At 42.1% G+C, this 72089-nt stretch overlaps 2 protein-coding genes across 2 annotated transcripts; both read right to left on the reverse strand.

Moving 5' to 3' along the window:
* Window positions 1-9742: 9742 nt before the first annotated feature.
* On the reverse strand, window positions 9743-41654 carry SLC25A43 (solute carrier family 25 member 43). Its single transcript, XM_054580343.1, has 5 exons — window positions 41386-41654; window positions 35408-35649; window positions 31897-32069; window positions 11110-11244; window positions 9743-10202 (listed from the first exon to the last, which is right to left on the reverse strand). The coding sequence occupies exons 1-5, from the start codon at window positions 41652-41654 to the stop codon at window positions 10002-10004; spliced, it is 1020 nt and encodes a 339-aa protein (XP_054436318.1). The 3' UTR covers window positions 9743-10001.
* Window positions 41655-55125: 13471 nt separating this feature from the next.
* Window positions 55126-56509, reverse strand: LOC129076154 (alpha-enolase-like). Its single transcript, XM_054580344.1, is given in 2 exon segments — window positions 55126-55433; window positions 55436-56509. Coding segments are annotated over 2 exon segments (1305 nt in total). The 5' UTR covers window positions 56492-56509; the 3' UTR covers window positions 55126-55184.
* Window positions 56510-72089: the final 15580 nt, after the last annotated feature.

Consider the following 72089-nt stretch of genomic DNA (forward strand, 5'->3'; position numbering starts at 1 on the left):
ATTTCTATCTCTCCACAAAAAAAAAAAAAAAAAAAAGAGAGATCAAATAATTACATAGAATTTGTCCTTTCTCAGTCTTTGGGTACCTAAGTGTACTTTTACTGAAGATGCAATACAAGATGGGTCATTTAAACACAACTTCATGCCTAGCTTGGTATTCTTCCAAATCCACTATGAGCTGGAGCTCTTCTAGTTGCCTATGACCAGGTATACGTCAAGGAGTCAGATGTTCTCAAAAGTGTCAAGGTCATGGAAGATGAAGAAAACCTGAGCAACTGTCACAGATTAAAGGAGACTAAGGAGAATGACAGCTTAAAGCAATGTGTGATCCTGGATTGGATCCTGAACCGGAAAATGGACACTGGTGGTACTATTGGTGAAATTTGAATATCTGCACATTAGTTAATAGTATTTGACCAGCACTATTCTTAGTTACAGTGGTTATGTAAGATGTTAACGTTTGGAGAAGCTGAGTGAAGGATATATGCAAATTCTTTTTTTTTAAGATTTTATTATTTTTAGAGAGGGGTAGGGAGGAAGAAAGAGAGGGAGAGAAACATCAATGTGTGGTTGCCTGTCATACGCCACCTACTGGGGACCTGGCCTGCAACCCAGGCATGTGCCCTAGACTGGGAATCAAACCAGTGACCCTTTGGTTCACAGGCCTGCACTCAATTCACTGAGCCACACCAGCTAGGGTGCAAATTCTTTATACTGGGTTTTGGGTGACATTTTTTTTATGTCTGAAGGTTAAAGAAAATTGAAAAGTAAAGAGAAGAAAAAGGAAACCAGTAGCAAGGTCCCAGTAAAATAGAGACTAATATTAGTGATAATGATATATGGCTGGTCAATTCATTAAAAATGGATTCCCCCAGTGAGGCATAGTGGGAGTTCTGTGTTAGTAACTGCTGTGTTTCTGGAAACTGTAGACAAGTGTAATTAAGGAAGAGGAACTAAATCTAAGGTAGTGCGTAGTAATTGTCAAGAAAAAACAAGGAAGAGGGTCAGAAATGATACTTAAGGCCCCCTGTTATCTATGTACTAACACCCAGAATGTGGGTAATAAAGTGAATATAAAATGGTAATACAAGCAGGAAAACAATTTTATAGGTATTCTTCAAACTTGGTAGAATGAGACTTCTGACTGGCATCTGGAAAAGGAAGGTAAACCTATTCAGGGAAATACCATATAAAAGGAGAGCAGAGCAGTAATATATTATGAGGGTATAATCAGTAGTACATTGGCTGGAGGGTGAAAAGCATTCAATGAAAATGAAAGGGAGAAACGAAAGTGATTGTAGTTGTGGAAGTATGTAAGAGACTGCCTAGAAATATGAAAGTCCTGAATAGTACTTCATAAAACCATCACATAGGGGAGAAATGGTGATCAGAGACATAAGCCATCCAATATCTGCTGGAAGTGTCATTATTCTGATAGCAACACATTGGATAAATTCTTGATTCTCTTGCTGATAAGTATAGTTCTCAGAAGACTGAAGAAACAGAAAGAGGTAAATTGCTAAACTGGGCTTAATCTTGACAGTAACTAAGGAAGATCTGGTTAGCGAAGTAAAAATTACCAAGAATCTTGGGGAAACTGACCATGCTGTTTGCGTCTGTTAAGCAAAAGAATGCTGGGCATGGTCAGATAGGTTAAGTAGTTGTGTGTGTGCACGCGCACGTGTTGGGGGGCGGGGGGGGGACAGAGAGAGAGAGAGAGAGAGAGAGAGAGAGAGAGGGAGAGGTCAGAAGGATCAGAGAAAAGATAAATATGATCTCCTGGCCAAAGGCCTAAAGAGAAAGACAGCTCAAGAGGTCAGGAGATTCCAAAGATAAAATTCAGACCTGTACACTTTGAAAAAAGTGCAATTGTGGCATGAGATAGTCAGGAGGGAGGAAACTCCTGAGGTGTCCCAGGGCTAAGACAAAGGACTTTGATAGAGGATGGAGACCCTGTCCTAAGACCGGTTGTTCCCACTTTCTGGAAAAGTGCTGAATCATGGTGAATCACGAATGCACCTGCACAGATGCTACACATGCCCTGCTTCATTATAATAGCATTATAATAAATTAAGATTGTGGAACCCCCTTCCCTGGTGGCCAGTCAAGGAAAATCATGGGAGACCACATGCGCAGTAGCTTTAAAGTAATATAACTACTTGTACATGTGCAGTAAAACCCTGCCAAAACTAGCCAGGAAATATCCGCCCTGTAAGAATAGAAGCCCTCAGCCCCTGAGGTCAGTGTCTGCGTGGAGCTGACCCACTCCTGTATTCTGTGGAGAGTACTATCGCTTAATAAATCTGCTCTCTCTCTGCTATAAACTCTCTGTGTTCAGTTCAGTTCTTTTCCGTGATCACAAGAATCTGGTTACCTGTGCCCATCTGCGACACAGTTAGAAATTAAAAAGGGAGAGAGATCTAATAAACTGAAGTGTCCTTACAGATTATTCTCTGATGAGCTCGATTTTAAAAGTACATATAAATATATAGATGACAGAAGAAGGGCTAGGCCTTCAAGGGCAAAGACCAAAGTGTATCGCAGACCTCTAGGAACTGAATCAGAACGACTAAGGACTGAATAAACCCAGGCTTACAAGACATGATGGATCACATAAAATGCTCTATTTACTGCAGGTCATTTAAAGATGAGGAGCTGGGGCTTAATGTAGCATTGTGAAAACTGGGGGTCTTAGCTGACTGTGAAATGGCAATGCCAAAAAGTGTTCATGAGTATTGGTCTGGGCCAAGAGGGTGGTGGTGAACTGATCAGGGGGACTTTCTTTGCTGGCCGCCTATAGAGCTTTGCGCTTACTTCTAGATGCCGTGTTTAAGAGGACATTAACAAACTGGAACACTCCAAGAACACTCCAAGGCAGTCAGGAAAGGAAGTGCCTGTAAATCACCTCGTCTGAGAAATGGCTGAATGAATGAGAGAGAGATTTAACTGGGACAGAGCTTTGGGTGAAGGAGGGTCATCCTATGTCATGTTTAAAGCAGGACTGTCAGGCAGAAGAGAATTAAGCATTCTATATGGAATCAATACCAGCAGGTAGAAGTTTACTGGGGGTGGACTTCAGCTGGACAAGCAATAACTTTCTGAAATATAAGAGTTCTACACCCATCCAATTCTAAGATTCTGTGCCTATATGCTTTTATATCTATAAGACTGAATTGGATTTGAACATCTGAGTTTCGGAATCTGGGACAAAATAAGAACACACGTAATTTGGCTCAGTGGTCAACAGGGTGGGCTCTGGAGCCACGCTGCTTGAGTTCAAATACTGGCTCTGCCACTTGCTGTCAGGCCTTGGGTAAGTTACTTAATTTCTCTAAACTTCAATATCTTCACATGTAAAATGAGAATGAGAATAGTACCTATACCTCCAAGTACTGTAGTGACAATTATATGTATATAAACAAAGTCTGGTACATAGTAAACATTCAGTACATGTTAGATTTCACTAATACTAAGAAAAAAGCCCTGGCTGGTGTGGCTCAGTGGATTTAGTGTTGGCCTGGGACCCAAACGGTTGCTGGTTCGATTCCCAGTCAGGGGACGTGCCTGGGTTGCACGCTAGGTCCCCAGTTGGCTCCTGAGAGGCACCATACATTGATGTTTCTCTCCCTCTTTCTCCCACCATTCCTCTCTTGCTAAAAATAAATAAAATCTAAAAAAGAAAAATACTAACTTAGGTTGACCAACTCTGAGTTTTAATGACCAAGTCACTCCACCCTTGCTTAAGAAGGGTGTTCAGCCATTTCTCCATCCCTGGAAAGGGATGGTAACCATATCAGAGCCCATATGAGTAGGATTTGAGTCTCTAAGAAGTACCCAGATCAAGCACTCTCAGTTTTCAGACCTGGCTTGCATTTGCAATATGGAAGATTGTAACATTACACTCGTGTTGGCAGTGTAATTACTGAGGAGGAAACAGTGCTCATCGTTTGTGGGCAAGTCTTGCTGTCTCTAGTCTCTCACTTCAGTTTCTGGAACAGTCTTGTTCACATCCAGTTTTTATTACATCACCTATATTGGTCAAGAAACCAGTGACTCCTCTTTGCTTAGTGGGTCAAACCTAAATTCCACAGCTTAGCATTTGAAGCCCCTTTTTCTCTCTTCCCCCAAGGATTTCATTTCTGGCCTCTCTGGGCAGGTTTAGAAATTCCAGCCCTGGAGTAACTGCTTAAAACAAAACAACAGCCCTGGCTAGTGTGGCTCAGTAGATTGAGTGTCGCCTGCAAAACGAAAAGTCATGGTTGGATTCCCAGTCAGGGCACGTACTGGGTTGTGGGCCCGGTGCGCAAGAGGCAGCTGATCAACACATTGAAAAATAAATAAATCAAATCTTTAAAAAAACACTCTTTTTGAGGTATCACACAATACAACTGTACATATTTAAAGTGTACAATTGCTAAGTTTTTTTTACATACGTATACACCCATTAAACCATCACAGTTAAGATAGTGAATGTATCCATCACCAACTTAAACTTTCTTGTGCCTTATTGTAATCCCTCCTTCTCTTCCCAAACAACCACTAATCTGCTTTCTGTCACTATAAGTTTATCTCTCCTAGAATTTCACATAAATGGAATCAAAGTATGTACCCTTGGGGGCATCTGGCTTCTTTCCATATATATTGAGATTCATCCATCCTTTTTGTGAATCAATAGTCAATTCTTTTCAATTGCTAAGTAGTTCCATTGTATGGATATATCACATTTTGTTTCTTCATTTATCAGTTGATAGGCATTTGGGTCATTTCCACTTTTTGCCTGTTATGAGTGATGCTGCTATGAACATGCCTGTACAAGTTTGTATGCAAACATACGTTTTTGTTTCTGTGGTATATATACCTAGGAGTGGAATTGCTGGACCATATGGTAACTCCATGGGGAACCACTTGAGGAATTACCAGACTGTAAAATGATGGTACCATTTTATTTTTTATGGTTTTATTTATTTATTTTTGAGGGGAAGGAAGGGAGAAAGAGAGAGAGAGAAACATCGGTGTATGAGAGATACATTGATTGGTTCTCCCATGTTCCCAACTGGGTACCAGGCCCACAACCCAGGCATGTGCCCTGACCAGGAATCGAACTGGCAACTTTTCGGTTCACAGGCGGGTGCTCAATCCACTGAGCCACACCAGTCAGGACGAGTGTACCGTTTTAGATCCCCAACAGTAGAGCCCAAGAGTTCCAGTTCTTCCACGTGTTGCTTGAGGCCTTTTTTTTTTTTTTAATTCCTCACCCAAGGATATATTTGTTGTTCTTGGGTTTTTTTTGTTGTTGTTGTTATTGTTTTTTAGAGAGAGAGGAAGGGCAGGGGAGGGGGAGAGGAGAGAGAGATAAAGAAACATCAATATGCAACCAGATACCGGATATTGAACTGGCAACCTTTTGGTGCATGGGGATGACACTCAAATCAACTGAGCCACCTGGCCAGGGCCTCAAGGCCTTTCTTCAGTCATTTTTTGTTGTTTCCCCCTCCCCCAGGGGTTTCTTCCCATCCATTCCTTTGGTGGTCTCATTCAGTCTCTTTGCTTTAAATGCCATCTATGTACTGATGACACCCAAATTTCTGTCTCCAGTCACCACTGTCCCCTAAACTGCAGACTTTTCCTCGTTTTTTCCCAGGACATTTCTGATTTATGATTAAGCGTGTTCTGAAATATTAGTTTTCTATTGGTGCTGTAACAAATTACTGCAAACTCAGTGGCTTAAGACAAATTTATTATCTTACAGTTACGGAGATCAGAAGTCTGATGTGGGTCTCACTGGGCTAAAATAAAGGTGCCTGGCCAGAATGTGTCCCTTCCTGGAAGGTGTCAGGGAAAGTCTGTTTCCTGGCTCATTCAGGTTGTTAGCTGAGTTCAGTTCCTTGTGGTTGTAAGACTGAAGTCCCCATTTCCTTGCTGGCAGTCAGCTGAGGGTTATTCTCAGCTTCTAGAGGCCACCCCATTCCTTGGTTCCTGGGTACCTTTATCTTCACAGCCAGCCACAGCCGGTGTGAGTAAAGTTCTTTTCACGCCCCATTTCTTCTGCCTCTTGTTCTGCCCTATTCTTCCATCTTCCTCTTGTGATTGGGCCCCTCCAGATAAACCATAATAAATGATAATTTCAACCTTAATCACATGTGCAAAGCCCTGTTTGCCATGTAAGGTAAATGTTCACAGGTTCTAGGGATTAGGGTGTGGAGACCCTTGGGGGGTCATTATTCTATTTACCATAACTGATTTGGACAATTACACACAGTCTACACTCCAGACAGCTGTCTACTTGGATGTCTCATAGGGCATTTTGAATTTAACATTTCCAAAAGAGACCTTTTAATTCTTTTTCCACCAACACTCTGGCCTTCACCAGTCTTTTCCACTTTAGTAAATGGCAACATTATCTACCTTGTTACTCAAGTCAAAAGCCAAAAACCTAGGTGCCATTTTGATTCCTTGTTTTTATTCCCTACATTCAACCATCCAGCGAATCCTGCCGACTCCAACTCCAAAATAGGTCTTGAACCCATTCACTCCTCTCCATGTTTATTGCTACCATTCTACTCCGAGCCATCATGTCTCTTACTTGGAATTTGTAATAGTGTCTTCACTGGTCTTCCCATTCACAGCCCCGCTTCCCTCCAATCGATTATCCATACAGCAACCAGAAGCAAATTTTAAAAATGAAAATCAGATTGTATCTTCTCTGGCCCACAACCCAGCTATGTGCCCTGAGCGGGAATCATACTGGTGACCTTTTGGTTTATTAGGAAAATGAATTCTCCACTGCATTTAGAGTAAAATCGAACTTCTTACTGTGGCCCAAATGGCCACATATGATCTGGTTCCCTATCCAACTTCATCTTACACACTCACTCACTCACACACCATCCTGGCCACACACACCTCTTTTCTGTTCACTAAGCCTTTCCCCACTAGCAGCACCACTTTGGCACCTTCTGCTTTCTCCGCCAGGAATGTTCTCCCTAGCTTTTGCATGGTTGGCTCATTCTCACCTTCCAGGTCTCATCTCAAATGTCACATCTCAGAGTGGTCTTTCCTGGCTCCCTGATTTAAAACAGTTCCTTCACTTCCACATATTTCTCTAATAAAGCACTCTGTTTATTTCCCTCATACCATTACAATCTTGTAGATTCATTTATTTATTTTTAAAATATTTTATTTATTTTCTGAGAGGGGAAGGGAGGGAGAAAGAGAGGGAGAAACATCAATGTGTGGTTGCCTCTTGTGCATCCCCTACTGAGGACCTGGCCCGCAACCCGGGCATATGTCCTGACTGGGAATCGAACCAGCAACCCTTTGGTTTGCAGGCCAGCGCTCAGTCCACTGAGCCACACCAGCCAGGGCTCATTTATTTCTTTATTGACTGCTGCTTTCACTGGAATGCAAGCTCCAGGAGGGCTAGGACCTTATCGGACTTATATAACATTGGGTCCAGATTGCCCAGCAGCTGAATAAATGCATGAAGCCAGTCTTCTTACTCTTTCCCAAACATCTTTTGCTTGCTTCCATGTCTGAGACACTGCACATGGCCCGCCTCAACCTGCAATGCCCTCCAGCTTATTCTTGACCAACTAATATCCTCTCAGTTCCTTCAAAATTTAGTTCAAGACTCATTACCTCCAAATCCCCAAGCCCAATATTGGCCCCTCTCGTCTGATGATCCTGTTAATCATAGATTCAGCAAGTACACACAGAACCGCTTGGCCATCTTGTAAACAGCTCTTACCATGTTATCATGCCTTTGCTTATATTTGTTTTGTAATCATAGTCACTTCATGTATGTAGGTAAGTTTTGTTCCTTAAGACTGTAAGTTACTCCTGGATCATATGCATCATGCTTTATGTAATTCTCCTAAAGTACTTAGTCCGGTTTGGTGCGCACTGCAAACCATAAAGCAAAACACTCCCTTTATAACACTGAGAAAATGTAAATAGCTGTAAGTTCATTTTAGAAACAGAGCTAGAGGTTTTTTTTTTTTTAGACAGTGAGAAGAAGGGAGGGAAGGAGAGAGGGGAAAGGGAGAGGGAGGGAGGGAGAGAGAGAGAGAGAGAGAGAGAGAGAGAGAGAACGTTGACTTGCCGTCCTACTTTTCTATGTATTCACTGGTTGCTTCCTGTATATGCCCTGACCAGGGCTCTAACCCTTAACCTTGGCACATCACAATGATGCTCCAACCAAGTGAGCTTCCCAACCAGGGCCAGAGCTAGAGTTTTTTTAAAGAGTTCTTTTGAAATTAGAAAAATGAAGCATATACTTTCCCCTCCTTCCTTATTTTATTTTTTTACAAAAATCAAAACAGCAGCTCAGAAAACATTCCTATGTATGGCAGTAGCAAGAGCTTAGCTATCTATTTCATCATACCTGTGGAAGAATACACAGGAGATATTGGTATGAGGCCTTGGCCCTGTAGCTCAGTGGGTTAGAACACCTTTCCGATATGCCAAGGTTGAGGGTTTGATCTCGTCAGGGCGCATACAAAAAGCAAGCAGTGACTGCATAAATAAGTGGGTCAGCAAATTGGTGTTTTATTCTCTCTTCCTCTTTCTCTAAAATCAATAAATTAAAACAATTTTAAAAAGATACTGATATGAGGTAAGTAACCATTAGGATTTTAGATTTAGTAAAACAAAATTTTTGCAGTTTTCAGAATTTAAAATAATTGTTCACCTCAAGGGAAATAAAGAGTAACAATCATGAACTATTCACTCTTGCTAAAGTTTGCCGTTCTCCAAACTCTAACAGACTGGGCTACAGATGAGATTTTCATGTGTGTATTAACTGCCATTTCCCCATAAAACCACCTGCCATGACAATTGGAAAAATGGGTTATTTTGGCGTATTTCAATAGGACAAGTTTCTGAGAATTTAAAGATTTTGGCCTGTATATATTTAACCATAATTTTATAGCTCAGATTAGTAAGAAATGACTAACATCATTTTTATTTAGAAAATAAATTTAATAGGGAAAAACACTTTCAACATACTGGAAGCTTGTGTGTGTATAAATTATTATCATAATGTTATTGTTTAATGCATAGATAGGCACTATTCAAAAGTACGGTTATATAAACTTGACACAGAATCCCCAAGGTGGAACAATCCAACATTTGACTTTTTAAAAAATCTAATAAAGATGATTAACCCAAGCTGTTTGGTTATTTTTTTTGGTATGTGTGTAAAATGCTCTATTTGATCCTTTCTAGGCAACTGGGACATCTTGTAAGAATAATGTACATTGACTAAATAATTTATTTTCAGGGTAGGCTTGCAAAGCAAGTTAAAAAGGCAGAGAATTCAGGCCACTTAAACTGTACATGACTTCAACTGGAAGAAGGTCTTTAGGAGCATGATTAAGCAGTCATGTTAAAACCTGCCTTCCTGAAACACAAGATTCTAAGCCTGGCTGCTTCAAATTTAAGTAAAGGATGATTCTACTACGATAGTCCTAACTTTTTTATGTTAAACATTTTCATTTAGCTTCCAATAATACATAATTTGCACTGTAATGAGTACATTCAGAAGTCAGCAAAGATTGTAAGTTCCAAAATGATTATGTTAGGAAGTCTCAGGTCAAATTGAGCAAAACTAGGCCAATAGGGGTTAGTGCAAGCTGTGACCCTGTGACTGAGCGCATGACATGGTCTCTGCTCAGCCACTTCAACTACATGTCACTTTGAGGTGTCATGACAATGCCCTTTGGTGGTGTGTAACTGGCACATATCATTACTGCTAGTGTTTGTTACAAAACCTTGTGGAATGTTATCAGGAGACAGTCATGTTGGGGAACCTTCCCATGGTGCAGTTGTTCCCAGGGACATCAGTTTGGAGCTCAGAGGTTGCCTGTGGCTGAATCTTCTCATTTCCAAGAGCAGCAGACCAGAGTACCCTCCTACCAGTCCACACGTGTGCAATTATGAGGCTACATTTATCTGTGATTGCAACACGCCTTCAGTCAGTGCACTTCTAGTTCCATTCAGTTTTAAAGAGTCGGTTTTCTAGAATTTAGTTTTCCAGTTTTGAAGAACTTCTTTAATTCTCGTAATTCCTGGGGCTTCAAACTCTGATCCACCCCTGGGGTCAATTTATAGCTCAGAGGTGACACAATGTAACCATTTTGGTAAAGACAGATTCTCTTGCAGAACTCAAAGGTACCAAACATAACTCCAAAATATGGAACTATCTGTTCAAAAATAAAATAAAAATCGTGTTAAAATCTTAAAGTGTCAATGTGTCTGCAGTCAACTTTAATCAGGATAAACTGAGTTAAAGGCTGTGGATAATACAACGTGGTCATTCATATTGGAATTGGAAGATGGCGGGTGGGGGGTGAGGAATGGCAGAGCTGTTGAAGGGCCGTGGGGAAGCACAGGTCTGTATTCATATACATGCAGACAATATGATGCTTCTGTCAACATGTGCTTGTCTTGATTGGAACCATTTATGTGTCAACTAATGCAAGGCTAATCCAGGTTCCTTTTTTTTTTAAAAAAAAAAAGGTTCTATTTATTTATTTTCAGAGAGAGGGGAAGGGAGGGAGAAAGAGAGGGAGAGAAACATTGGTTGCTTCTTGTACATGCCCCATCTAGGACTGGACCGGAAACCCAGGTGTGTGCCCTGACTAGGCGTGGAACCAGTGACCTTTTGCTTTGCAGAACGATGCCCAATTAACTGAGCCACACTGGTCAGATCAATCCAGAGTTCTTAAACTTTTTTTTTTTTTTGGGGTCATGGAGTTTTTTTGGGAATATGATGAAAGCTTATGGATCCTTTCCCCAGAAGGTCACATATGCACACACATCCGCATTTTTGCATACAATTTTAGGATGGGGGTTAGGTTCCCCTTGGGAGCCCATGAACCCCCATGGTAGGAAGCTCTATATTACATGATCAGCTCCTCTGGGATGGGGTATCAGATGCCCCAACGTTGCACAGGGCCCTCTCTCTCCAGGGCTGACAGCTGTACTCATGGGCCTTGGGTTACTATCAATACTAGAGGGGGCGTTTCCACCCAAACGACGGGGCGGGGGCGGGGGAGCAAAAGAGCTGGAAGAAGTAGAGAAACGGTAGAGAGTGACCACTCTTCTCACCTTCAATAAGTTGGCTGCCAATCCATTCCAGAGCCCCAGTACCCCTTGGGCCTTCACTATCTGCCGGAAGCAGTCCGTGGCTCCTGAGAAATGGACATCTACTCCTCCACAGTGGGGAAGGTAGGGGCTCTGAGCCTGACAGGAAATAGGAGGTGGGATGAGGTGATTTAGTCACCAGGAAATAAATGTTCCAGTCAAAGTAGCCAGGGTCTCAAGTCTGGACTCCGGATGCCGTGCTCCTGGCCAAGAAGATGTCAAAGAATGGCTGTCACAGGGCTCTTGTTCCATGGGCTTGAAATGAATATTAACATGCAGTAAATTCATGGCGCATCACTCACAAATTTGTGGCTTATTTTGCCTGGAAGGAAGCAGCCATTTGGGACAGCCTCAACTTCACACTTAACGTTCCTTCCCAACCTATGCCTTCTGGACATGATCAACACACACTCCCATGTCCTTAACCTTTTTAAGTGCCCCTGTTTCCTTGTCTTAACTGATTCCTCCCCTCATTTAGACTTCTGCTGTGGCACGGTCTATCTGGTATGAGTTATCTGGGTACAGTATCTGGGCTGGCAGCCTACGAGCTTAGGGGAGCAGGTATCAGGCCTTTCTCACTGTTCTAGCTCTTCAGGGCCTAGCATCCTTCATTGCATATATCAGGCACTCAGTAAATGTCAAACCAAATTGCCCTCAGTATCAGTGTCACTAGTAGTTTTTTCCAAATACAACTGTTTACCTGTGACCAGGCTCAAATAAGCTACATGAATGGTCATAAAGTAAAAAAAAAAAAAAAAAAAAAAAAAAAAAAAAGGCCAATGTTTACTGGGTGTTAGGTACCAGGCATTACACTGAGTCCTTCACATGTTCTGGCTCATTTAATCTCCACAAAATCCTCATGAGACAGGCAATATTATCTTATTAGCCAGACTTTATAGATGACAAAATGGAGTTGGTGAAAGGACAAATCTCTAAGATCACAGAACATGAGAGACAAAGCATCCACTTGAGTTTGGGTATGTTTGATGCAGAATAAAGCTCTCGACCACTAAGCTGCACTGTTTCCTGATACCCAGCACCGAGAATGCTAACTTAGCCCTTGATACGCTTGTTACCACACACCAGCATTGAATGTGGCTGCCAAAGCATGTGCACTGAATGAACCCTTTTTTAAAATCATCACCCAAGGACCTGTTCATTGATTTTAGTGAGAGGGGAAAGGAGGGAGAGAGAGGGAGAGAAACACTGATGTGAGAGAGGAACATCAGCTGCCTCCCATATGCACCCCCACTGGATACTGTTCTCATATGTGGACAGATTTTCTGTGCACACTGACAGAAAACCAAACCTGCAACCTGGGCATGTACCCTGACCAGGAATTGAACCCGTGACCTTTCAGTTTATGGGACAATGCTCCAACCAACTGAGCCACACCAGCCAAGGCACTGAATGAATTCTTTATGCTAAGACTGGAACTCATGGTGTGGTGTGAATCAATGCCTCTACAAGTGTCATCCTAAACTGATACTCAGAACACAAAGGAAAACATGTATTGCTGGTTGCTTCCTGCTATAGACTGAAATTTTGTGTGCCCCCACAACTCATATGTCGAAGCCCTAACCCCCAGTGTGACAGTATGTAGAGATGGGGCCTTTGGGAAGTGATTAGGTCATGGGGGTGGAGCTCTCATGAATGGGATTAGTGCCCTTATAACGAGAGACTTAGAGAGATGATCTCTCTCACTCCACAATGTGAGGACACAAGCACGAAGGTGGCTGTCTGCGAACCAGGAGGTAGGTTCTCACCACACACTGAATCTACTGCCACCTTGATCTTGGACTTCCCAGCCTCCAGAACTGTGAGAAGTAAGTGTTTCTTAAGCCACCCAGTCTATGATATTTTGTTATACCAGCTTAAACGGAAACACATCCAAAGGAGGAAGGAATGGTAAGGCTATATACCAGTGCTTCTCAACCCTTAGCTGCATATTGGACTAACAAGGGAAGCTTTTTAAAACCATCAGTGATTGGAATCCACCCCTGGAGGCTGTGATTTAACTGACCTGGAGTGAGGCCTGGACATCAGCATTTTTGGCAAGCTCCCCAAGTGGTTCTGATGAGCAGCCAGGGTTGTGTAGGCCTAAAGCACAAGGCTGCTCAGGATCCAGACCTGAGTCTGCTAGCTTGCTGCTGACACTGAGAGTGATTGGGAAAAGTATGTGGGCCCTAAAGCCAGACTGCATGGACTGAGTCCATGCATTGCCAGTCACTGGCTCTGTGACAGTGAGCAAATCCCTTGATGTTATGAGCTTCAATTTCCTCATCTGTAAAATGGGGTGATAATAATACCTACCTTAGAGGATTGTCAAGATTAAATGAAATACATATAAAATGCTTAGAACAGCATTTGCCATATAGCAAGCACTATATAAGTAACTATCATTATTAATATCATTATTATTTATTATCTGAACTTGGAGAAGAGACAAGTATGCTGAGGACTGAACCAACCCACGAGACTGGAATGCTACACTGCCATTTGCCCAAACTGTATCTTAGTAGTAAAGAGAAAAAAAAAACATGTCAGGCTGCTGGTCACAGGACCTGAACTAAGTACTCCCTCCACATGAACCTAGGCAATTATCCCATAGATGTCTAGCTTAGATCTGTAGACCCCAGGAAGGGCATGCTGTATTTTGCAGCACGGCACCATCTGAAAAATAACAGAGGAGCCAGGTCCAAGTCCTAGCTCTGCCACTATCTATATAACCTTGACCAAGCCCGTTTAGTTATTTGAACCTAAGTTTGTTCACATGTCAAGTGAGGAGATTGGAACTGAATGACCTTGAAGGCCTTTTCTTGATCCTATAATCCATGCTGCTGGCCCTACTGTACACTCCTTCCTGACTCCAAGCCTTCAGACCTACCATTTCCTCTGCCTAGCTGAATCTCTCCCATTGATCAGAATAGACATCACTTCCTCTAGGAAGTCTTCTCAGATCCCCAAAGTCAGGAACCTAGTAAACACCTTTGGTCACCCGATACTTCTCCTTCATGGCATGTGACACACTTGGTAGTAATTTGGTGTATAATTATTTATTTCATGTGCACTCCTCTCCCCCACAACCCCGACCTCCTGAACTGTAAATATTATGAGGGCAGTGACCATGTCTCCTTGTTTGTGGTTTTATCCCCAAAGCCTACCAACATGCCTAGCATGCAGTATTTGCTTGATACATATTGGGGGAAAGAAGGAACAAGCTTGCAGTAGATCAAAATCATAGACAAACACTTCAAAGCCAAGCACTTGATGGTTTCTGTGATAAACTCCAAAGAGGCCTTCCAGCAAAGGCAACATTTCAGGTTGTTCAGTCTTTCCATGAGCGCTGAAATAAACATTTTATAAATATATTAAAGTCACACCCTTTGACCAAAGCAACTCTACTTCTAGGAATTTATTCTACAGATATATTTGCCCATGTGGGAACTGATGTATTTTATAAGGATTTCTGCAGCATTGTTAGTAACAGCAGAAAATTGCAAATAATCTAAATGTCCCCCAATAGGGAGCTAGTTAAAGAAATTGTACATCTATTAGGCTGGGCGAAATACGTCAGACAGAGAAAGACAAATACCATATGGTTTCACTTTTATGTGGAATCTAAAAAACAAAATAAATGAACAAACAAAACAGAAACAAACTCATAGATACAGAGAACATTTTGATGGTTGCCAGATGGGAGGAGATTGGGGACATGAGTGAAAAAGGGGAAGGAATTAAGAAGTACACATTGGTAGTTACAGAACTGTCCCAGGGATGTCAAGTGCAACATGGGGAATATAGTCAATAATATGTAAAAACTATGTATGGTGTCACATGGGCACTAGATTTATCAGAGTGATCACTTTGTAAGTTATATAAATGTCTAATCACGGGGTTGTACACCTGAAACTAATATCATATTATATCATATATATATATGTTAGCAATGCAAAAGGTAGAGTACATAATTTTAAAAGAGCATTAAGCAAGAAAATGAGAAGACAAACCACAGACTAGGAGAAAATATTTGCAAAAGACACATCTGATGAATGACTGTTATCCAAAATATACAAAACAACACTTGAAACTCAACAATAAGAAAACAACTTGACTAAAAATTGGGCCAAAGACTTTCACAGACACCTCACCAAAGACTATATACAGACAGTAAATAAGTATATGAATAGATGCTCCACACCATCAGGGAAAAGCAAATTAAAACAACCATGAGATATTGCTGCATACCTATTAGAATGGCCAAAATCCAGAACACTGACACCACCAAATGCTGGTGAGGATGTGGAGCAATAGGAACTCTCATTCATTGATGAAGGGAATGCAAAATGATAGAGCCACTTTGGAAGACAGTTTGGTAGTTTCTTACAAAACTAAACGCACTCTTAACATAAGATCCAGCAATTGTGCTGATTAGATTAGGCTAGAGTTTGGTATTTACTCCAGTAAGGTGAAAACCTACGTCCACACAAAAACCTCCACATGGATGTTTTTACAACAGTTTTGTTCATAATTGCCAAAGCCTGGAAACAACCAAGATGTCCTTAGTTGTCCTTAGGTAAATGGATAAATAAACTGTGGTACATCCAGACAATGGAATATTATTCAGTATGTAAAAGAAATGAGCTATCAAGCCATGAAAAGACATGGGGAGAACTTAAATGCATATTACTATGAAAAAAAAAAACCAATCTGAGTGCAGCCACTGTGGAAAGCAATATGGAGTTACGTCAAAAAATTAAAAATGGAACTGTCCCATAACGTAGTGATTCCACTTCTGGGACTATATCCAAAGAAACGCAAAAAACTAATTTGAAAGAATATATGCATGCCTATGTTCATTGCAGTGTTATTTACAATAGGCAAGATTTGGAAGCAGCCCAAATGCTCATCAGCAGATGAGTGGATAAAACAGCTATGGGACATTTACACAACACAATGCTACTTGGTTGTAAAAAGGAGGAAATTTTACCTTTTACGACAGTATGGATGAACCTGGAAAACATTGTGCTGAGTGATATAAGCCAGTCAGAGAAAGACAAGCACCACATGATTTCACTCATATGTGGAATCTAATGAACAAAATAAACTAACGAACAAAATAGAAACAGATGGACAGCTGCCAGAGAGGAAGGGGTTAGGAGGGTAGGTGAAAAAGGTGAAGGGATTAAAAAAAAAAAAAAACTGTCACAGACACAAACAACAGTATGGTGATTGCCAGAGGGAAAGGGGGATGGGGAGAGCTAGAAAATAGAAAAGGGGGGATAAATGATGATGGAAGAGGACTTGACTTGGGGTGGTGAACACACAATACAACATACAGATGATATATTATAGAGTTGTACACCTGAAACCTACATAGTTTTATTAACCAATGTCACCCCAATAAATTCAAAGTAAAAAGAATGATAGGAAGGAAGGAAGGGCCCATCTGCGAAGGCTACATACTGCATGATTCCAACTGTATGACATTCTAGAAAACTATGGAAACAGTAAAAAGGCCAGTGGTGGCCAGGGTTTGGGGGAAGAGGGGAGGGGTGAATAGGCAGAGCAGAGGATTTTTAGGGCAGTGGAAATGCTCTGTATGATACTACGATGGATGTGTGTCATTATACATTTGTTCAAATCCATAGAACGTACAACACCAAGAGTGAGCTCTACGATAAACTATGGACTTGGGGTGATTATGATGTGCCTATGTAGGTTCCTGAATGTAACATGTAACAATTCTGGTGAGGGAAGTTGGTAATGCATTATGCAGACAGTGAGTACATGAAAAATCTCTCTACCTTCCTTTCAATTAACTTTTTAAAATCAAAGTTGGGATACAATATTGTATTAGTTTCAGGTGCACAGCATAGTGAGTTGACATTTATATGCCTTATGATGTGATCACCATAATAAGTCTAGTAACCATCACTGTGCAAAGTTATTACAATGTTACTGATGACATTCCCTGTCTGTACACTGCATCCCCCGTGGCTTATTTATAACTGGAAGTTTGTCCCTCTTCTCCGCCTTCACCTTTTCACCTATCCTCCACCCCTTCCTGTCAATTTGGTTGTCAATCTAAAAGTTTTCTAAAAAAATAAAGTAAATTTTAAAAAGGCACTCCAAAGGGGAGACAAAATAAAGAAAAGAAAAAACAAGAAAAGAGTCTGCTATTTGGAGCAAAGGAGAGCTCAGAACCCTTTTCTTGTTAGTTGGAAACAACTTTGTCTTCCTTGGACATACAGGACATGTAAATGGTGAGGAAGGAAGCTTGACTTAGGGTGGTGAACAAACAATACAATAGACCGATGATGGATTATAGAGTTGTACACCTGAAACCTATATAGTTTTATTAACCAAGCAGTTGTGATGGGAGGTTTTGTCATTTGGCATATCCCCAATAATCAAACAAAAAAAAAAAGTCAGTCGTATTGAAGTAAAAAGAACTTTCTGTCTTGTGAACCACAGGGCCCAAGTTTCTCTTGGCAAAGCCAGGTCCCCAGAACTGGGACGCACTGCAGCTCTGCAGTGGGGGTGTCCACAAAAATGGGTGTAGACAGCTGCCCCCATCACGGCCACCTAGAAGATACCCTCCATTCTGGCTGACGTGCTTGCCTCAGCAGGCTTCAGCACTGACCAGCTGCTCAGAAAGGCGAGGATAATGGAGGAGGGAGTGAGCAAATACACAGCAGGTTAGTATTCTGCTTGGAAAGAGAGAAGACAAACAGTCAGTTCCTGTGTGGTAGTGGGGGATGGGGTGGGGAAACCAAAAGTGCAGCTGGGCCAAGCCAAGGGACGCAATTGAGATGCAAGTGATCAGAGCTGCTGGAGCTGCTCCGGAGGGAGCCAGGGGAGCGCTTGCAGCAGCAGCAGCTGGAAACACCAGCGTTTAGTGTCACCTTGATTGGGAGTGAGATCTGGCAGGAAGGATGAGGGAAAAGATTTAGAAGATAACAGTTTTCCGAAGGCTGGGAATATACAGATATATGCCTTGGACATGGTGGCTCCCTAGGTAAACGCCTGTTAAAAGAACCCAACAAATGAATAATTAATTCTCTGATCATCCATGCTTGTCATTATACAGGGTTTTTTGAGGTCTTGTGATGCTAATTCTTTTGTGTATTGATAGCAATCATAGGAAACACAGGAACACACCTTTTATAGTTGTAATCAGGCTTTCAATGCCATACATAGATTCTGAAGAAATGCTTCAAGAACAATAAAAAAATAGCACCTTGGCTTTTTTGAATATTTATCATGTGTCTGGTTCTGTATCTGCATTAACCCAATTCAATCTCCTCTCTCAATATATGAACTAGGCACTATGCTTCTCCCCATGTTTTACAGGTGAGGATGAGGCTCAGAGAGGGCTCATGGCTTACCCAAGTTCATGCAGGAGTGAGGGGCAGAGCCGGCATCCAAAGTCCACACTCCTGACCATGGAGCTATTCTGCCCATGAAAGCTTTCAGATGAACACAGCCATCTAAAACAAGCAGAAGCTACATGGGGAAAGGAGGTGAAAACTGGTTTCTAAAGGTGCAGTAAGGATTCCACAAAAGCGGGTGTAGTAGGCAGCTTTGTGGACATGGCCTACCTACAAGGCACCTTCCATCCCATTTCTAGAAGTGGCTTGAGGCCAGCGGGGGAGGGGCCTGCAAGCTTTCGCCGTCTCCTGACAGCAGAAGCAGCAGATGCCTGCTCACGGCTGCAGGTCTTGGCTGACAGCAATCTTTTTCTGGGACGTTTGTTTCCCTTTCCCCCACCTCTCCCTTCACCCACACTCTGGAGGTGTAGTGGGAATGGAGAGGGGGATAAACTCCCATCTTAGTTGCTGTTACTGTTTAGCTGGAGAGCAAAGAAGTCTGCTTAGGACATTTTTGATTCCCAGACTTTGTCTCTTCAAAGCAGTTAGGCAGCTCAGGTCAGGAGAGAAGGGCAGAGAGATTTTACGGAGTGGAATGAAGTTTCTTTCCTACTCCTTCCTTGCCTGACCTCTAGGGACAGTTGTTTCCATGATCAACAACTGCCACACCTAAGGTACTTACTGCATTTTATGCCTTTTGGAAAAAATAAATAAATAAAACAAAGGGGACTGTTTTCCTTTCCCTACACCTTAACAATGATGCTCAAATCCACCATGCCTAAGGGATATCTAGACATCTACCTGGAGCCAAAACTGGCCTTTTATTCTAGACTGCCAAGGAAATGCCACTGACTTAGGGAGAAGTCAGTCCCCAAAAGGGCCAGACCCAAAAGTAAGATGACAGCAAGGAATTAAAAATGCAGCAAACTAAAGATAATGTTCCTATCTTCTCTCACTACCCTGACAGCTTAGAGCCCAGCAGTGTTTGCACTTCGGGACAGGTAAGCTGCCTCTGTTGGGAAAACAGCTCTGTTCCTACTGAGGATGCTATGTCAACCAAGAAGCCTTGAACCAGGCAGAAAACTTGAAAACTGTTAGCAGCTCCTAGCAGGTGTGATGGTCATGATTTCCTTTCCCCTGTTGGGGCTTTGCGTCTCCTCTCCCAGGAGCTCGGAGAGCCAGTTGGGGCTTCCTCCCCAGTCCGCCTGAGCAGCTTGATCAGTTTGTAGCCGGCCAAAGGTCTCTGGCTGCTGAATGATCTCTGCTCCTCATTCCGTCTGCCGGCTTCAAGCCTTCCATTGTCTGGCTGTAGGGGACTAAAGTAAAGCCCTGACAGCCCCTCGGAAGAGTTCCCCTCCCCTCTAACTTGAGGTAACCACTCCCTGGCCAACACTAGGCTCTTGTGTGTTTCTGAGTTTGCATACTGTTGTGTTTTTTTCAACCACTCTTGCAACCAGGAGGGGAAGCAGAGTTTGCTACTCTAAAATATGCTTTTTGGGATTTGATTATTTTAAGCTGGTTATTAAGAAATGAAAGAGAAAGAAATTTTGACCCTCCCCCATTGCATGCCTAAAGGGATTCAGACAGAAAAACCTGCTTAAAGGAAGGGAGCTATTACCTTAGCATCATAATAGAAACTACATGTGGTAGACTGGGCAGTCCCTAGCAATCTAATAGAGTCTGTTAGACTCCCCTCGGGGTCCCATTGTTTCTGGGTGGCCAAGCAATAATTTGTTGGCTACACGTTTGCTCCTTCTCATCTACCTGTAATTGCCTGCTTTCCTTTGAGGTCCCAGACCACCGGGACTTCATTTATTACTTGTACCTACATTTATTACATATACATACATAATAAATTTTCTCCTTTTAATCTGCCTCGTGCTAATTTTATTAATAGTCTAGCCAGATGAACTTAGAAGAGTAGAAGGAAAATTATTGTCCTGCCTCACACTGTAAGCTCCCAATTCTCAAGGTTAGGTTTTCTTCTCCCTCTTCTACTACTGCCAAGCCTCGGGCAAAGGAACTGAAAAAAAAAATGAACTGATTGCCTGGCATCTAGGAACAAGCCCCTGTACTTCTGGTGGAGGAAGCATGGTCCTGAAGAAGGAGAGAAATGGGTTCAATCCCAGCCCCACCACTTGTTAGCTATGTGGCTGTTAGGCAAATTATTGACCCTCTCTGGGTCTCATTTCCTAATCTAGAAAATAGGAATCGTATCAGCACTTCTTTCATAGGGTCTATAAAAAGGGTGGAATGGGATATTAAACTGCCTTGTCTATATTAAATGACCAATAAATGGTAGATATAGTATTATAATTTTGGAATCCCAGGGAACACTCTCCTTTCATTACCTCCTCCTGACATATTTTGTCCCCATCCTTATCCCTGACAAAAGTGCCCTACCAAGGGAGAGTATAGATTTAGACCATTAATTTACATCAGTTCACATTTAGTGAAATCGAGAAACTAACAAATATAAATTCTAGGATGTTATGATTTGTCAGCCATTTCTAGGCACCATACAAAGTGGTGGGAGGTTGCACTGAAGAGGGGGTATAGCATCCAAATGGTGTTATGATTTTTTTTACTCTGTCCTGTCAGCATATTTGCCTATCTTGAAATGTTAACAGCTGTTTGGACTGAGATTAAATAGAACCTGACTGCTAAAGTAGGAAGAAGATAGTGCATTATCAGAGTGAGGATTATAGGCAGGGGACAAAACAGGGGTTTCCTTAGAGTAGGCTGTTCTTATCTTCTGCGTGGGTAGGGACAAGCACACAGACTTGGAGCTCATCCAGAGGCAGCTAAGGTTCGATTCTGTACTCACACACAGTGAGATACCATAAGCCAGCCCTGAACTTCATTCATTTTTAAACAAGTATCAAGTGCCTGCTACACGAGGCCACGTGCTGTGGGGATATACAAATGTGTAAGACATATGACCGAAAGGCAAAGGGCTCATAGTCTAGAGAGAATAATGACACAGATTATAACACAAGGAAGTGTGTAACATGGGCCTGAGAGAGCTATAGCGAGAGTGTGCTACGTGCATTCAGAAGGACGAAATTCCTTCTGCTGTAGGTGACCGAAGACCTCAGGATGTGGCTTTGGCAGGATGGAGAGACAGAGCAATGGTGTAGAGATGGGAGAAGTGGAGGCATGTAGGGACACGTTCTGAAAATTCAATCAGCTGGGTCAGAGGGCACACACAGACTAATAGCATCATTTAAAAGGGTTTATTCACCCACAAAACTGCCACAAAATGACAGTGCCCTTCGGGGTGGGGTGGGAGTAACAGTGAAAACATAGCATCTTCAATTATTGCTAGAGCACATTGTTAGTTAACTGGCTTTTCCTGCTCCGCAGTCCCCGCCCCCCCGCCCCCCCCCCCCCCCCACCCCGCAGCGATCAGGAACACCCCCACTGTGGCTCTACAAAGGCGAAACACCTGCCTTTATCCATCAGGATGGGATAGCTCTTTAGCAGTATAGGAAAAGCCAACTCATTTGTCAAACAAAAGCAACAGATATGTGCTATTTTAGGTCAGAAGAGAGCCACCACTGAGGCAAACCTCAGTTGAGCCTTTAAGGAGGTGGAGAGAGATGCTCCAGGCAGAGGTGCCTCATCTGTGAGATAAGCTTATGCTCTTGGGGGATGAGGGAGGTGGACTAAGTTCATTTTGATTGACGTGGAGGCTTGACTAGAGCAGAGGTTATAGAAAGGGGTGTTTTGTTCAGTCCAGGTGCTATTTACCTAATTTTATTTGCCAAAATTGAAAAATGGGGAGATTTTACATAAAAATCTGGATTTTAGGTTCCCTTCAAAAACTGGGCCCACCCTTCTAAATGGCATCCGTCCTTCGGAAAAGGAGAGCTTGCTGGCCACAGCCTCCAATGGCTCACTTTGTTCTTCCCCTGCTATTCATATTTAGATGCTAATCACATTTGATGAGCTCAGTGCATTTAGCTCTACAGAGTGCTTTTGAAAGCCAAAAACCTTGATGGCTCAGAACACATTTGAAAGCTTATTCTTTAGGGAGCAACTGTAGTTACCTGGGCTTTCCTATTTACTCTTTCATGTTACTTCCAAGTTCCTGCTGTTTGATTTTGCAACTCCTGATATAGGCAGCCTTTGTGCCAACGAGGGTGGCAAAATTGGTAAGGGCAGCATGGCAGGCCATGGGGCTCAGCCTTTATTCTCTAGGGGCACCACAGAAGGACAAAGCGCAGGCGGATCTTACGAAAGTTAGTCTGGAAGGAGCTGTGAGTTGGGCTGGAGGGACTTAAATGAGTATTGTCGCTGGAGACACGCTATCTGGTCTTACATTTCTGCTCAGTTACCAGGTGGGTGAACTCGGGCAGGCTACAGAACCTTTCAGTGCCTTGGTTTTCTCATCTGGTAAAATGGGCTTGACAGGAACAGTACCCACCTCATCGGGTTGTTGTAAGGATTAAACAAGATAACAAGCTTAAAGCACTTAGCATAGCGCCTGGGACATTTGTGCTCCAGGGTCATTTTTTAGAATTAATCCTGGAGGCCAACTAGAGGATTGCTGCAATAGCCTAGTATGAACTGTTAAGGTCCCAGGTTAGGACAGGGACAGTGACAAAAAGAAAGACCAGCGTGGGAGCATCGGGAATGTTGGGAATAATGAGCCAACTGGCCTCAAGGTTGATTGGGGGCAGGGGAAGAGGAAACTCAAGATAACTGGTGGATTTCCAGCCTGGGTAACTGGGGGAATGATGGCGCTGAAATGGAAAACTCCTGGGAAGAACGTATCTGAGGAAGAAGTCTGTTTAATACATATTTAGTTAGAGGTGCCAGTGGAGAGGTGATAGCTAAATGGTAATGTCTGCAATGTGGGACCAAGGATGAAGATGTGGATTTGAGCATGAGAAACCATGTGTGGGGGAGGGAGATTCTGGGAGGGACCGTCTGAAGCAACAGTGTCCAGTTGACTAAAAGCAGCCAAGGTGTTAAGCATCTCAGTCAGGCTCAGCATCTGTGTTTGAATAGCCCAGGGCCTCCTTTCACTCAGGTACTGTGTGTATTTTGCTTTGTCAGCTGTGCCACTTGGACACTACCTTTGTCCTTCATCTTATGTGTTTTCAGTTCAAATGCTGACCTGGCCCAATCCTGCTTACCTTGTGAGCTTGATGGGGTCAAAGTCCCCTGGGGTGTAAAGCAACAGGCTGACACTCAGTTTTATATTTGATGGACACACCTAATATGGGCAACGGGGGAGGGTGGCAGGAGAGCTATGGGGGGACCAAGCTTGTGTCTGGGGCCTCCTTCCTGATCCTCCCAGGAAGTCCCATGTTCTCAGCTGCTCCTTGGATTTTCAGGGCAGCCTGCTACCCTCCCTCCTCCACAGGTGCCTGTCCAGAGAGCTATTTGCTCAGGAATCCCAAATCCTTATTAGGAGCCCACAGTTTAGTGAGATTAATTAATCTCCATCAATATTTTACCTTTTCTACTCTCTCAGTACATTAAGTGTTGTCAACCTCTTCAGGTCCAGACTCTGGGCCAGGTGGGATATATAAAGGTGAAAAGGCCAAGCCATACCTGGAAGAGTTTGAACTAAAAGGCACTGAAGTGTGGCCACGGAGGTTTTAGGCAGGGAGGTCTTGGTGTCTGTGAAAGTGCACCAGGTGGGGGGCACCTCATTCCACTCGAACAGAGGGCTGATCCACCTCCTGCCCACCAGAAACTGTGCCATCAAAACATGCACATGCACATGCATAATTTATTTACCTCTCCATTCTCTAGCATGCCAGCCAGGAGCCAGGGCAAGAAAAAGAAAAAGAAAAAGGAATAAAATGAGTGTAAGCACAGTGAAGGAAGGGCCCAGCTGGTTAAACAAGACTTCTGATTATTGCCATTAATGTTCAAGAGAGTTTCAACCTGGTGTGGCATTAAACAGGCACTGTGTTTCTGTGTGTGTGTGTATAAAAACATATTAGGAGAAGGAGGCATTTGGACAAAGTGACCAGTCAGTGTGGGGTAAGACACTTGACGTGGATTTGCCTCCTGACAGGCAGTGCAACAAGCAAAACCAATGGAATGCAAATGTTCTCACTAAGGGTGCTCCGGTCAGAGCAGCATGGCTTCCCTGCAAAGCTCCCTCTTTCCAAACTCTGCTGGCAACTGGCAACCCCTGTCTATTCCCCTGAGGGGAGATAGTTATTAAAGCTCTCTCTTCTTGGAGAATTTGGACTGCGCGCTTCGCAGGAAAAAACAACTACAGCAGAGTTTAGAGTTCGACTGTTGTTTCCAGGCCCCGTATCCTCCAAGCTGAATGTGAATTTCGAGCCTGGATTGGGAGGTTTTAACTGGACAGAGATACTAGCGCCATGGCTCTAATACCCTCAGAGAGTGCTCAGGTACGCTCCATTTACTGCAGCGACATCTAATGGCCAGAGAAGGCAATGCATGTTTACATTTAAAAGCCTTTGGTTCTGTCTGGGAGATTACTTTTTTTAAAAAGTAGAGAGGACAAGGTATTTGTTCACCCCTGTTAAATAACACTTTGACCAAAATCCTAAGAATTAATTTCCTATATCTTCGGATGCCATTTATGATGTTATTCATAACTGGATGCTGATCATACTTTTTGAAAACTGAGCAATTGCATCTTTGGATTTTTAAAAACAATCATTATGACTTTGCATTTACTTTAAAGCTTCTTGTTGAAACTCTGTGTATGCATAACTTAGAGGGTTTCTACATAAGTGGAAAGATTAACCAATTTACCCCCAAATACCCACTTCTCATATACCTTATCCTGGTTTATAGTGCATTATTGTATGCATATAAATATTTCAGAGTGGAATGCAATAGTGGCTAGATTCCTCCAGAAGAGATCATTGCTCTAGCTCTCAGGGAAGATAAAGGAAAACGAAAAGTTTATGTGGAAAACTGAATCCCCACCCTGCACATTTAGGTGTCATTGAATTTTATCTAAAACCCCCTGTGATACTATGATTTATAAAAAGAAATAGATATATTTGGTCTTCATCTCCGTTTCTAGCACAGAGCTCCTGAAACCCTTGCAATTTCCTAAGTGATGAGAGTGATAAAGGTGTCTTGATATTCATAACAACTTCCTTTCAACCACACCTAAGTTTATGTGAATGAGATGATTTTTGGAGTGCACCAAAGGATGGAGGCTGGTTGCCAGGGGAACCAACAAAGTGATTGAAGGGTTGAACTTTCAATCTTGTCCCCCTGACCGGAGGGAGGGATGAGGAGCTGGAGATTGGACCAATCTCCAATGGCCAATGATTTAGTCAGTCATGCCTATGTAATGAAGCCTTCATAAAACCCCAAAAGCACAGGGCTCAGAGAGATTCCAGGTTTGTGAAGCAGAACGCATCCATATGCCACAGTGCCAGTTCCCAAATTCCATGGGGACAGAAGCTCCTTTGTTCGGCACTGTGTCCAATGAATCTCTTCACCTGGCTGTTTCATATCCTTTAAAACCCTTTGTAATAAATTGGTAATCTAGTGAGTAATCTGGTTTCCTGAGTTCTATTAGCTGCTCTAGTGAATTAAGTAAACTCAAGGATGGGGTCTTGGGAACCTCTGATTTATAGCCAGCCACTCAGAAGCACAGTCAATAACCTGGACTTGAGATTGGCATCTGAAGGGTGGGGGAGGTGGCTGTCTTGTGGAACTGAGCTCTTACCCTGTGATCTGATGCTATCTCCAGGTAGATAGTGTCAGAACTGAGTTGAGCCCTGACTGGTGTGGCTCAGTGGATTGGGCATCATCCTAGGAGCCAAAAGGATGCCAGTTGATTCCTGGTCAGGGCACATGCCTAGGTTGCAGGCCAGGTCCCCGGTTGGGGGTGCGTGAGAGAGGCAGCCGATCAATGTTTCTCTCTACATTGATGTTTCTCTCCCACCCTTCCCCTCTCTCTGGAAATAAATAAATAATCTTTAAAAAAGAATTGAGTTGTAGGGTACCCATCTGGCGTTGGAGAACTGCTTGGCGTGGTGGGGGGAAACCTCACACATTGGAATTGGTCCCAGAATTTTACCTTTTTCATTGATTACCCCTACCACTGGGCTCAAGACTTTAAACTATGTATAAGGAACATTAAATTATAAGAGGTGGCAGAAAGTGTTGGAGAGATGCCTCTGGCCCTACTATTTCAAACAGTGATCCTCAAAGCATGGAAGCCAGTGCTATAGGTAGCTTTTGTTTTGTCCATCTTCTGATGTTCAACCAATGAGAACCCATTCTCACTCTTGACAGTAAAAGAAATTCTTAGGGCCAGGGTATTAAAAAAAATGAATAAAAACCTTCTAGTATATCATAAATCTTTCCTACTAACCCTTTCCCTGACATTATTTTTAAAAAGCTATTTTTTTTAAGAAAAAGCATAATTACAAGAAGAAACCAACTTTTCTAAGGGTTGAACCATATGAAATTACCATTTGAGTATGTCAAAAAGGTAAAGGTAGAATATTAGCCCTGGCTGGGTAACTCAGTTGGTTAGAGCATTATCCCAATATGCCAAGGATGCAGGTTTGATCACAAGTCAGGGCACATACAAGAATCAATCAATGAAAGCATAAATGAGTGAAACAAATCGATCTGTCTCTGTCTCTGTCTCTCTCTCTCTCTCTTTCTTTCTCTCTCTCTCTCCCCCTCTTGCCTTTCCTCTTTCTCTATCTCAAATCAATAAATTTTTAAAAAATCATTTAAAATGGTAGAATAGGCAATTTTATATGGTTAAATCTAAAGAAAAATGACTGAAATGAAAAGAAATATATGACATTCCTAAGTAAAAGACAAAATATCTTACATGAATTATTCCAAGTTTATAGGTTTAACATAACTCCATTTATAATCACAAGGTAATTTTAAAGTTCATCAGGAGAAACAAATGACTGAGAATAATCAAGGAAATGCTGAAAAGAAGAGCAATGAGGAGGGAGGTGTCCTGCCACCTTTTAAAAGGTATTACAACCCTGACCCGTGTGGCTCAGTCGGTTGGGCGTCATCCCACAGACTAAAAGTTCACTGGTCGATTCCTGGTCAGGGCACATGCCTGGGTTGCTGGCCAGGTCCCCCGTTCGGGACATGTGAGAGGCAGCTGATTGGTGTTTCTCTCACACACTGATGTTCCTATCCCTCTCTTTATCCCTCCTTTCCCCTCTCTCTAAAAATAAATAAATAAAATCTTTAATAAAAAAAGGTATTACAGAGCTAGAGGAATTAAAATAGTGTGGTACTGGCGCAAGAACAGACTGACAGGTGAACAGAACAGGTTACATAGCCAAAGATAGACCCTAGAATATGTAAACATCTAGGATGTGGTAAAAGTTGCATCACAGAATAGAGGGGAAAAGAAAGGTTATTTCAAAAATGGTGTGTTAAGAAAATTAAAAAACAGAGCCACTTTAAAATGCAGCTGGAGCTGTCATTCCAGAAAAATTGCATTGAACATCTTATGCCTCAAGCTTTGGAATGTTTCAACAGAGAAAAGTAACCTTTGGGCTGGGCCTAAGCAACTTTATTCCCCAAGGAAATGTTTGCAAACATAACAAGAAAGCAGATATTATGACTACAGGACTGATGACTACCGCACTGAAAATTAAAAACATCATTTAGGATTAATAGCATTATGTTATGATCAATAGAAATGCCTTCCTTCTATTGATGTAATTGTTCCCCTTGCCTTTCTCACAAATGACCACTACCTTTGTCTCCTAATCAGAATACTACTCGGGCTTCTGCCTGAATCGGTGCATTCTGAATAACTATTCTTTGATCTCGAATAAATGCCCCTTGTCTCTCACTGTAAAAGGCATTTTTATTTTTAAGTTAACATATCCTTAAACAATTGGTAAACTATTTTTGTAAAAGTCAGATGATTACTGTATATCATATCCCAGGTAAATTTAAAATGCATTAAAGCGTTAAGAGTAAAACCTGTAACAAAAAAGTATTTAAAGAACTATATAGCCCTGGCTGGTGTGGCTCAGTGGATTGAGCACCGGCCTGGGAACTGAAAGATCATGGGTTTGATTCCTGGTCAGGGCACATGCCTGGGTTGCGGGCCGGGTCCCTGGTTGGGGGGGCGTGTGAGAGGCAACTGACTGATGTATCTCCTGCACATTGATGTTTCTCTCTCTCTCTTTCTCCCTCTCTTCCCCTCTCTCTAAAAGTAAACAACTAAAATATTTTTTAAGAAAAGAACTATATAAATGAATAGTCTTATGATTGTGGGATGGGGTAGGACTTTTAGGCAGAACAACAAAGTTAGAAACAAACAACTGTAATAGATATAATTGCATAAAAATCTAAAAAATACGTACGACAACAACAGTGCATAAACAGCATCAGAAGCCAAATGTCGAACTGGGAAAAATATGTGTAATGTATGGCAAAGGGTTAATATCCTTAACACATAAAGCCTTCTTACCAATCAGTAGAAAAAGCTGAATATCCCAGAAAAATATGTGATGGACATAAAGAGAAAATTTCCAAAAAAATACAAAGGGCCAATCGATATATGAAAAATATGCAATTTGCTTATATAATCAATGAAATTCAAATTAAAACAATGTAATAGCATTTGTCAGCTATTAGGTTCACAAGGATTTAGAAAGTGGTAGTAATTACTGTTGATGAGATTTGAGATGAACCACTCTTACTGCTGGTGCAAGTGTAAACTTACCACCTTTCTAGGGTGCAAACTTCATTTAGAACCTTAGAATTATTTTTATCTTGTGACCTGTAAGTTGATTTCTAGGAATACAGCTGAAAGGTGTCATCTCAAATGTGAAAAAATACAAGGGTTTTTACTGAAGAATCAGAAGCAGCCTACATATTCAAAAACCGAGAAACTGTTATTTATGGCATGATGGAGACAGCGATCGAAGTTATGTCGCCACAAACCAAGGAACAGTTAGGGCTATCAGAAGCTGGAAAAGACAGGACGGACCCTCCCCTAAAGCGCTCAAAAGGGGCATGGCCCTGCCAACACCATGATGTTAAACTTCTGGCCTCCAGAAATTTGAGAATAAATATTTGTTGTTTCAAAAAAATATTTGTGGCCCATCCAAAGGATGGAATATTATGTGATAATGTAAAACGAAGTTCTCAACACTTGATGGCCTAGGGCAATATCCATTATATAGTAAGTGAAAAAAGCAGGATACTGATTTTTATATACAGCAGGAACACAATGTTGTAAAAAAATACCTTCCATATATGTATTACATATATTTATATTTACGCACACACAAATGTATGCGCATGTACATACACACAAATACACATAAAAGAAAAACTATTAATCATTATAGTGCATAGATGTTGGGCTTATAATTAATTATTGTTTTCTTTTTCATATTTTTCTATGATCTGTGCAAAACAGAGCATAAAATTAACCATTTTAACCATTTTTAAGTTTATGTACAGTCCTTTTAAAATTTGGAACAAAAAGCCCTGGCTGGTGTGGCTCAGTGGATTGAGTGCCAGCCTGCAAACCAAAACATCACTGGTTCGATCCCCAGTCAGGGCACATGCCTGGGTTGCAGGCCAGGTCCCCAGTAGGGGGCATGTAAGAGGCAACCACACATTGATGCTTCTTTCCCTCTCCTTCTCTCTCCTTTCCCCTCTCTCTAAAAATAAATAAATAAAATATTAAAAAAATAAAATTAGTCTTAGCTGGTGTGGCTCAGTGGATTGAGTGCTGACCTGAAAACCAAAGGGTCACTGGTTCAATTCCCAGTTAGGGCACACGCTTGGGTTGCGGGCCAGGTCCCCGTTGTGGGGTGCATGAGAGGCAACCACACATTGATGTTTCTCTCCCTCTCTTCCTCTCTCCCTTCCCCTCTCTAAAAATAAATAAATAAAATCTTTAAAAAATGAATAAATAAAATTAGGAATAATGGATTACAAATAAGCATGCACCGAGCAGGCTCTGAACTTGCATCTACATTACAATTACAATAGTGTAACAATTATTTATTTGCTTTGACAAAGGACAGGAAAGGAACATAAGCCAGATAGATGATGGGTTTGATGGACTGAAACAGCAGAATTGAATGTCATTGTGATGTGTGTTGTTGTGAAGGCATCTTTTCTTTATAGGTTGAGATAAGTACCTTCACACTTTTTAGAGTATATATTTTTTCATTGCTTTTAGAGAGAGAGCAAGGGGGAGAGAGAGACAGAAACATCTCTTTGTTGCTCCACTTATTTATACATTCATTGTTTGCCTCTTGTGTGTGCCCTCACTGGGGATGGAACCTGCAACCTTGGCATATCAGAATGACACTTCAACCAACCGAGCTACTCAGTTAGGGTCCTTCAGGATTTTTAGTGCTGAGGTAGATGGGGTCCAGCCCAGCCAAGAAAGCCACAGGAGGGAAGCCAGGGGCCACTGAGATTACAGAGGAGTAAGTTACAGACATGTGGAAAAATGAACTCAGCTGGAATCGATCATTTAAAACTGGACTCAGCAGATCCCACATCAATATCCAAGCAGCTCTTCAGGAACATATATCAATAGTATAAATCAAGATTAGCCCAGAAGAGGCCAGGGAGGCAGGCAAGTCTGTGGACTGGAGTTTTAGGGAGGTTATCAGAGAGCAAGTAGGGTTCAAGGCAGATGTGAAGCCTCAGAGTTCTCCATTCTGAGCCAGACCTTACTGTGCATACCTGCTTGGAACCCCCAACCTTACTTGGCCCACTGATTTTTTTTTAATCAACATTGGCTGAGTCTAGGCTAAGCCAGTTACTCACTTCGGGACCTCAGATACCAGGCCGTTGCCTCTGTAGCCCATAGACAATATGTCAGTTTCCCAGGTAACAATTAGGAAAATACCACTAAGGGCCAATCCCACTAAGACACTGATCCTTTTCAAATGTAGTTACTTCCTTAACAAGGGACTCAGGGACTACTGGAGCTTGGTTATTGAAAGGCTCCTGGCTTATTTTGATTTTGTCCAGTCTGTTTCACTGAGGTAAGGGGTGGTTACGAAAGAGTGCCCTCTCCTCCTCGCTGTGGAGGCCCCAGGGAGAGGGAGCCAGGAGGCTTCATTGATGTCATGGGCGGTGGCAGCTAAGAGTAAGAGAGAAAAGAAAAGTGGGCCTCATCTGGAGGGGTAATAAAAGCCCTAAAAAAACCCCAAACAAACAGAATATGGGAATGAAATAGCAGCTTGGGCTGGAGCCAGTAGTCCTGAGGTTAGCAGCAGAAATGTCCCAGAGTGGAGATTCGCATAGCATCTGTGTGAGCAGTCAGGATCTCCTTGGAAACCTGGCATTGCTCAGGGTCAGTGTTCTCTACTGCTGTTACCCCCCCACCAACACTGCAAGGCATCCCTCCACTGCCCCCTCCAAAATCACTCCTCACCTGCATCTTCCTCTTCACCGTGTCAAAGGGAAAGGAGAAAGTCTGAGTCACTGCAGCAGCCAGGCAGACATTGGCAAAGTTCTGGAGAAGAGAGAAGCGATCTCGGGGTTCATTCCAGATTTTCTCCAGGTTCATGTAAACTAGAAGGGAGCCAGCAGAGAAAGGGAGAGCACCTGCAAAACAAGGCCAGGAAGAGGCTGCCGAGGTCTAGGGAAACACTGGCTTGAGAACATAAATGCCTATGGGGAATCCAGCATAAGTAAACAGGACCCTCTCTGGGCTTGTTAAAATTACTCCAGCTGAAGCAGCAGGAAGACACTTTCTTGGGTGATAATAACATGCTCTGTTTTGATAGGGGTTGTGTCATTTGCCACAATGCATCGAATGATTTGCGAAAAGTTTGCATACTTTTACTGTATGTAAATTTTACTTTAAAAAGAACCATAACAAATATTGAACTCTAATCTAGTTCATGATATACATGTTGAAGAGCTGAGGGGTGAAGTGTATCAATGTTTGCAAATTATATGAAAATCATAAAAAAAATAGCTCTGACTGGTGTGGCTCAGTGGGTTGAGCATCGACCTGTAAACAAAAAGGTTGCCAGATCATTTCTCTGTCAGGGCACAAGCCTGGGTTGCAGGCCAGGTTAGCGGCGTGCGAGAGGCAACCAATTAATGTGTCCCACATCGATGTCTCTCTCCTCTTTCTCTGTCCTTTCTCCTCTCTCTAAAAATAAATAAATAAAATCTTTACACACACACACACACACACACACACACACACGCACGCACATATATATGCATATGTATATATAGTGGACTGATGAATGGCTAGACAGATGGATGGATGGATAGCTATGTGATAAAGCCAAATATTAATTGTAGCATCTAGGTGGTGAGTAAATGGGTGTTTCTGGGTTTTAAAAACTTTTCCGGGTGTTTGAAATTGTAAAAAAAAATAAAATGTTGGAAGAAAATCAGTCTCATGAGAAAAAGTCGGCTGCACTTAATCAGCTATTGGAAACAAGGAGGTACTGGTCTCCAGCTGAGAAGGAAATATTCTGTGAAAACTGGAAAGTGAGGCTGTAGTGGTGAGGGAGGTCACTTGACCTTGCCTTTGGAAATGGTGTGGTCATATCAGGGTCCAGTGGGCACCCTGCACTGTATGGCATCCTCACCTTTCCAGGAAAATATGGTGAGCAAGGAGTACAGTAGGTAACACTTGCACAAACTTCCAAAAACTGTGGGAATCATCTTAATCTTACAGAGGGACTAAATGTCTCCCTCAAAAAAGGATTTAAAATAGGGGTAACACAGTGGGGTTGCTTGTCCTTAGAATAATTAATATTTATATTTCATAAACACATTTAAAATGAGGTACCATTTAGCTTAATTGAGAAAACATTTGTGCAGCTTATGCTATGTGCCTGGACCTATGCCAGGTGCAGGAATTCAAAAAAAGGGTGAGCTAATTTCTGGAGAAGCTCACCATCTAGTGGAGAGGCCCATGATAGGTGCCATAAGGGTGGGTGGGGGGCGCTATACAAAGTGCTTTAGGTACACTAGGATCAGAGGGGTTAATTTTGCCAGAGGGGGAATCAGGAAGGACTTCACAGAAGAGAGAACTTCTCAACTGAGTCTTCAGGAAGGAGTAGGAGTTCAGCAGTCATAAAGTGGGCAGGCAGTCCAGGCAGAGGGAACAGCATGAACAAAGGGAGTAATATTTCCAGGAAATGCAAGTATTTCTGTATGGCTGGAGCATCAGTGCACGTGGGTATGTGACAGGAGAAGAGGTAGGACAGGCTGTTCTGAAAGATCTGGTAGGCTATAAAGAATTGGGGTTTTCCCCTGTAGCTCGAGAGGCAGTGAAAGCTTTTGAGCAGGGCAGTGGAGGGTGGTGAAACAATCATCTCGCATGTAGGGAGATCACCACACCCTGGCTGCAGTGCACAGGGCAGACTGGGGCAGGAGACACCCAAGTCTGGGAGCAGGTAGGAGGAGCCTCTTGTAAGTGTCAATGGAAAAGATGGCGATGCCAGCGTGACCTAGGGCAGAGGAGATGGGGATGGAGAAGGGGGATAGACTGGTGAGTTCAAAGAGGTCGACTTGACAGCACTTGCTGACTAAAGCGAGAGTGGAGTGAGAGGAAAAGTTGAAGTGAATCTAGGTTTCTTCTGGCTTGGGCCACTGAGTGAAAGAAAGGTGTCTCATTCATTAGGGAAAGCAAGAGGAGAGCAGGTGTGAGATTAATGAGGACATCAGGTTTAATCTTAAGTTTGATGAGCCAAGGGGGCATCAGGTGAGGGTGTCTAATAGTAGGTATTCGTACCGCCACTGGGAATTGGTAGCAGTCAATGGTTAAGAAAGAGGGCTCTGGGATTATATTGCTGTGTTCTTCCACTTTCTATCCATGTGGTCATGGGCAAGTCACTTAGCTTCCCTAAAGCATCTATTTCCTCACCTGTGAGATGAGGATTAGATGAGAAATTGTATGCAAAGCATTTAGCACACTGACTGGCACATAGTAAGCACCTATAAATGTTACTATAGAAATGATATTGGGCCCTGACCGGTGTGGCTTAGTTGGCTGGGTGTCGTCAAACAAAGCAAAAGGTCGCCAGTTTGATTCCCGGTCAGGGCATATGTCTGGGTTTTGGATTCTGTCCCCAGTTGGGATATGTATAAGAGGCAATGCATAGGAGAGACAACTGATCAGTGTTTCTCTCTCTAATTGCTGTTTCTCTCCCTCTCTTTCTTCCTCCCTTTTTCCCTTATCCAAAAATAAATAAAATCTTTAAAAAAAGAAATGATAATGGGGGTCATTAGAATATAATGATGCTTAAGCCACAGCTTAGATGAGGCCACCTAAGGAGGGTATGGAAGGTGAAAGGAAAGTTAAGAAATGAGCTGGGGGAACAGTGATAGGCAGGGGGCCGGCTGTGTCAGATGAGCCAGATGAGTGTATGATAAGAAAGAGCTGCCAGAGAGGTGGGAAAGATAATCAGGAGACAGTTTCCTAGAAGCCAAGTTTGCAGAAGAAGGGGTGATCCATCTCATCATATGTTGCAATGAAGGTTAGATAATGGGCAATAGTCTACTGGATTGGCCATTGGGGGTCCTGGGTGACCTGTGTGTGTGTAGCCTTGGCACAGGCTCCAAAGACCACAGAAGGTACCACTGCTACCCTGGTTGTGCTCACATGTGCATGTATGCATACTGAGCTTCCTAGCCACAGTCAGATGGGGAGTGTATGGTATTGTCTTCCTATCAGTTTGTGTATAGCCTCCTCCATACTCTATCCTCCACCCCCCTCTGGGATATGACAGGCCAAAGTTAGGAATGAGGTGTATAGCTATGGAATAGAATGAAGCTAAGTGGCTCTATATGGACTAAATCCATATGACCTTGACCTCGATAAAATGGATTTAACTGGCTATAAAGGTATACAGTACACTCATATATCAAAGAATGCAACCTTTCCTTGCACAAGGCAAAAATTTCCATCTTACCTAAAACTGTAAGGGAAACCCCTCGATAAAGAGCCAGGAATCCTTCCTGCTGATAAACAGTAGAAAAAGCATGGAGGATCCCCCTGTAAGATGGTTCCAGCATGTTCTGCACAATCAGGCGCGTTTTGATGAGGTCTGTAGGATATGTCACAATGGTGGAAACCATGCCTGCAAGACTTCCAGCCATGATGGCACTCCACTGGGAAATATGGCCCAGATCATCCATGAAGAATACAACAAACCTGGGAGAAAACAGGGGAAAAAGCCCAAGGGAGTCAGCTGTGGATTGTGCTAGAGTGTTCTACACGACTTGAAACATCTTCCAGCATTTGGAAATGACTTATGAAGTGAAAACTACCATACTAATGAATTAGGATTAATGAATAACGCATTCAACTTCACTCTATTTATATAATTCTAGTTAGTAATAAGGAAGAGATGCCCAAACCCTCTTATTTATAGCTACCCTCAAATCCTTCCATCTTCATTTTACGCATCTCCCCCTTTTATCCACATAACTGTCAACTCTGGCTTGCCTGTGCGGTGTAAATTTGCAGAAGTACTTGGTAAATACCGAACTGTAGTGTACTCCTTTGCTTCTGTTGACACTTCAAAGAAATGAAATTGCGTGAAATGATGACTTTGAGCATCCCCAGGAATTGAGTTTTAAAAATATATTGGGTTAATTAGAAGATGTGTTACCCCACTAGTTGTCAAGGAAATGACAAATGAAAACAATAACAAGATACCATATTTTGCCTAGCAGATTGACAAGGATTAAAAAAGTCTGATAATGTTAAGTCGTGGTGAGGACGAGGGGAAACAGGATCTCTTCCCCACTGCTCATAGATGTGCAGATTGGTATGGCCATTTGCAGTATCTAGTAAAATTGGAAGCATGCGGACTTTTACCTCAGCAATCCCATTTCTAGAAGCATAACTTACAGAAATTCTTGCACGTGTACATATAAAGACACAAACAGCACTTGTAAGTGTGAAAAAGTCAAACCATTTAAATGACCATTGGTAGGGGAATGGATAAATTACAGTATAGCTTTACAATGGACACTATAGAGTTGAAATGAATGAGCTTAGAACTACACATTAGCATAAACAAATCATAAAGTTGAGTGAAAAAAAGCAAGTTGTGGAATGACCTATAGTCTATGACAATGATCTATTTAAATTAAGAAACACACCCACAAAATCATACCTTATATTATTCATGGATAGTTATAGAGACATATAAAAAAGTGTAAAATGGACCTTTGGGAAGGTGGAAGAGGGGATGGACTGGGAAAGAGAATGAAGAGGACTGCAGTTTTATCTATAATATTTTATTTCTTTTATTAAAAAAGATGTTGAAGTATCTTTTATACTAATTATCTTGCTGTCAATTCTGAATGGTTGGTGTTTGCTAGATTATTTTTGTGTGTTTCTCTGCAGTTTTACAATGTAGTAAAAAATGGCTTTGGGCAGACTTTTCCAAATGCAAAATAGAAAGTTATTCTGATATAATCACTCTTTTGGGAGGCAGCACATTCCCAGGCATGAGGGCCTACCTCGGCAAAAATTGTTATAAGGGAATTTTTACATGACTTATGTTCTCTGATCAGGAACAGGAAGCAAAGGAATTCTACTCTATCTTGCTGATGAGGCTAAGATCAAAAAGGGCTTGGAAACCAGGAAAAATATTTTCTGCCAGAGAGTAGGGAGGGAGAGAGGGAGAGGGGTAACGAGGGTTGGAATAAAAGGAAAGTGAACAGAACTAGGCTGAAATAAAAGTATTATATCTTTAAAAAAAATGAGAATGTCCCTAGTGCTTTGACTTTCAAACCTCCAGTGAAGAGGTGCCTTTCCTTCTCCTACATTTTGGCAGCAAACCAGGGCCCTAAATAAGATGAGTGGGTGTTCAGGTGCAGTTATTTAAGGGGCTCTAGGATGGCCCCTTGCTCCAAAATAAATAGTCATTGATTTTAAAAAAAGCATTTCCTTCAAGCTGTAGGAAAATCTTGACTTCATTTTGTTAATGTACCTTAACTGCACCAGCTGAAACAGTCATCTGAGTTAACCATCTGTCTTTTAAAGATTCAGGTAAGTAAATCTGGCAATCACCAATGGGCCATTTGCCTCAGTGTCGCTGTCTGCATACTTCCTTGTTTTTCCCTCCTTTCTCCTCTGGCCAGTCAAGTTGGTGGGGGGAACCTTAGAAGGGGAAGGGGAGACTGAGGAAATGAAAATGCTGGACTGGAGGAATGGCCCACAGTAAGGCAGAACAACCTGGAAGAAGGTGGAGTATGGAATGCCAAAGGAAACACCACTTATTCTCATTGCCTCATCCTTATTCCCTATGCTACTTGGCCACTTCCAGGGCAGTAATTAATTCATTATCCATTTACTGAATGTCTACAATGTGCCAGACACTGTGCTAACACTCAGCATAGATCATAAAAGAGTTCAACAGTCCTGCTAAAGAAATGACTGGTGAGGGCAACAGGAGAGAAAACAAGCTTTTGGTTGACTGAACGACTTGATGAACTAGGAAGAGGAAGTCTGTCTTATATCAGATTATCTTATAAAGTCAGGTCTTCCTATCAAATACACAAAATTAAAAAAGAACCAGAGGAAGTCCCTTCTTCTCAGACTCCGACCATCTGATACAGAGAAAATGACCACTTACCATTTCCCTTAGAATCACAGAGTCAAGGCAGGCAACCCTAACATGTCATTGATATCATCCTGGTCCCCACATCTTAAGGTCTTGTTTGATTGCCCAGGGCACGACTGTTCCCCTTTGTGCTCTTCCAGCATCCCCACACGCATGCATGGTAGTTTTTTCCCAGTAAGACTGGATAGGCTGGTGAACAGCAGTGACCCATTCTTTTCAACCACACTAACATTGCAAACATCCTGGATATGTGTAGTTAAAACTGCTGACACTTCAACCTAATACCAGCTAGCAGCCAAACACAAGCTCACGAAGTGGTTACACAGTAAGGAGTTGGTGTTGGTTAGGGACAATTTCAGAGCTGCAGTGACCCAAACCAATGCTTATACAGCTAGACAAGCAGTTGTGGTGTAAAGTTGCGTGAAGGCTATTTGATGTATTTGAAAGCCATGCATTGTGCTAGGTATTATTTATTTATTCCAAGTACCTAACTCCTACTAGACTCTCCTGAGCGTAATCTTTTGGTTGTTAATCCAAGTAAGCAGACATTCCTGCATCACGATGGTGAGCACAGTCCTGGACTGTGGAGCCAGGAGATCTGGTTTCAAGCTCCAGGCCTGTCATTAATTGTGTTTGTAGACAAGTTATTTAATCGCTGCATTCCATTCTCTGTACATTTATAGGTTTATTCTTTGCTGAAATGCATGATCATAAGCTGTACCATTACCCCCAGGCAACGATTTTGCAAATTCACAGTCAGGAAAGAGTAGAGATGAATCAGTATAATGATGGACCAAAGGTATCGTCTATATGTAGGAAGGATGGCACCATGATTAATCAACCACTTTGCTTTCTGTCTATGCCTAGCCATTCACTGAAATACTTCCTTTTAGTTTCCAGAGAGAAAATAATCTTGCAGGAAAAAAAAATTAGCAAACCTGGCCCGGGTAACTACCTCTTCTTCGTCTCCCATGCATCAAATCTTCTCCACTCCCATCATCATCAGTCTATTTCAGGTGCTCTCAGCTGTCACATAGACTGGTGCAATAGGTTCCTAACTGGTCCTGCCATTCACCCTCAGCCTTCTTCCTCTCTAGTCATTCTACCCTGCTTCCAGGTGACAATTATTACTGTTGAATTGCTTTAACCACAGCACTCCCCCTCCACCAAAAATCTCCCACAGCTACCCTTGCATACCAAGTCAAGTCCAAACTCCTTAACCCCGCCCTCCAACATCGGATCCCAACCTGTTTTTCTGGTTGTATTTCTCATTACTGCTGTCGACACCACCTTATGCTCATCATGCTGCATGCTTCCCACCCGTGTGCTTTTGCTCATGACAGTACCTGCAATATCTTTCTCCCCATCTTTGCCCAGCAAACTCCTACTCATTCTCCTAAGGTCAAACTCAGATGGTTTTTCTCCTCTGTGAAGTCTTCACTTCTCTTCCTCCTCATCCCTCATCAGAAGTGTTTATTTCTATAGCACTTTAACCATGGAAATCACACACTATGGACACACTGGTCTCATTCTTCTATTACTTTGTAAGCTCAGGGGCACAGTGACCATGCCTCTTTCACCCTTAACTCATCCCCAGCATCATGCACACAGTGGGTACTTAATTAAGACTAGGTACATTAATATCAAATGAAGGCTAAGAGAAAAGAAGCACTATGTAATAGAGTATGAGATTTGAAATCAGAAAGCCAGGCAGTGGAGCTTAGCTCTGTCACTGATGAATGGTGTGGCCAGTTGGTGTCCCATTCTGCATATGTAAAATGGACATATTTCCCACCCTATGGACCTTACAGGGTAGGAGGCGGAGTTTTAAAAATTCAATGATACACACACACATGTACACACACATAAAATGACTATATAGAGATGATAGATACATTAATCAGCTTGACTGAGGTAATTATTTCACAATGTATATCAAAACATCCAGTTGTACACCTTAAATATGTCAATGATATCTCAGTAAAGGTGTTTTAAAAATCCAATGATGTATATATTAAGAAGTTACTAGAGAAGCCACAATATTTAAACCAGCATTTGAAGTTCTGTCTTCTTCCCCTGGGTATGCATTCCAAAGGAAGATTTTCATACTGGCTTGGTGCAAAAGAGAGCGACACGGAGAGAAGTTGAGTCATTAAAATTCAGAGAGCTGTTTACAGACTTCAGGCCAGAAGTTGCTGAGGGCAAGGGGGTGCTGGAGAGGAAAGAGCCTTGACAGAAATGCCTGGGATCTCAGTACTTTCCCTTGTCTGAGGAAGACAGAGTAAACTATTCCCAGGCAGTAAATGGAATGAGCCCTGGCCTGGAGGACTCAGTGATAAGGTTGATTCCATCTTGTTTGTCAGCTGCTGAGCCTTCTAGCTCTAGCTGCCCAGAGTCAAAGGCAAAGTTCTTTGACTGTTAGCCTCCAAGGATGAACAATGTGGTCCAGACTGTGGGCTGTTTATCTAATTCAGAGCAACGGCCAGTCTTCAGCATTGGCACCATGTTCCCCACTGAAGAACACAGGGACCATCCTTCTAAACATAGAAACATCTCCTCTTCCTGAAATTCCATCATTTTTTTAGGCTTTGTTTGCAGCTAAAACGCAAATATCTGTGAGGTCGGAGGAAGCTTGAAATCTCATCTGGCATTATCCTGTCCTTAGAAACAGCTGTTGAAGTAAGCTCAAGGCCAGTGAGTGTGGAGTGAGCAGTACAGTGTGGGGAGGGGAAGCTGCGGCCTGTGTTGGACCCTAAAGGCAAGCTTCATTTAGGTGTGTGTATGTGTGTGTAAAAACCTGTAGCCTTTTTTGTGTGTGTGTGTGTGTGGCAATGGATTGAGTCCTCTGCCCCTACCAAACATTTTCTTCTGGGGGCTTTGGTCACACAGACACAGATGCATACACACACTCCAAACGGATCTGTCTCTCCTAGGCTAGCTAAAGCAGTTTCCAAGTTGAGGTACGGTGGAAATGGCCAGGGGCCATCTCTCTGCAGGTCTCTTCATTCCATCCCCTAAATCCCCTTTTGCCACATTGCCCCCCCCCTCACCCGTCCTACCCGGTGAGCCTCTCTGGGTCAGAGCTGCCCCCACAAAACTGCACCGGGGCAGGACGAAATCACAAGATCACGTGACAAATTTGGGGACTGCGCTTTGGGGGCTGTAGATGTTGCCTGTCGGCCAAACTGCCCCGAGGGTCTCCCACGCGATCAGGAAAACGGCTGGGGCCCGCCGCAGGGCCCTGACCCGGGAACCCCGGCGGTCCCGGCTCCCGGCTCCCGGCCCCCCCGCCAGCATGGCCCGGCCCTTACTTGCGGTAGGCAGTGAGCTGCACGGCGCTGCAAGGGAAGAGGCGCAGGCAGGCCACCGTGTTCCCCTTCCATAGGGCCCTGGGCCCCTCGGCCCGCCACACGCCGAGCCCTGCGGCCCATAGGCCGCGACCTCGCACCACGCCGACCTGGGCTAGGACAGTGACGAGCTCCAGAGGTGCGGTGAGACTCAAGCTGAGCGCCCCAGCCAGCCCCGCACACAGCAGCCGCTGGCTGCCGGTCAGCCGGCCGTCGCGCCGCCACGTCGCCATCGCGCCCCCACCAGCCGACCCCCGGCCCGGGACACCGGAACACCGTGTGTCTCGGGCCTGGGGCTCCCGGGCTCTCGGCAGAGGGGGCAGACGAAGCCCTCCCGCAGGGGGACGGACGCGCGGCCAGCCCGGAAAGCTTATCCCGCCCTGGAGGCCTCAGGAGGGGTGGGGTGGGGTGGGGTGCGGTGGGTGGAGCAGAGGAGGCCGCCACAGCCCGAGACCTCCCGGATTTGCTAGCTGCTCTGCGGCTGGCAAGTTTGTTTGCTGTTAAGAGTCACTGTGCTCTCTCCAGGCCCAGCCAGCTGGACTTCTTATTTCCTAAGTATTCACCGCTGCCTCTCTTCTTGTTTACCCTGTAAGGGTTCAGAACCAGTCACTCTAAAATGTGCCTGAGCCGTATGCAGATTATTTTAAGCTCAAGGCTAAACCAGATCCTACAAGTTTATGAGAAACTTTTATCTCTTCCTTAAAGAATTCAAATTAGGGCCCTTGCCCATAATGAATGATCAGAAATTACTTTTTTGACGTATCTATATGGCAGGGCAAACGTCTAATTACTGAATACCTGCTCTTATTAATGTCCTGGGAATGACCCTCCTCCCCTCTGAAGCCCCAAGGAGCTTTACCTCATCCTTAGCTCAGAACATCCTATATACCTCATTGTCCCTTTCTGTCTCTTAACCTCTCATATGGGTGGGAGTCTTTCACTCTCGTGTATGTGAGGTTCCCATATATATGTATGTAATTAAATTTATTTTCTCTTGTTAATCGGTCTATGTCGATTTAATTATTAGACTAGCCAAAACAACCTTGAAAGGTAGCGGAAAGCTCCTTTCTCCCCCACAACCCTACTACTTCCCTTCCATGTTCTGCCTCACCCCTTTCTCCCCTGGCGTCTCTTCTCTTTCTTCCAACCTCTTTTTTTTCTACCCCAAGACGAAACAGTGCAGATTTCTCAGTGCAAAAGGAAAAAAAAAATCTAAAACGCACACAGCTGCTACCTATCAGACACTTGTCACGTACAGGTATTGGGCTTTACATACATCATCTCATTTAATCCTCATAACAGCCCTTAGTATGTATGCCCTCATTTGGAGTGGCTGTAGATGTGGTGGTTAGAGCCTGGACTCTGGAACCTGCGTAACAGCCTTGGCTCTGCAGCTTATCAGCTGTGTGCCCTTGTGGAAATCACTCAACCTCTCAGTGCCTTAGTTGCTTCATCTATAGTTTCTTCCTCTAGGGGGTGTTACAAAGGTTAAATGTATAATGACCGATACAAGTAAACACCATATATGTGTTAACCATGATTAGATATTATTTTACAGAGGAGGAAACCAAGACAGAAAGATTGACTTGCTCAAGGTCACACAGCTACTACTACCACGCAGTCAGGATTAAAATTTAGGTCAGTTTTGTGCTAACACCCACTATCAGCTACACTATGCATCCACCTGACTGTAGAGTGTAACTTGGGTAAAGACATTTTTAATGAATCTCTTAGCTAAAAGGACAGTAGTGGGAAAGAGGGGCTAAGAGTGAGTTGGCAAGAATCCAAGACAGATTTTGTTAAGTTAAAAAAAGAATTTCTGCCTTGACAGGCATGGCTCAGTTGGTTGGGCATCATCCTACAAGGTGGTGTCGTTGGTTTGATTCCCAGCCAGGGCAGATGCCAGGGTTGCAGGTTTGGTTCCATGGTTGGGGTGTGTGCAAGAGGCAACGGATTGATGTTTCTCTCTTGCATCAATGTTTCTGTCCTTCTCTCTCCCCCTCCCTCCATTCCTCTCTCTCTAAAAATAAATAAATAAAAATCTGAAAAATAAATAAAATCTAAAAAAAAAAGAATTCTGAACTTCTCTGTCTCTTTTTTTATACAGGTTTTATTTATTTACTTTTAGAGAGAGGGAGAAAGAGAAGGAGAGAAACATCAATGTGTGGTTGCCTCTCATATGCCCCTAAATGGGGACCTAGCCCACAACTCAGACACATGACCTGACTGGGAATTGAACTGGCAACCCTTTGGCTTGCAGGCCAGCACTCAATCCACTAAGCCACACTAGCCAAGGCTGCATCTCTTTATTTTTTTTCTCTTTTTGAAGGTAATGTAAAGTTTCTTTTTTCTTTCTGAGAAAAAAAATAAATTCAGAATTTAATGTTAGTTCATTAAATGTTGGTGATTTGGTAACAGAATATGAATATATTTCTAAAAAATGTGTTTATAGATTAAAACATAAGCCATGTTTCATAGGAGTACATAGCAAATAAATCGGATTGCAAATGTGTTTTACATGAATTGGGATCTTGTGATGTTGGCTTAGTAGAACATCGTACTCTTGTGTAAACTTAGCATCACCAAGAGTGTGACATCAAGTAGAAATTAGAATTGGTCATTTGCCCAATGTCTTCCGTACGTATCACATATCCCAACACCAATTTTTTTTTTTACCCACATGTGTGTGTATGTGGGTGGTATTGATCCTTGGTGGTATGAGGGGTGGTGGAAGATGCTCTAAATTGTAGCTTTTATGGTATAGACCAGGACAGAGAGACCAGAATTGACCTATAATAAGAATAAAAAGGAAAGGGGCAGTCAGCAGTCTGTTAGTAAAGACATCTCAAGTACACAAATGCTTTTAGGCTTGTATGGTTATGCTCTATATTTAATGACACACATGATAAAGGAACCTTTTCTAAAAGGTATTACAGGGTTTAGGTTGAGAGAACTTACTCTAATTACAGAAGCCTTGGTCTGCTCTCAACAACTGGGGTGTTGATGTAAGAAACGTCCAGACCTGTAGAAAAATTTTGTAAGAGTTTATTTGAGCCAAACAGAGGATACTGTCTGGAGGCAAGATCTCAACAGACTGAGATAAATGCTTCAAGTAGCTTTATCCATTTCTTCCTCTTGAATAGATTTAAATACTTGATTGACCAGAGTCACTAATTTATCAGCACGTGGTTGCCCAGTTTATTTCATGTTATTTAAGCAGAATTACAAACTTCTCATCTAATCCCTCCAGAAATGCCAAATTGAGCATAATATCATTTTGATGATTCTTAAAAACTCTGGAGAAAATACTGAATATTGTTTGAAAGATTTTTCAAAATGTTCAAAGAAAGCAAGTATGATTTCATCAGATTTTTGTCTGCATTGTTGGGTTTTGTCTAGCCTATTTTCCAGGGGAAAAAATCTCAGGGATGGCTTGGTGTAGATGGTGGGCCAATTCTTTGCATTTTTCTAGGTCTGTTTCTCTTTGTTTAAAAAAATCCTCTATAGGACTTTTCCAGCAGACTTTACCTAGCCATTCTGCTTCTTTACTCTCAGAAACTAATAAGTGCATTAGTTGGAACAGGTCAGAATAGCCAGGAGCATATATTTTAACAAATAATATTCTTTTGCCAATCCAACAAGGTCTTGGAAAAAATTAGGAAAATCTTCAGTTACATTCCTTAATTCTGCTTTAGTCCAACGAAAGTAAATTATTGCTGATTCCCCTTGTCCTGGAACTGGCTTTTCTCAAAATGCAGCTGCCAGAATTTCTGGTACTTCTAGCTGTTCCTGATCTGGCTTTCTATTCTTAGTTTCCCCTCAATCAGTAGAGGGTGGTGGTGGAAAGGAGAGAAGAGGAGGAGGAGAAAGGGAGGGCAAGTTTAGAAAAGGGAGCTCGGAGAGTAGAGGGGCAGTTGGAGAAATGGGGGAAATGGAGTACTGGCTTTGAGCAGTTTCAGGAGCTTTCTTTTGTTCAGAGACAGTCTCGAAAAGTTTCTAACTAACTTACTGAAGAGAAGAGATATTTGAGAGTTCAAAGACAGTGATTAAAATTTTCTTATTAACTTTCTGAAAAGAAGAAAGTTTGTCTATGCTCCTTTTTGAGTCTTCTATATTCCAGTCAAGGTATGCATCCTATTTATTGAGTTCAGTTTTAGAGCCTACTTTTTCCAACTGAGCACACCAAAATAATTAATTTTGAGGCCTCAAAAGAGCACTATTTCAGCCATCATCAGCTGATACCAGTTTTAGTTAAACCTCCCCATTTCTGTAGATACTCACAAGTTGAAGTTCTATAGTTATTGCATGTAAAACTTGCCAGAGTACTAAAGAGAGGCTGACTGTTGTAGAGTTTGTTGGCTTCGGTAGCATGATTTCCCATCTTAATTGTAATTTTTCTTTTGAACCAATTTTAAAAAGCTGAAATTAAAAACATTCTTCACATAGGAACTCCTCAGAGTCAGGAACTGCTACCTAAACAGGTGAGTTCAGGATTCCATGAAAAAAATTCATTCAGGTGAAGTGGGGAACCAATGGAGCACAATGGGCCCCTGGTGGTACTTAGCACTGGACCTAGGTCCAAGGGATGGTCCTGGGTGGGATTCTTTGGAATTTTGCCATACTACACTAAGTAAATGTCCATGTAAGAAATGTCCAAACCTGTATATAAGAGTTTATTTGAGCCCTGGCTGGTGTGGCTCAGTGGACTGAGCTCTGGCCTGTGAACCAAAGAGTTGCTGGGTTGATTCCCAGTCATGGCACATGCCTAGTTTGCGGGCCAGGTTCCCACTAGGGGATGCGTGAGAGGCAACTACACATTGATGTTTCTTTCTCTTTCTCCCTCCCTTCCCGTCTCTCTAAAAATAAATAAATAAAATCTGAAAAAAAAGTTTATTTGAACCAAACTGAGGACATATGCCAGAGAGGAAGATCTCAAATACTCCAGAAAATAACAGTTTCCAGTTTCTTTTAGGCATTTGAGATTAAGGAGGGAAGAGAAGAAAGATAACATGAAGGTGGGAGAAAGCAAGGCAGAGATCAAATTACAGGATAGTTAAGATTATGTGTTCTTTTGAGAGTGGTCACATTTTAGGAGGAGTCTGAAAAGAGGCATTTCAAAGGTGTGTAACATACATGCACAGAAACAATGGACAGAGATTGCTTAAGGCAAAAATTAGCTTTTTACTAAAGAAGTGTGACTACCCACCATGACCTGCCCAATTAGGAATTTATGATCATATAATTCTATGAGGTTACTTTTCATAGAACCCCGCCTTTAAAAATTTTTTTTAAAGATTTTATTTATTGGTAGAGAGAGGGGAAGGGCGCGGAGAGAGGAAGAGAAACACCAATGTGTGGTTGCCTCTCACATGCCCCCTACTGGGTACCTGGCCTGCAACCCAGGCATGTGTCCCAACTGGGAATTGAACCAGCAACCCTCTAGTTCACAGGCCGGCACTCAATCCAGTGAGCCACACTAGCCAGGGCTAGAACTCCCTTTTTATTCACAATCTTAAATAGAAGTCAGTCTCTGAGGGTGTCCCCCTGCACATACTCTGAGGTAACCAACGTTAAGAGCTTGGAGTATATGCATACATCCTTCCTCACATTTTTGAAAATGCTGAGACAAATATTTTTATGGGTTCCCCCGCTGTTCTCCCTTCTTCCCTCCCTCCCTACTTGCCTTTTATTTATTTATTTATTTATTTATTTATTTATTTATTTATTTAGAGGGGAAGCAAGGGAGAAAGAGAGGGAGAAACACATTGATGTGAGAAAGAAACATCGATCTGTTGCTTCTTGTACACACCCCAGCCAGGGAAGGAACCTGCAACCCAGGTAACGTGCCCTAACTGGGAATCAAACCAGAGCCATTTTGCTTTTCAGAATGGTGCCCAGCCAACTGAACCATACCAGTCAGGGCTATTTATTTTTTAATCCTCACCCAAGGATAATTTTACTGATGAGAGAGAGAGAGAGAAAGACAGAGAGAGAGAGAGAGAGAGAGAGAGAGAGAGAGAGAGAGAGAATCCTCAGTTGCTTCTCTCCTGTATGTGCCCATGACCGGGGATCAACCCACAACCCAGGTATGTGCCCTGACTGGGAATTGAAAGCACAACCTTTTTCGGTGTATGGGATGATGCTTCAACCAACCAAGCAAACCAGCCAAGGTACCCGCCTTTCTTTTAAACAAAAAAATGAGATAATCCCTTTGGGAGAATATTCAAAAGACTGATAATCAGGTTATGTCTAGGATACTGCGAGGCTTGGAAACAGAGGTGAAAGGAAGATTGATTTTTGACTATGTGTCCTTTTGTACTGTTTGCTTTTCTCCCTCTTTTCTTTTTAACCATGGGTGTGTATTATCAATTAAAAAACAACTCTATCACTGATTTTCTCTGAAGCGTTCCCATTAGGTGCAGTGTTTTCTGTGACATGGTCTTGCCATCAGGGAGGTGTTAGTCTTGAAATGTTGACCATCTCTTGGTGAAGTTCTGTGTGAAATAAAATAAATTCTGATTTCTATTTACATGGTACTTGCATTTCTGGGCATAAACACTGCGATAAATGGTTTTATTGGAATTAATAAATATTTTCAATTTTTATTCATAAAATTAATAAAAATAGCAAAGATAGATTTGTAGAGCCATATACCATTAACAAAACAGGAAGCAAATGAAATATTCCAGAGACATCAGGCTAAAAATCTACAACTAAGCCATGGTTTGTGCAAAAATGTTTTGTCTCTGGGAATAAAGCATAGTTAAGTTCTCACCTCTGATAATTATAAATAGCCTTTCCACCTACACAGATGCCTGGTGGGATCTTTGAAAGCTATGAAGTACAAAGGACAGTCTTGTGCGTTGCAGGTGTGCAGCATCCCTTGCCCATTAAATGTCAGTACAGTGCCCCATCATTGCAGCACCCACCCCCATTTCCAAAATGCCCCCTAGGAGGCAGGGCCATTCCTTTAAGAACCACTGCTCTAGCTACTCCCTCTACTTGGAAAGTTCTTTCCTCAGATGTTTGCAGAGCTGGTTCCTTCTTGTAATTCAGAGGTCAGGTTGAATTACATCCTCTCAGAGAGCTGGCCTGACTACCCAATCTGCAGAGCCTCCATTCACGCTACCACATCAGCCCGTTTCCATTCTCTGTATAGCATTTATCCCTGTTATCTTTCTTTTCTTGGTTTATTGTCTGTTTCCACCTACCTGAATGTAAGATTCATGAGGGAAGGATCTTGTTTCTTCCAGGCCACAGCTGTGTCCCCTGTGCCTGGAGCACTGGCTGGCTCCTGGTTAGTGTTCAACAGTCATTAGTTAGATGAATGAAGGAGGGAAGGGAGAAAGGAAGGAAGGAAGGGAATCTCATTTCAGTTCTACAAGTTAGAAAAGATTGGTAGAGAATAATGTCTTCATGAAATTATGTTATTTAGGTCATATATGATAAATAACAAGATTAATTCAAAAGATCAGTGGACTCATCAATTCACACTGAATAATATCAACCTTGTCATAAATTGAATATTTGCCATTTTAAGTTTACAGCCACATCTGTAATTATAAAGTGAACTGTGACATTTGACAGAAAATTTGCTTTGTCCCCAGTTATCATTTTTACCATGTCTTTTGCGGCAGTTTTGGCAAGTGTGTCAACAATGACTTCAGCAGCTCTAACCTTTGCAGTTAAATATAACACTATAAAATGTGGTTTCCATGGCTTTTGCATTTTTATCCTTTTTTAAAAAAATTATTTTTATTTTTAGAGAGAGAGAAAGAGAGGGAGAGAAACACCAACATGAGAAAGAAACATCACTCAGTTGCCTCTCTTATGCACCCCAGCTCTGGGGACTGAACCTGCAACCCAGGCATGTGCCCTGACTGGGTTCAAACCAGAGAGAGCTTTCACTTTGCAGGACAACCAACCAACTGAGCCACATCAGTCAGGGCTTTATCCTTGACACACTTTATTTAACTTTAGACAATACTGGAAGGTCCTTCTATTCTACCTCAAAAATTTTTATGCTGTTTGAAGCAGGAAGATTTCATATCAAAATGTGTGAGTCTTTTCATTCATTCATTCACTCACTCACTGACTTATTCATTCCAGAAATATTTATTGAGTACTTACTCTACACTGGGAACTATCCTGGGGATACATGTACCACTTAATGGAATTTAATTTGCTCCCATTACCAGGCTATGGTAATACAAATTTCGATGGTTTTTCATGGTTCTAACATGATATTTTTAGTTTCTTTGCCTTTGCCTTTGTTATTCTTACACTAAGATGATCCAGGTGAGGAAAGATAAATTTCTGATACCTATCTGAAGACCTAGGACTAAGCCCTTCACATTTTAATCAATTTACCTCTACGCTTTTTACAATTTCTGTATAGTAAAATTATCCTGTAATCTTTAGTGTAGAGTTCTAAGAGTTTTAAGACTAGATCTGTGTGACTATTACCACCATAATCAGGATACAAAACTGCTCCATCAGCCCCCAGAATTCTCATGTGCTGCCTCTTTGTAGTCAAGACCTCCCCTATCCCCAGCCCTTAGCAATCACTGATCTGTTCTGTCCCTATAGTTTTGCCTTTTGAGAATGTCATATAAATGCACTGATGTACAGGGACCTTTAGGATACAAGGTACCATACTGGTGCTCTGGGTTGTGAAATGCTTTGTAAAATGGCAGTGATTATTGGCAATGTACAGATGGAGGAAACAAGAGGCCAGGGGTACTAGGTGGTTGGTCACATGAATGTTGAAATCACTGAGAATGATAGGAGAAGTTGGGACACAGAGGACAGAGGGTGAGTCAAGAACTAGAGCCTTCATGGAGGACAATGACCAGGAGGGTGACAAAGAACTACCACCAGGATGGGGAGAGGGTGAAATAATGTGATGGTGTGAGCCGAGAAGGAGCTGGAGGTTTCTCAAAAGTGGGAAGGGACAAAGGTCAGGAAATGGCCTTGGGGAGCAAGGAGAGCTCCACCCCTTTGCATTCTAAGCCATGTAGCTGCAGCGAGATGAGAGGGAAAACAGCCCTCACTTTAGAGGGGCCAGCAGATGCCCACGGTATCAGTTACAGCAGAATGTGGAGGGAACATCCTGAGGAGAGGTTTGAGGCTATTGGAACTTAGCCCATGACGGACTGGGAATTCTAACCTTAACCCAACTCTACCCCTAATTTAACTCTCTTCCTGACCCTAACCTGCTAGTAAGGTCCAGGTGTTCCAGTGTAAGGTGTTCCTTTACTTCTAGGTCAGCTGGTGTTGGCAGCAGCAGTGAAGGTAGCAGCCGTTGGTTGCAATGAACCATGGAGCCCTGAGCTTCTGGGACCCTGGGAATGTGTTCAGTGTTCCCTCTGGGTATTCTCCAAAACTGGGCCTGAGAGTCTATTTGAGGTTACCGGGATGAGCTCCTCCTACAAAAGTGGCATTTACAGTTCTGGTATTTGACGTCCCCAACCGGAGACTAGCCACATTTACCACAATATGGCCATGTCGTTGCTGTTACTGTACAGGGACCTGACCCTGGTTGGATCTGCCTCGGGCCAGCAGGTACTATGTGGATTTTTGACTACATGTACAAAAGATGTCACAACATGAGTCCAGATGACTATGAGGGTAAGTTTATTAAAGCTGGAGATAGTGAAACAAGGAAGGGCTTAGCATGGAAGAAGCAACGGGAGAGCCTAGGCTGGGCTGCCTTAGCTCACTGGGAAGTCAGAGAAAAAGGGGCCTTGGAGACAGGGTCAGGGGCTTAGCCTGGGACAAGCTGCCAGCTCATTGCTGTTCCTCTGGTTGCAAGTCTCCTGGGGGTCCTTAGAGTTTAGGATATGTGTGCCTGTGGGGGAATAACAGAGGGAAGAAGAGGGGAAAGGGAATGGCGCCAGCTGCTCCCTTGTCTTGAGGCTTTTACCTCTGCCTTGAAGGCAGGAATCTTAGGAGAGGTTTTCAGCAGAATATTTATTCAGCATAATAGTTCACCAGGGGTGCCCTTTCAGGGTCATGTTCTCCACTGATTGGTCTGTGACAGGGTAGGAAGTCATCAGTTATTGCAGTGGGTCCTGGTGTCACCCACCTGGTTTTGCTGCTTTTCTGGGCCTGGAGCTTAAATACAACTGAGGCCTAGATGTGATCTCTGGGGAGGGGACCTGTATCTGGCTGTATATTGCTCTGCCAGTTTGTTCAGCCATCTGTCTCAGTTTCCTTATTCCACTTGTCCTGGCTTACTGGCCTGTCTCAGTTGTTATTTTGCATATAATCTGCGTGAGGTTTGTTGCATTTAAAAGATGTCAAAAAGAAGGCAGACTGACTACTTAACTAGACTTCACAGGACAGCAGTACCTTGGTGGGGATCCCTGCTATTTATTTCTTAGCATTGTGGATCCAGAAATTCAGCTTTATCAGTGTACCCTTCAATGAGCTGGTTCAGGGGACTGACTCTTGGTCAGTCCTCCTCAGTCTCCTTTGCTACTTCTTCCACATCTCCACAACCTCTAAATATTGGAGTGCTCCAGGCTCAGTCCTTGAGCCTCTTCTCTATTTAAACTGATTTCCGTGGTGATCTCAGCTAGCCTCATGTGTTGAAATACCATCTACATCCTGATGACTTTCAAATATGTATCTGCAGCTTGGAATTCTGCCCTAGACCGCCAGGTTCTCATACCTAGACGCCTCCTTAATAGCTCCTCTTGGAAATTGAATGGGTGTCTCAAGCCTAGTGTGTCTCAAACCAAACCCCTGGTCTTTCCCACCAAATTTGCCCCTCCCCTCATCCTCCCCATCTCAGTAAATGGAAAGTTGGTTCTTTTGGTAACTCAGGCCAAAATCTTGTACTCATGTCTGACACTCATTTTTCTCTTTAAAACGTCTCACTTCTCACATGGTTGGAATTTCCTCCCAACAGGTCTTTCTGCTTCCACCATTGTCCCTTCCCCTGCTTTCTTTGTCTTTATAGAATTTATCACCATCTGACATACTATTGATAAAGGATGGAAAAACGTTTCCCTTCCCCTCTTAGTTCTTCAGTCTGGTTAAATAATTAAAATGACATACAAGAGTTTAACAGGAAGAAAATCAGGTTTTAATACATATGCACCAGGAACTCACATAAGCATGAAAATTACAGTGAGGCAAAATGAGGTGTATTCTGGATTAAGGAGAGGGAAGCAGGAGTCTGGGACTTCAAAGGGAAAAAACGCAATTCACAGGTAGATGAAAAAGAGAAAACATGTGGTAAAGAAGTCTTTGCCTGGGCACCCCCAAACAATGAGACACAGAGGGGAGTCTAAAAACCAGACTTGTCTGGACCTGCCCTGTCTGCCACACTTAGTTCATATATGCTAAGGTGGATATGCTAAGATTTCCTTCCTGAAGCAGATTTTTCTATGTGAATTTCCTTAGGTAGGTAAAGGGGGGAGATTAAAAAAAAACTCTTCTTTAGTTTGTTGAGTTTTAGTTGCCTTCAGCTTAAAATAATCTGCTTGCCAGAGTGGCATGTTCTGGGGAGACACTTCTGAATCTCTACCCTGTATATTTTCCTTAAAAAAAGCTCTCTTTAGCCCACTAGAATATAAGTTTCAGGGCAGGAATTTTGTCTATTTTTTTATACTTACACATTTCTGGCATGTAGAACAGTGTCATGTCACATAGTAGGCTAATAAACACTCAATAAATATTTCTTGACTATATGAATTAATAAATTATCTAACTCATACTGATATATGAATCAGAATGTCTGTTTATCAATTGTGACAGCTAGGCAGACCTGAATACTCACATTGGATATTCAGCGTACCCTCTTCACTTTAGGAGAATCTTAATAGGCTATGAGAAGTACATACTACAATGAGAAGTTAGGGAAACATATTAGGGCATTCTTTACAGGTAATGCTATTAACCCACTTTCATTGTAGGAATATACCTTCTTATTGGACTGTAATATTCATGAAAGCTGCTCTGGAATCACTCCTGCATTGGGTACTTTGGCTCTCTTTTTTTCTAATTTCCATGTAGAGGAAACTAAAGATAACTTCCAAATTTTGGACCCGAGTAAATGATTGGATGGTGATGCAATTAACTTAGGGAAAGACTTTAAGTTTATTGATGATTTCATGAGAATAATTTAGACTGAAGGTGATATAAAAAGATAAAGTAGGAAAGGTGTTAAAGCTATGGTAAATTCAACTTGAGAGCTTGTTTCATGTATTTAAGCTGTCACACCAAAAGCAGAGTCTATTATGGCAGAGACTGTACACCAATATCCATGTCCTCCTCTATACTTTTCAGCTTTCTTTTTAGCCAAGTGAGTCCATGTGGTTTTGTTCTGGCCAATGAGATGTTGGTGAAATTGATAACTGTCACTTCCAGGCCTAACCCATATAATTGCCCTCATAATTTTTCAGGCTGAATCTCTCTGCCATTGGACTCTGAAATGGCAGAGCATAATGCAAGGAACTTGGACCCCTGAGTTTATCACTTAGAGAAAATCTGTCTAGGAGAGTTGTTCAGACAGGAACCATCCCATGAGACTTTGGATCAGTGAGAAATAACCTAAGCCAGTGAAATTTCAAGGTTTATCTGATATCAGAGCAGAGTCTAATCTACCCCAACTAACACTGCCACCCACTGTGGTCCATAGGAAAGCCCTCTCCACCTTTTTAGGTGGAGATTTAAGAGAAGCATTTAATGCTTGTCCGTTTTGTTAAGGATTTGTTTTCCAGTTTTATGAAGAGGTGGGTGATGACTATAAATTATTACTTTTGTCCAAGAAAGTCACTGACTTTTAAAAAGTATATTTTACTGATTGTTATTACAGTTGTCCTGATTTTTTCCCCTTTGCTCCCCTCCACCCAGCACCCCCACTCCCTCAGGCAATCCCCCCACCACTGTTCATGTCCATGGTTCATGCATATAAGTTCTTTGGCTACTCTATTTCCTATACTGTACTTTACAGCCCCATGGCTCTTCTGTAACTACCTATGTACTTCTTAATCCCCTCACTTCTTCATACATTCTCCCTTTCCCCACTTCCATCTGGTAACCATCAAAACATTCTCTGTATCCATGATTCTGTCTCTGTTCTTCTTGTTTGCTTAGTTTGTTTTTTAGATTCAATTGTTGATAGATAAGTATTTTTTGCCAATGTTCATAGTTTTAATCTTCTTCTTTTTCTTAAATAAGTCTCTTTAACATTTCATGTAATAATGGTTTGGTGGTGATGACCTGCTTTAGTTTTTTCCTGTATGGGAAGCTCTTCATCTGCCCTTCCATTCTAAATGTTAGCTTGCTGGGTAGAACAATCTTGGATGTAGGTCCCTGCTTTTCATGACTTTGAATATTTCTTGCCAATCCCTTCTAGCTTGCAAAGTTTCTTTTTTTTTTCCTATAGGACGCTGAAGCCTTTTTGTTCTGCACACAAAACCACTGGGGATCTTCCCTGTGGGCACCTCAGAGACTACAACGTAGATACACTTGGCTCCAGACACTTGAGAAGCGAAGTGAGATACACAATGACTTGGGCCAATCACATGACTATAGGGCTGGGTTTCCACCGGGGATCCAGGTGGTCACACCTGGCCTTTGCCGCAGTTCTAAGGAAGCAGTGAGAACACCACGGTGGGGGGCCAGGGCCTGGACTACCAGAGGCCTCTGCAAGGACCGGTGAGGCCTGGGGTGGCCCATGCAGAAGTCAGCAGCAGAGGTCTACTTAGCTGCCCAGCGACTGCAGGGCTCAGGGCTCGCCTGCTCGGGGCTTACTTGGCGAGGGGGTTTCTGAAGTTCCTGCCAGTGAACTTGGCCTTGCTGCCCAGTTCCTCTTCGATTCTGAGGAGCTGGTTGTACTTGGCCAAGCACTCAGATCGGCAAGGTGCACCAGTCTTGATCTGTCCAGTGCAGAGCCCCACCACCAGGTTGGTGATGAAGGTATCCTCGGTCTCCCCAGAGCGTTGAGACACCATGACACCCCAGCCATTGGACTGGGCCAGCTTGCACGCCTGCAGCGTGGCTCAGTCATGGAGCCGATCTGGTTCACTTTGAGCAGGAGGCAGTTGCACCACTTCTCATTCATGGCCTTGTCAATGCGCTTGGGGTTGGTCACCGTGAGGTCATCCCCCACCGCCTGGATGCCTGTGCTAACAGTGAACTTGCTCCATGCCCCCTAGTCGCCCTGGTCAAAGGGGTATTCGATGGACATCACTGGGTAGTTCTTCATGAAGGATGTGTACAGGTTGGCCAGCTCGTCAGGGCTGATGTACCTGATGAGGTCATCGGGCGACTTGAAATCCAGGTCATACTTTCCTGACCTGAAGAACTTAGAGGCAGCTACATCCATGCCGATGATCACCTTGTCAGTGTAGCCAGCTTTGCCAATGGCGTTCTTCAGCAGCTCCAGAGCTCCTTTATTCTCCAGGATGTTGGAAGCAAACCCGCCTTCGTCCCCCACATTGGTGGCGTCTTTCCCATATTTCTCCTTGATGATGTTATTCAGGTTGTGGTAAACCTCCACATCAATGCTCATGGCTTCCTTGAAGTTGGCAGCACCGACAGGGAGGATCATGAACTTCTGCATGGCCAACTTGTTGCCAGCGTGGGAACCACCATTGATGACATTGAAAGCCAGGACCGGCAGGATGACCTCAGCATTGCCAGCCAGGTCAGCAATGTGGCGGTACAGGGGCACCCCCTTCTCTACAGCCCTGGCCTTCCAGACAGCCAGGGACACTCCCAGGATGGTGTTTACACCAAACTTAGATTTGTTCTCTGTCCCGTCCATCTCTATCATCAGCATGTCGATCTTCTCCTGCTCCACGACACTCAGTTTCTTGCTAATCAGGGCAGGCGCAATAGTTTTATTGATGTGCTCAACAGCCTTTGAGACACCCTTGCCCAAGTAGCATGTCTTGTCATTGTCCCGGAGCTCCAGAGCCTCCGAGATACCAGTTGGGGCACCACTGGGCACAGCAGCTCTGAAGAGACCTTTTGAGGCGCAGAGATCCACCTCAACAGTGGGATTCCCACGAGAGTCGAAGATCTCTCTGGCATGCAGCTTCAGGATAGACATGGTGAATTTCTAGCCGCTGGCTGTTGCCACCCAGGAAAGAAGCAGGATGCTATAGACGAAGAAGGTGAGTGTTCACCCCAAGGTCTGGGCTGTCTGTGTACCCTGAGCTTTTCGCAAAGTTTCTTTTGAGAAATCAGCTGACAGTCTCATGGGAACTCCCCTGTAGGTAACTAACTTTTTTATCTTGCTGCTTTTAAGATTCTCTCTTTATCTTTAACCTTTGGCGTTTTAATTATGATGTGTCTTGGAGTGGGCCTCTTTGCATCTCTCTTGTTTGGGACTCTCAGTGCTGCCTGGCCTTGCACGTCTATTTCCTTCACCAAATTAGGGAAGTTTTCTTTAATTATTTTTTCAGATAGATTTCCAGTTTCTTGCTCTTTCTCTTCTCCTTCTGGTACCCCTATGATGCAAATGTTGGAACACTTGAAGTTGTCCCAGAGGCTGTTTATACTATCCTCATTTTTTGGATTCTTTTTTCTTCTTGTTGTTCTGATTGGTTGTTTTTTGCTTCCTTGTGTTCCAAATCACTGATTTGATTCTTGGCTTCATCCACTCTACTGTTGTTTCCCTGTAAATTGTTCTTTATTTCAATTAGTGTATTCTTCATTTCTGACTGGACCTTTTTTATGCTGTTGAAGTCCTCACTAAGTTCCTCGAGCATCCTTATAAACAGTGTTTTGAACTCTGCGTCTGATAGATTGCTTATCTCCATTTCATTTAGCGCTTTTTCTGGAGTTTTGGTCTGTTGTTTCATTTGGGCCATGTTTCTTTATCTCCTCATTTTGGCAGCCTCCCTGTGTTTGATTCTATGTATTAGGCAGAGCTGCTATGACTGCCTGTCTTGGTAGTGTGGCCTAATGTAGTAGGTGTCCTGTAGGGTCCAGTGGCACATCATCCCCTATCACCCAAGCTGGGAACTTGTGGTGCACGCTTTATGTGGGCTGAGTACACCCTTCTCTGGTAGTTGAGTCTTGTTTGCTGTTGGCAGTTCTACGGGAGGGATTTATCCAGGTCAGTCAGCTTTAAGGACTGGCTGTGACCACTGACCACCAACCTCCGCCTTCTGTGGGGGATCAGCTGTGCAGGGGCAGAGTGGTGGTGCTGCGATATGGTCTGTAGCTGTTCAATGGATGTGTTGGCCCCAGGGTTTTTTGGGTGGGGCAGGCCAAGGTCAGACCCCAGATGTTTTGCCCGGGGCCACCGTTCCTGAGCTGTAAAGCAATCTGAGATGGCTGCTACTTGTGCTGGGCTTGGGGATTCCCAGGTGAAGCTAATCTGTGAATCGAGGCTGCCTGCAGCTAGTGCCAGGCCTGGGGCTCACTTAAGCCAGCTGTTGCTTGTTTGATAGGATTTAGGAAGCTGTGAAACATGAGCCAAGATCAGCCATTCATATGGAAAAGCAGCTTGGGTGGTCCATAAGTTGGGTGGTATGGAGTTTCTGGGGATCTCCAAGGCAGCTCAAACAGTGTTAGCCAGGTTTATGGAGTCTCAGATAGTGCACCAGCTTGCTGGCTCTATTAGGGGGGAGTTTAGAAAAGGGAAAATGGCTTCTGATCGTCTTGATGCCAGGCACTTCAGTTTCTCCCTGTATACCACCAGTGCCTTTCAAGCTGCTGCCCCAGTGCTGGAGCTCAGAGGGAGTGAGTCTGAGTAAGTCTGTGTGTGGGTTGTTTAAAAGGAACTGCTTGGGGCTCCAGAAGTTTCTTCCTCTGACTCAATCCCCACTGGTTTTTGCAGCCAGAAGTTGTGGGGACTTTTCTTCCTGACACTGGAACCCTGGACTGGGAGCCTGATGTGGTGCTGGGACTCCTCGCTCCTGAGATATCCTTCCCAAATATTTATCCATCACACAAGAATGTGGGACCAGCCTGTTCCACATCTGTGCCTCTCCTACCATTCTGGATAGATGTGGTTTCTTTAATTCCATAGATGTCTAACTTCCATTTAACTCGATTTCTGACAGTTCTGAATGATGGTTGTTCTATATTTCAGTTGTAATTTTGATGTGGTTGTGCAAAGAGGTTAGCCATGTCTGCCTACACTGCCATCTTCTCACTGTCTTTCATAAGAAAAAGTCATCACTTGACTATTTGAGTTTCAAGAAAAATCTGCTTCTTTCTGGAAAAATCTTTCACTCTGAATGATCATAAGAATGAGTAGGATTGGCTTGAAACAACCCAATTTATGCTTTTATGACAATCTTCATCAGTGTTGTACCACACAAAGGAAAATGAATGCAATGATTGCAAAGACTACAGCTGCAGCACATATGACTTGATGGAAATTGTGAGTTTGGGGTCTTAAATGGTTTTTGTTGTCTAAATTACCTAGTTGTGAATTCAGCTGATGAACTTGCCGAGGACATTTTGATCATAATGAAGAGACTCTTGCCCTGGCTGGTGTGGCTCAGTGGATTGAACGCTGGCCTGTGAGCTGAAAGGTCATTGATTTGATTCCCTGTCAGAACACATGCCTAGGTTTCGTGCCAGGTCCCCAGTAGGGGGCGTGTGAGAGGCAACCAATTGATGTTTCACATATCCATGTTTCTCTCCGTCTCTTTCTCCTACCCTTTTCCTCTCTCTGAAAATAAATAAATAAAATCTTTAAAAAATAAACTTAAAAAAATAATGAAGAGACTTAAGATGTTTGATTGTCTTCTGTAGAATTTCTCCAAGGTGGATGGCTGTGGTGAGTGGCTAATTGTACTGACTTGGTTTCTCCAGGTAGCAGATGTTAATGTGGAGTGGAATGCAAGATGTTGATTGAGGATAATGTCTGTGAAAGACAAAATAGCAGGGAACAAGATTGAGCAGGGAAATCTCCTAGACCATAATGCAAATCTGACACATGTGAAAGGACGATGAGGAGGAAGAAGAATTGAACAGAATGGCTTTAGATTGTGAGTCAGGTGTGATAAAGTCTTGATCAACCTAATGTGGAGTTCTGGAGGAAAGACTACCTGTTAGAAGAGTCTCACATTAGGCAGAAATGACCAGGCCCTAGTACTGCCACCATGCTCAGCCATTGGCTGGAGTCTTCCAAGGCAAAGCATGACCTTGTCAAGAACACCATAGCTGATCTTGAAGGTGCTGCAGCTGGAGGCTGTCAGCTAATTACATCCCTCACAGGTAAATGGCAAATTCTTTCTCGAAGGGAGATCTAAGACACGTACACTTCCATGCCTGCCATAGTCCACCTTCTGTGCTGCATGGATTCACCTCTCCAAACCTGTTCAATGTTCCTGTGAGCCTCTCTTCCTAAGGGGAAATGTGGAAGAGAAGGTTAGAGGAAAGAATTACAGCTCACCTTGCTGCAGTTGTTCTCAGAGCCATCTTTTTCTTTTTCCATTATCCTTTCTCCATTCATACTGATTTTCTGCCTGTTTTATCTATTACTTAAAAAGACTGTTGAAGTCTCCAGTTTTAATAGTGGACATATTTATTTCTCTGTGAAGTTTTATGAGTTTTGCCTTACTTATTTTGATGCTGTGTTGTTGGGTGAATATACATTTAGGATTGTTATGTCTTCTTGAGAATTGACCCCTTTATCATTATGTAATGCGCCTCTTTATTCTCTCTTTTTTTTATCTCTTAGCGTTATTTCTTTAAAAAAAGATCTTATTTATTTTTAGACAGAGGGGAAAGGAGGGAGAAAGAGAGGGAGAGAAACATCAATGTGTGGTTGCCTCTTGTGTGCCCTCCACCGGGGACCTGGCCTACAACCCAGGCATGTGCCCTAACTGGAAATCAAACCATCGACCCTTTGGTTCGCAGGCTGGCGCTCAACCCACTGAGCCACACCAGCCAAGGCTTAACCTTATTTCTTTTTTAAAAAATTTATTTATTGAATTTATTTGGGTGACATTAGTTAATAAAATTATACAGGTTTCAGGTGTACAATTCTATAATACATCATCTGTATATTACATTGTATGTTCACAACCCCAAGTCAAGTCTCCTTCCATCACCAAAGCACAATATCTTCCTACTAGTAAGTTATTGGGAATGATGATATATGGGGTCACTCCTGCTTCTACCACTTGGTTCCTGTACCCATGTATTTTTCCTCTTGGGGAAATGGTGCCATAGACAGGTCTCTGATTTAGCATTCACAGTTTATCCTGGAGCATGGGACCACATCCTTGCAGAGTATTACTTCTGAGCTGGTGCTTCAGCTGTACCTTCAGTAAGCTATTCTATCACTTTTTCAGGCCAGCTACTTCTAAATGGTGTGGAATGTGACATGCCCAGAGAATCCTATTGCCATGGGCACACTCCCACATTTTCTTCACTTTGAAATAAGCCCCATGGTCAGATGCTATAGTGCAGATCAGGCATTCCTTGAATTCCTGGAGAGTGGTGCTGGCTGAGGTTCTATGGACAGTAAAGGCAAAACCACACTCAGAATAAATATAATTTCTATGAGGATGAATTGCTGGTCTCTCCAGGATGGAAGGTGCTCTATCATCCCCATTGCTAGTTATGAGCCCAGCTCTGTGCTTGCCCCTCCTACTGTCAGCCCCGGCCTGCAAAGGAGTGCCATATGAGCTTCTTAGTAATGCTGGTGCCTTATTATTAGCACACTTCTCATGGCCTTGGTGAACAGTGTGTTCCCTGAGCTGTTCTGTAGAATATTTTCCTCTAGTGGATCTTCTTACCTCACAGAACATATTCACTCAACAGGCTCGACTCTGGGTCTTCTACTCATTGTCTGCCATGGTAATTCAGGCATTTCTACCTGACTATGTGTCAGCCAACATGCTTTCTATGCTTCTAGGGTCCATTTTAACAGTGTGTTTGCACCATGTTCCAGGGTCCTTGTCAGGGTGTTAAATCCTGGATCCCTGGAGAGACTCCTATATTTGCAAACTATATTTTATCCAAATTTGTGTTCTAACTCCCTATTTATTAGCTGAACCCCTTTTTAGAGAGACACTTTGGGTCTTTGGGTATCAATCTCCAGTAGTCCTCTAAATGTCTCCTCTCTTCCTAGTGTACAGTCACTGAAGTAAATGGCCAGAGGTCCCTTCAGAGAATGACTGGAACTATCATTATGGTATGTAATTGCCATCGTGATGCAGGGTTCTTCCTCTTGGGGACCTAGCCACCTCTTCAGTCAATGGGTTACAGGCTCGAAAACTGACTCAGGTCCAGGAACCAGGTAGGGGATCATGTCTTTTTATTGTGGTGTTAACCCTTGGCCTCTTTTCTATTGTTGCTTTTTTAAAAATTATATAATTAAACAATATCCTTATTGGCTGTCTATTTATTTGCCCCTAGGGACAAGATAGTTTATTAATCCTCTTGACTCTCTGATGGTCAAGTCCCCTTGGTTGGTCCTTTGAAGTTGCCAGTCATTATGGTTATTGTGGCCTCCTGGTTTTGGACAGCTAAACACAGCTACCTGGTCCTTACTATGTTGGCCTCTATTAATGAGCCCAAATTTCTGATTTTCCTTCCTACCATCTCCCCCTGGTGTACAGAGAAGAGCCACCACAGAACTTACTGGTGATGCTGGCGTCTCTCTCACCAGTGCATTCCTCTTGGCTTTGGTGAATGGTATGCCTCTGAGCCCTCCCACGCAACATAATTCTCTGGTGGGTCTTCTGGCATCAGGTAACATATCTACTCCAGCACGTTCACTTCCCTGAGCCTATTAATTCCTTTCTTTACCATCTACTGTGGCAATTTTGGCATTTAAACTTTGTGCAGTGTAGGTCATCACTTTCTCCAGGCTTTTAGGAGCCACTATAACAGCGGGTTTGCACCTACCTCTATGGTCCTTGCCAGAGTGTTAAGTCCTGCATCCTAAGAGAATGCCCCAAGTCGATAAACTCTCCCTTATCCAGTCTCATGTTCTGGCCTCATTGATTAAACACCCTTGGAATCCTCTCCATGGGATCTCTCTGACTTCTTCCGATATATGTTGGCTGGATGTTGCAGCTCCTTTAAGGTATTGACCTTTTTCTTTCTTAGCAAGCCCAGCACATCTCTGGCTGGATTATACCCTGACTTAACCTTAGTTACTGACCTGATAGCCAGGAAAAGAGGTGGAAGCAGAACTTGTTGCCTTATAGGGGAGTACAGTCTTCTTTTAAGGGGTAGTGTGAATGGTAGCCCTTAATAGAGAGGGTGGGTTACCTCTGTAGGCTCCACGGATTCAGTCTGGGGGGCCTAAAATCTCTAGGGGCATCCACTTAGATGTTCTCATGTGACACACCAGGATCCTCAGTTTTCCCAACTACAGTCTTGACCTTGGCATAACAGACCTGCCTTGGATAAGCATTCAGTCATTTTTGAAGCTTGGCGACTCTGATTATTAAACTCTTAGTTTGGTCTTTAGGTTTTTCTGCTCACACACTGAAGGAGATAAGGACCTCCTCATGAGCTACTAAAGAGGCACTCTGGCCTTTACACTTAGTTTTCTATTGTTAATTGTCTTCAGCAGTTTTTAAAAAATCCTTCAACAGGGTGTCAATGGAACTTAACAACTGTTCAATTTCACTGTCCTTGGAAGCCATGTTATCTATATTTATTTTTCATTGCACTTACCAGAGCATTATCTTTCACCAGAACATTCTCCCAACTCACTACCAGTGATAGTTTTAGCACTTTGGCCACCATCTTTTACCAGGGACCATCGCTGGCCCACATACCACCTAGGATGAAGTCCTCCTTTTATAAGAAAAAGAAGATCAAAAACTATGAGCAGTAAAATGACAACAAACTCACAACTTTCAACAACTGAACCTAAAAAACAAAAACAAAGACAAACTAAGCAAACAACTAGAACAGGAACAGAATCACAGAAATGGCGATCACATGGAGGGCTATCAGTGGTGAGGAAGAGGGGGGAGTATGGGGGATAAGGTACAGGGAATAAGAAGTATAAATAGTAGGTACAAAATAGACGGGGTGGGGGTTAAGAATAGTATAGGAAATGGAAAAGCCAAAGAACTTATATGTACAACCGATGGACATGAAATAAACTCAGCAAAGTGAGAGTAGAGAGATTATACCTCAATATAATATAGGCCATATATGAAAAACCTACAGCCAACATCACACTCAACCAGCAAAAAGTAAAAGTGTTTCCCTTAAGATCAGGAACAAGACAGGGATGGTGCTTTCACCATTCTTACTCAACATAGTACTAGAAATCCTAGCCATAGTGGTCAGACAAGAACAAGAAATAAAAGGCATCCAAATTGGAAATGAGGAAGTAAAATTGTCATTATTCACAGGCAACAGATTATTGTACATGAAAAACCCTATAGGCTTTACCAAAAAACTATTAGACCTAATAAATGAATTCAGCAAAGTAATGGGATACAAAATCAATAGTCATAAATTGATGGCATTTTTATACACCAATAATGAACTATCAGAAAGAGAAACTAAGGAAACATTCCTATTTATTATTGCAACAACAACAAAAAATAAGGTACCCAGGGATAAATTTAACCAAGGTGGTAAAACACCTGTACTCTGAAAATTATAGAACATTGAAGAAAGAAACTGAGGAAGATACAAATAGGTGGAAGCATATACCATGTTCATGGACTGTAACAATTAACATCATTAAAATGTCCATACCGCCCAAAGCAATCTACAGATTCAATGCAATTCTTATTAAAATACCAATGGCATATTTCACAGATATAAAACAAATAATTTCAAACATTTACATGGAACCAAAACAGACTCAGACTAGCCTTAGCAATTTTGAGAAAGAAGAACAAACTTGGGCCCTGACAGGTGTGGCTCAGTGGGTTTGGTGTTGTCCTGAAAACTGAAAGATCACCAGTTCAATTCCTGGTCAGGGCACATGCCTGGGTTGCGGGCCAGATCTCCAGCTGGGGGCATGTGAAAGGCAACCAATCAATGCTTCACTTGTGCATCAATTTTTCTCTCCCTTTCTCTCACGTCTCCTCTCTCTAAAAATAAATAATTTTTTTTAAAGAATAAAGTTGGAGGCATCACAATACCTGATATAAAAGTATACTATATGGCCACTATAATTAAAACAGTCTGGTACTAGCATAATAACAGATACATAGATCAATGGAACAGAACAGAGAGCCCAGAAATAAACCCATACCTTTATGGTTAATATTTGACAAAGGAGGCAAGAACATACAATGGAGTAAAGACAGTTTCTTCAATAAATGGTGTTGGGGAAACTGAACTGGTACATGCAAAAAAAAGAAACTAGACCACCAACTTACACCATACACTAGAATAAATGCAAAATGGATAAAAGATTTAAATACAAGTCATGATACCATAAAAATCCTAGAGAAAATCATAAGCAGTAAAATTTCAGGTATCCCACGTAGCAATTTTTTGCTGATACATCTCCTAGGGCAAAGGAAAGAAAGAAAACAAATGGGACTACCTCAAATTAAAAACTTCTGCACAGCTAAAGAAATCATCAGCAAAATGAAAAGGGAACCAACTGTGTGGGAGAATATATTTGCCAATGATACATTGGATAAGGCTTTTAATTTCCAAATTATTTAAAGAACTTACATGACTCAACACCAGGAAAACAAACCACCTAATTAAAAAATGGGCAACAGACCTCAAGAGACACTTCTCAAAGGAGGGCTTATCATGGCCCATAGACATATGAAAAAATGCTCAATGCTGCTAATCATCAGAGAAATGCAAGTTGAAACCACAATGAAATACAATGTCACACTTCTCAGAATGGCCATCATAAACAAATCAACAAACAACAAGTGCTGGCAAGGATGTGGAGAAAGGGAGCCCTTTTGCACTGTTGGTGGGAATGCAGACTGGTGCAGCCACTGTGGAAGGCAGGATGGAGATACCTCAAAAAATTAAAAAAGGATCTGCCTCTTGACCCAGAGAGCCCACTTCTGGAAATATATCCAAAGGAACCCAAAACACAAATTTGAAAGAACATAAGCACCCCTATGTTCATTGCAGTATTATTTACAATAGCCAAGATATGGAAGCAGCCCAAGTGTCCATAAAACAGCTATGGGACATTTACCCAATGGAATACTACTTGGCTATAAAAAAGAAGAAAATTCTACTGTTTGCAACAGTATGGATGGACCTGGAGAACATTATGCTAAGTGTAATAAACCAGTCATAGAAAGACAAATACCATATGAGTTCGCTCATATGTGGAATCTAATGAACAAACTGAAGTAACAAGCAAAATAGAGACGGTCTCATAGATGGAGAGCAGGATGACAGCTTGTGGGAGGAGCAGTTAGGGAGATGGCAGGATTGAGCAAAAAGGAAAAAAGACTCATGGACATGGACAACAGTGTGGTGATGGGTGGGGGAAGGGCAGTATAAAGGGACTAAATGGTAATGGAAAAAATACAATAAAAAAATCTTTCCTATTTGTGTATTTTATCCTTTTCTTCTTATAATTTTGTCTGTTTTTGCTGTTTATAATAATATAATTAGATAAATACAGGTTTAGAAATGTTACCTTCTTGATGAGTTTTCCACCATAATGTATTGACCATACTATGTCTAATAATGTTTTCTACCTTAAACTTTATCTTGTCTGATATTAATATTGTGGCACCAGTTTTCTTTTGGTTATATTTATGGCACATATTTTTTTCTGTATTTTTACTTTCAAACTTACTGTGTCCTTATGTTTTAGGTATAGCTCTTATAAACAGCATATAACTGGATTTTTAAAAATATAATTTGCCAGTCTGTGCTGTCTAACTTGTAAGTTTCATTTGTTTACCATTGTCATTACTAGTTTATTGCATTTCTTTTTGCCACCTTATTTTGTGCTCTCTGTTTACCCTTGTTTCTCTCTCTCTCTCTTTTTTTTTCTATTCATTTGTGCTTCCAGTATTAATGCTATTTTTATCCCCTGGTTGGGTTTGTGGAGGGGTTGAGCAGATGGGTATTTACTTGTTTGTTTTTACTGGAATCTATTTAATATGTTACATTTTTTAAGGGTTAGTTTAATTAAAACAAGATCATATCCATGAATTCACTTAGCTTGGCATATTAAATGGCAAAAAACCTTGAAATACGCTATGAGTATAGCATTACCACCAAATCATCTGTGTTGTGGAATTCCCACTCTTCTTTCAGGATACTCTGTGTTCTGTTTCTGACACCAAATGTCAGACATAAGACTAATTGAGTATGCTGATGATGTCAATCCATATGTTAAATATTAATATCACATTTCTTGGTTTAAAATATGAAGAGATATTCTAGTTTTTATACTCCCCCCAGAAGGTTGGTGTTATGGGTGGAATTATACCCCCTAAAAAGATATGTTGAAGTCCTAAGCTCCAGTATCTCAGAATGTGACCTTACATGGAAATAGGGCCTTTACAGAGGTAACCATGTAAAAGTGAGGTCATTAGGGTGGGCCTTAATCCAATATAACTGATGTGCTTTATTTTTTAAGTATATTTTATTGATTATGCTATTAAAATTGTCCCATTTTTCCTCCCCTTTATTCCTCTCCACCCTGCACCGCCCCTTCCCCCAGCATCCCCCTCGCCCCCTTAGTTCATGTCCATGGGTTGCACATATAAGTTCTTTGCCTTCTCCATTTCCTATACTATTCATAATCTTCCCCTGTCTATTTTGTACTTACTATTTATGCTTCTTATTCCCTGTACTTTTTCTCCCATTCTTCCCCCCCCTTCCTCACCACTGATAGCCCTCCATGTGATCTCCATTTCTGTGATTCTGTTCCTGTTCTAGTTGTTTGCTTAGTTTGCTTTTGTTTTTGTTTTTTAGGTTCAGTTGTTGATAGTTGTGAGTTTGTTGTCATTTTACTGTTCATAGTTTTTTATCTTATTTTTCTTAGATAAGCCCCTTTAACATTTCATATAATAAGAGCTTGGCAATGATGAACTCCTTTAACTTTACCTTATCTGGAAAGCACTTTATCTACCCTTCCATTCTAAACGATAGCTCTGCTGGATAGAGTAATCTTGGATGTAGGTCCTTGCTTTCCATGACTTTGAATATTTCTTTCCAGCCCCTTCTTGCCTGTAGGGTTTCTTTTGAGAAATCAGCTGATAGTCTTATGGAAACTCCTTTGTAGGTAACTGTCTCCTCTTCTCTTGCTGCTTTTAAGATTCTCTCCTTATCTTTAATGTTGGGTAATGGAATGATGATGTGCCTTGGTGTGTGCTTCCTTGGGTCCAACTTCTTTGCAACTCAGAGCTTCCTGGATCTCCTGGAAGTCTTATTCCTTTGCCAAATTGGGTAAGTTCTCTTTCATTATTTTTCAAATAAGTTTTCAATTTCTTGCTCTTCCTCTTCCCCTTCTGGCACACCTATGATTTGGATGTTGGAATGTTTAAAGTTGTCCCAGAGGTTCCTAAGCCTGTCCTAATTTTTTTTGAATTCTTGTTTCTTCATTCTGTTCTGGTTAAATGTTTATTTCTCCCTCTGTTCCAAATTGTTGATTTAAAACCCGGTTTCTTTCCCTTCACTGCTGGTTCCCTATGTATTTTCCTTTATTTCATTTTGCATAGTCTTCACTTTTTCTTCCATTTTGTGACCATACGCACCTATTTCTGTGAGCATCCTGATTACCAGTGTTTTGAACTGTGCATCTGATAGGTTGGCTGTCTCTTCATCGCTTACTTGTATTTTTTTTCAGAGTTTTGATCTGTTCTTTCATTTGGGCCATATTTCTTTGTCTTGGTGCTTCTAATATGTTGTAAGGGGAAGAGCCTTAAGTGTTCACCAGGGAGGGGCAACTCACATTGCTGCATTGTGACACTGTATGTGGGGGAGGGGTCTGAGAGGGAACAATGCCACTTGCTTGGCTCTTGGCCAGCTTTCACTTCCCTCTCTACCCAGAAGGAAATTGGGCCCTTCTAGTGCTGATCCCCAGGTGGGTGAGTTTGTGTATGTTCTAGGATTCTGTGGGTCTCTCCAATGAACTCTCCTGTGAGGCTGGGATTTTTTCCTGCTGCTGCTGCATCCCCCACAATATTTTACAGCCAGGAGTTTTGAGGCTTTCTTTTCCCATGCTGGGACCCTGGGTTGCGTGGTCTGTCTTGCTCCCCAGCTGTTCCTCCCGGCTTAGCTGCATGCAAATGTGGGACCACCTGGTCCACCAGCTGCCACCTTGCTGCACGTCCCCTCTGCCCCAGCTGCCTGTCTCCACTTCTACTACCAGTCTGGATGAATGTTTCTTGTTTAACTCCTTGGTTGTCGGACTTTCATACAGTTTGATTTTCTGGCAGTTCTGGTTATTTTTTGTTTTTGAATTTGTTGTCCTTCTTTTGGTTGTGGGAGGAGGCAAAGTGTATCTACCTACGCCTCCCTCTTGGTAGAAGTCTGAGAATTTTTATTATAAGTGGGTGCTGGAGTTTTAAATGCCTTTTCTGCATCTATTGGTATTACCTTTCATTGTTTCTGTGATGCATCACATTTATTGATTTTTGAATATTCAACCAATGTTGCATTGCTGGGATAAATCCCACTTGATCATGGTGTATAATTTTTTTTAATATATGGCTGGGTCAAGTTTGCTAATATCATGTTGAGGATTTTAGCATCTATGTTCATCAGAGATATTGGCCCATAGTTTTCCTTCTTAGTTGTTTGTGTCTTTATCTGGTTTTGGAATTAGGATAATACTGTACTTGTAAAAAGAGCTTGGAAGTCTTCCCTCCTTTTAAAACTTTTTGCCTTAGTTTGAGGAGGATAGGTGTTAGTTCTTCTTTGAAGGTTTGATAAAATTCTCCTGTGAAGCCATCTGGTCCAGGACTTTTGTTTGCTGGGAGTTTTTTAATTATTGTTTCAATACTGTTAGCTTTTATCAATCTACTCAGGTTTCCTGTTTCTTCCTGATTCAGTTTTGGAGTATCATATGTTTCTAGAAATTTATTCATTTCTCCCAGATTGTCCTATTTATTGGCATGAAGTTATTCACTGTATTTTCTTACAATCCTTTGTATTTCTGTGATATCAGTTGTTACTTCTCCTTTTTAATTTCTGATTCTATTTATTTGGGTCCTTTCTCTTTTTTTGTTGACAAATCTGGTTAAAAGTTTGTCAACTTTGTTTATCTTTTCAAAGAACCAGCTCCTGGATTCTTTGATCTTTTGAATTGTGTATTTTTGTTTTTGTTTTTTTTTTAGTCTCTATGTCCTTTATTTCTGCTCTGATTGTGATTATTTCCTTCCTTCCTTCTATTCATTCTGGGCTTTATTTGTTTGTTATTTTTCTAGTTCTTTTAGATATAGGATTAGATTGCTTATTTGAGATTTTTCTATCTTCATGAGGTAGGCCTGTAATGATATGAATTTCCCTCTCTGGACTGCTTTCATGGTGTCATGTAGGTATTGGGTTTTTATGTGTTCATTTTCATTTGTTTCTAGGTACTTTTTTATTTCTTTATTGATCTCATTGATAATCCATTCATTGTTTAATGACATACTATTTAACCTCCATGTACTTAAATGTTTTGTTTGAGTTTTTTAAAATTGAGTTTGATTTCTAGTTTCATGCCATTGTGATCTGAGAAAATGCTTGATATAACTTCAATTTTCTTGGATTTGTTAAGGCTTATTTTGTGTCCTAACATGTGGTCTATTTTTGAGGATGATCCATATGCACTTGAGAAGAATGTGTATTCAGCTGTTTGGGGATGCAATGTTCTGTAAATATCAATTAAATTCATTCAACCTGATGTGTAGTTTAAGGTTGCTCTTGCCTTGTTGATTTTTTTTTGTCTAGAACATCTATCCATTGGTGTTAAAATCGCCTGCTATGTATTGCTATTGATCTCTCCTTCAAAGTCCAACAAAATTTTCTTTATTTAAGAGTGCCTATATTAGGTGCATATATGTTTACAAGGGTTATTGGGTTGATACCTTTAATATTATGTAAGGACCTTCTTTGTCTTTTGTTATGGCTTTTATTTTGAAGTCTATTTTGTCAGATATAAGTATTACTACCTCAGCTTTTTTTGTCTCCATTTGCATGTAATATTTTTTCCATCCCTTCACTTTCAGGCTGTGTAAATCTTTTGTTCTGAGGTACGTGTCTTATAGACAGCATATATGTGGGTCATGATTTCTTATCCTCTTAGCTCTCCTATATCTTTTGATTGGAGTATTTAATTCATTTACATTTAAGGTTATTATTGATAGGTACTTTTTCATTGCCATTTTTTCTTTTATACCTACGTTCCTCTCTGCATTTCTTCTTCTTAAAACAACCACTTTAACATCTCTTTCAATGCTGGTTTGGTACTAATGAACTCCTTTAGTTGTTGTTGTTTTTTTTTTTATGTCTGAGAAGCTCTTTATCTCATCTTCAATTTCAAATGATAGCTTTGCTGGATGGAGTACTCTTGGTTGCAGGTCCTTGCTTTTCATTACTTTGAATAATTTATCTCAATCCCTTCTAGCCTAAAGTGTTTCTGTTGAGAAATTATCTAACAGTCTTCTGGGAACTCCCTTGTAGGTAACTATTTCTCTCATGCTGCCCTTAAGATTCTCTCTTTGTCTTTAAACTTTGCCATTTTAATTATGATGTGTCTTGGTACGGGTTTCTTTGGGTTTGTCTTGATTGGGACTCTCTGTGCTTCCTAAGTTTGTGTGACTTTTTCCTTCACCAGGTTAGGGAAGTTTTCTGTCATTATTTCTTCAATTAGGTTTTCCATCCCTTGTTCACTTTCTTTTCCTTCTGGTATCCCTATGATGTGCCTATTGTTATATTTCATGTTGTCCCAAAGTTCCCTTAAACTATCCTCATTTTTTAAAGTCCTTTTTTCTTTTTGTTGTGCTGATTGGGTATTTTTTTCTACCTTGTCTTCCAAATTGCTGATTCGATCTTCAGCTTCATCTAGCCTGATTTAAATTCATTCTAGTGTATTCTTCATTTCAGATACTGCATTCTTCATTTCCAACTGGTTCTTATTCATAGTCTCTATGTCCTTTTTCATTTTCATACTGATGTAGTTCTAAGTTCCTTGAGCAACTTTATAACCATTACTTTGATCCCTATGTATGATAAATTGCTTGACTCAATTTCATTTAGTTCATTTTCTGGAGATTTGTCCTTTTCTTTCATTTGGGATTGTTCTTTTGTCTCCCCATTTTAGCTCTTTTTATTTGTTTCTATGCGCTAAATATATTTGCTTTGACTCCCCATCTTCTTGGGGCGGGCTTATGTGGTAGGAGTCCTGTGGGATCCAGTGGTGCAATCTCTTTGTTCTCCTGAGCTAAATGAGCTAGGAATGTCCGTTGTGTGGATTATGTGGGCTCTCCTGATGTATTTGGATCTTGATTATTGTTGGCCTTTTTGTTGTTGGGATCTCCTCTGGCTGGCTGACTGAGAGGCTCAACCCCAACCACATCTGTACACTGTTGTATACGTGCTGACAGAACAAATCAAAACAGCACACAAAACAAAGTCAAGGAACATATAGCAAGGACTCATGGACAAAAACCAAAGGGGAAGAGTTGAGGGAGGGAAGGAGGGAGGGGGCAAGGGAAAGTGGTGTGGGGGAGGCAGAGACAAATGTATTTGAAAAAATAAAATAAAATTAAAAAAAAAGTTAAAAAAATAAAAATAAATAAAAAATTTAAAAAAAACCC

This window comes from Pteronotus mesoamericanus, unplaced genomic scaffold (assembly GCF_021234165.1).
Source record: "Pteronotus mesoamericanus isolate MK-2021 breed Mesoamerican mustached bat unplaced genomic scaffold, CSHL_Meso_final contig_57, whole genome shotgun sequence".
In the NCBI taxonomy this organism is placed as follows: Eukaryota; Metazoa; Chordata; class Mammalia; order Chiroptera; family Mormoopidae; genus Pteronotus; species Pteronotus mesoamericanus.

Coding starts and splice junctions, on each gene's coding strand:
- SLC25A43 (XM_054580343.1), bottom strand. CDS start 41,654: ATGGCGACGTGGCGGCGCGACGGCCGGCTGACCGGCAGCCAGCGGCTG. Junction 35,650..41,385: donor CAGCTCACTGCCTACCGCAA/GTAAGGGCCGGG, acceptor GTTTTCTCCCAG/GTTTGTTGTATTCTTCATGG. Junction 32,070..35,407: donor GGTTTCCCTTACAGTTTTAG/GTAAGATGGAAA, acceptor CTTGTTTTGCAG/GTGCTCTCCCTTTCTCTGCT.